General features: G+C 42.9%; 5 protein-coding genes and 1 long non-coding RNA gene across 8 annotated transcripts in view; 4 read left to right on the top strand and 2 right to left on the bottom strand.

Moving 5' to 3' along the window:
• Positions 1–679, top strand: part of kcnf1b (potassium voltage-gated channel, subfamily F, member 1b) — a 1,715-nt gene extending 1,036 nt beyond the window's left edge. The window contains exon 1 of the mRNA XM_068338884.1: positions 1–679. This exon is cut by the window's left edge and continues 1,036 nt beyond it. Coding sequence (XP_068194985.1) covers positions 1–383 — 383 coding nt within the window. The 3' untranslated portion in view covers positions 384–679.
• A 6,625-nt stretch (positions 680–7,304) lies between these two features.
• On the top strand, positions 7,305–12,469 carry LOC137610501 (uncharacterized). Its single transcript, XR_011038508.1, has 3 exons — positions 7,305–7,493; positions 8,146–8,287; positions 12,367–12,469. It is a non-coding gene; the product is annotated as an uncharacterized lncRNA (long non-coding RNA).
• Positions 12,470–20,855: 8,386 nt separating this feature from the next.
• mocs1 (molybdenum cofactor synthesis 1) lies at positions 20,856–28,834 on the top strand. 3 transcript variants are annotated; one of them, XM_068338769.1, is made up of 11 exons: positions 20,856–21,207; positions 22,104–22,212; positions 22,581–22,748; positions 23,576–23,740; positions 23,918–23,979; positions 24,396–24,507; positions 25,322–25,434; positions 25,525–25,635; positions 26,423–26,543; positions 26,633–26,680; positions 27,110–28,834. In XM_068338769.1, exons 1-11 carry the CDS (start codon positions 20,992–20,994, stop codon positions 28,114–28,116), a joined length of 2,232 nt encoding a protein of 743 aa, XP_068194870.1. In that variant the 5' UTR covers positions 20,856–20,991; the 3' UTR covers positions 28,117–28,834. The 3 variants fall into 3 exon arrangements, with proteins under 3 accessions (XP_068194870.1, XP_068194871.1, XP_068194872.1); XM_068338770.1 differs by having other exon boundaries at positions 26,633–26,695; positions 27,110–27,251; XM_068338771.1 differs by having other exon boundaries at positions 26,633–26,699; positions 27,110–27,249.
• Positions 28,835–28,966: 132 nt separating this feature from the next.
• On the bottom strand, positions 28,967–33,565 carry tedc1 (tubulin epsilon and delta complex 1). The gene is made up of 8 exons (XM_068338772.1): positions 33,222–33,565; positions 32,995–33,079; positions 32,382–32,596; positions 32,111–32,251; positions 31,814–31,864; positions 30,841–30,927; positions 30,459–30,602; positions 28,967–30,093 (listed from the first exon to the last, which is right to left on the bottom strand). Exons 1-8 carry the CDS (start codon positions 33,357–33,359, stop codon positions 29,725–29,727), a joined length of 1,230 nt encoding a protein of 409 aa, XP_068194873.1. The 5' UTR covers positions 33,360–33,565; the 3' UTR covers positions 28,967–29,724.
• Positions 33,566–33,941: 376 nt separating this feature from the next.
• LOC137611205 (lymphoid enhancer-binding factor 1-like) lies at positions 33,942–35,647 on the bottom strand. Its single transcript, XM_068339276.1, has 6 exons — positions 35,628–35,647; positions 34,921–35,233; positions 34,743–34,810; positions 34,566–34,661; positions 34,322–34,475; positions 33,942–34,235 (listed from the first exon to the last, which is right to left on the bottom strand). The coding sequence occupies exons 1-6, from the start codon at positions 35,645–35,647 to the stop codon at positions 34,074–34,076; spliced, it is 813 nt and encodes a 270-aa protein (XP_068195377.1). The 3' UTR covers positions 33,942–34,073.
• A 267-nt stretch (positions 35,648–35,914) lies between these two features.
• On the top strand, positions 35,915–38,604 carry LOC137611204 (transcription factor 7-like). Its single transcript, XM_068339275.1, has 7 exons — positions 35,915–35,934; positions 36,767–37,079; positions 37,190–37,257; positions 37,339–37,434; positions 37,525–37,678; positions 37,765–37,872; positions 38,428–38,604. The coding sequence occupies exons 1-7, from the start codon at positions 35,915–35,917 to the stop codon at positions 38,455–38,457; spliced, it is 789 nt and encodes a 262-aa protein (XP_068195376.1). The 3' UTR covers positions 38,458–38,604.
• Positions 38,605–60,597: the final 21,993 nt, after the last annotated feature.

Here is a 60,597-nt window from a genome sequence, read left to right as displayed (position 1 = left end):
AGAGGAGCCTCAAAGAACTGGGGCTTCTCCTCATGTACATGGGCGTGGGTATCTTTGTGTTCTCGGCGCTGGCCTACACAATGGAGCAAAGTCACCCAGATACCCTCTTCAGGAGCATCCCTCAGTCCTTCTGGTGGGCCATCATCACCATGACCACTGTGGGCTACGGAGACATTTACCCCAAAACCACACTCGGAAAGTGCAACGCAGCCGTGAGCTTTCTCTGTGGAGTGATCGCCATCGCTTTGCCCATCCACCCAATCATCAATAACTTTGTGGTCTTCTATAATAAACAGAAAGTGTTGGAAACTGCGGCGAAGCATGAAGTGGAGCTGATGGAGCTGAAGTCTGGCAGCGAGGCGCGCAGAAAGAGTAAAAACTAAAAGGAAAGACTGTAGACTGTAGGGCAGTGATTCTTAAATATGAGGAGAATGTTCATATTATCTTCTTTCTGGGTGGGTGTTATCAGAAAACAACAGAGAAGCTTTAGTGTAACAGGACGGAGCAAAATGAGATAACCTTGAGTCAGTTTTTAGTGTTTTAATGTTTTATTCATGCAGAGACGTTTGTTTCGAGGAACTAGTGCTTCTTCTATAACTTCTACTGTTGCATTATCTTAACTTTATCGTAAAGTTATGGGTAAAGATTGTACATATCGTTCTCCTGGAGCAAAAATGAATTTATTACTTAATTAAATGAACAGATTGGCTAAATCATGATTAACAAGTGAGATACTTGAATCCAAGATAGATAGATAGATAGATAGATAGATAGATAGATAGATAGATAGATAGATAGATAGATAGATAGATAGATAGATAGATGCAGACGTGAACAAACGTTCTGTTCAATATCGTGTGTAATAATCCATTCATGCCCCCCCAAAATTAAAAATCATATTTCTAGAGCTCATATTTTCCTCGCTTTTAAGATACATATGAATCATTTTCAAGTACTTTCACACAAAAATTTAAAAAAACTTGAGTTTTCCTCAGACAACAGTGATTATCAGGTGTAGAAATTAAGAGAATCCTGCCTGAGACGCCTCCTACTTCTTGCCATGAAAATCTGTGATCAGACAAAAATAACAAAAAACAAACAAACAAACAAAAAAACACAGCAGAACAGTTAACAGAACATTGTCTGCAGAGATGATTATTGTATTACTGGCTTTAATGTCCAAGTACTGTACTCATTTTCCTCATTTGAAATTTCAAGTCATTTAATAATCAGCACCGGTGCTTGATAATGTTAACAAGTTCTTTGTGTGTAGACTCCTAACGTGTAAATCGATTTGAAAATAAAACTGTCAAATGAATAAAGTTGTGTAAGAAGTGAAATGAGTGGGTTTTATTTTGTAGGAAAAAATCAACATAAAATGGGTTTTAACCATACTGTGGTCTCAATATTCACTGAAGAATTTTATCATGCTGACATTCACTTTTATGGAAGAAGCCACATGGAAATGTTTTTGAGAATAAAGTCAAAACCTAACTTTATTTCACGAACCAAAACTAAAAATTATGTGAGGAAGAGAAAGTCAGCATTCTGACCTTTTTTTCTAAAGTAAAAGACAAAAAAATATTAAAGGTGAAAAAAAAGTTTGAACTCTAAAAAAAAAAAAAGACAAGAAATTCTATTAGACCAACTGTGATAAACATAAAATGACACGTTTTCATTGGCTGCACTTACATTTAACACGTTTAGGTCCACTGGACAAAAACTGTGCTAATGCAGCTACTGTATTGACTAATTTTCTTTCCAGTGCATTTAAGGCATGGGCCGGTGTTTGATGTGCCATTTGTGTGTTCTTGTGCATCCATACCCTAGCCTCCCATCGTGCCTTCCATGACACGATGGGAGGCAGCAGCCTGTGAGAAATCGTTGTCCCCAGTGGCAAAAAGTAAAGCTGCCCACACCCACACAGAAATCTCACAAAACAGCCCCCCCTCCTCTCTTCCCTCCTCCACCACCAAAGACACCACTTCCATCTCTCCTTCATCCTGCCTCCACCTCCTCATCGTCCATCACAGATGATTATCTGTCACTTGTGTGCTCTGGTGGTGGAGCTTCGGCACATTCGGAGGTTCAAGTTTCCATAGAAAGTGATTTACTTGTTGAGAATTAAAAGTGAAGGATGATTTAGGGCATCAATTAAAGTCGAAGGATTTCTATGAGGGAGAAGAAGCTTCAGACATTGACATTAACTAAATATAGAAGTTCATCTGGTATGCATCAGTAACCACTACACTTCATCTGTATGGTACACACACACACACACACACACACACACACACACACACACACACACACACACACACACACACACACACACACACACACACACACACACACACACACACACACACACACACACACAGTGTGTAAAAGATTCACAGTCACAGAACTGGTGCACTGTTATAATGAAGAACATCCATGTAACTAATGTACATTCATTTATTTGTGTAGCTTTCCTGCGGTAACCCACGGCAACCTGTCAACAAATGCATCAAAGAGGTGAGAAGCTGCTTGTCAATAGCTGATTTTCCCTCTGTGTGTGTTGGATGCCTCACACGCCTCCCATGATCCTTAGCGTGCCAGAGTGCACGTGTGTCGGCTGGAGGATTTAGAGGTAAATATCTTTACGTTGACGAATGATTTGATTCTGACAGCCAGTGGTTTTTAATTGGCTCCCACTGGGCGACCCGAATGGAGGCCGGGGTCGAGGTAGGGTTAGGGTCACATCTTCTGCATGTGTTTGGACTGTGGAAGGAACCAGGAGAACCGCTAGTGAACCTAGACATACAACAAGACAGAACCGTTCTAAGATGGATTTGAACCCAGGCTGTAAAGCCACGGCATTACCCACAATCCCATTCTGTCACCTACCTCTATAAAGCTAACGATACGATGACATCACAGCCCCAGCAAGAATCAAATAGCTATCACTAAACTACTAAACTCACTAAGAGTGCGTGATTACTAAGGAATCCATAGTCACACCTAATGACGACAGCATGAGGGTAAAATAATCAATGACTTGTGATCTTTCTATAAAATATTGTTTTTCTGATTTTGATGCCATCAATACATTTAAAACACTGATGTGTTTTAAAGAAGAAGCTGATGTGTCTCTGCGATGCACCGGCGATGCATCTGGGGTGTACCCCGTCTCTCGGCTGTAGTCCATCCGTCCATCCATCCATCCATCCATCCATCCATCCATCCATCCATCCATCCATCCATCCATCCATCCATCCATCCATCCATCCATCCAATCCTTTTGTCTTCAGCAGCTTCTGTACTTGCGGGTCATGGGTGTTGCTGGAACTTATTCCAACTGGTTACAGGCAAAAGACAGGGTATACCCCAGATGTGTCGCCAAATTAAAATTTCATTTTATTTTTATAGCCCAAATTGACAAATGATAATTTGCCGCTAAGAGCTTTACAATCTGAGGAACAGCATCTACACTTAAGCCCCTCTAACCCGGTGAGGAGAAACTCCCTGAAGGTCCTAAGAAGAGAAAAAAAAGAGAGAAACCTCCAGCAGAAGCACAGGTGAGGGATCGTCTCGCTAGGATGAACGTGGTCACTAGGTCGTCTGGCTGTCACAAAGGAACACATGGTCACATCCCCACTGGAGACCAGGTCACTAGTGGAGCGATCATCCAAACAACATCAGGAAGTCGGGAAACTGCAAGGCAGAAAAAAAGTATGAATGAGAAATTGAAGGTTCATTATTAACTTTAGAACTAACAGTGTGAGAAAAAAAATCTAATTTAATTCAAGAAAAATTTCCCAGAGCTGTGACTATGATTATAACCTCGTTATAACCCAAACTAAAAAAATGTAAAACAGAATGTCATCATTTGCTTATCCTTATTGACATATATATATAAACTAGAACAGCATGAAGACAACAATTTGAATGTTTTACTTCATTAACATCACTGGTGATGATCACATGAAGGACATTTTCTGATGAATAAAACTCCAAAGACGTGTGGAGTTTTATGATTTAAACATTCTTATTTTTATTCATGCACACACAACACATCCTTATAAGTAGTCAAACCTGCTGAATGCCACACAGAACTCAACCCTCCCTGAAGGAGCTCTTGTTCTTTTTGAAACAACTCTGCAGGTCTTTGACAAAGGGGTTAAATGACTAAGACAGAGATGTTTTCATTCATTTATCTTCAAATCTTTTGCACTGATACTGATCATCAACGATCTTGAGGACTTCTTGGTGGTCACAGTTTATGGGATGGTGGCTAGTGAGGCACATCTTTTGGCTTCTTTTCCGAATGTGAATTTACTGTTTTGATTTCAGTGATGGACTCTGGTCATTCTGACACATCTTTTATGCTCATGGTCCTCAGTCAGTTAGACTTAACAGGACATTAACAGCAAAAGACACTTCCTCACAACATATTTGACACCTGGTATAGTGAAACAAGGTATATCACTACCAAAAATATAGAAATAGTGAGTTAAAAGTTCTGAGTTGTAGCACGAGCTGTATTGTTGATGGTTCATAAAATTGATGGAAGTCCATTGTGAGCACGTCAGATGCTCACTCATGAAATATTGCTCTCATTTGCTCCATTTATCATCTGACGACACATTAAGATGGGGCTATAGTCTTTTATTTAATTTTGTTCACGTCCCGTATAAGAAGTTTTTTGTTTGATAGTCGTACATTAATCAATCCAGTCAGCATGAACAAGATGTTTAAAGGAGTGAGGTCAGGGATCTTTTACCGCTGGGATTTGTTGCCAGAGCTCTGAGATGCCTTCAGCCCTGCTTGATTAAAAGTTAACATTCTTTATCATTAAATTAGAACACTGTGGTCCAGAGGGCGTTCTGTGTGCTGCATGGCATTCAAAGATGATACGATGAGCGCCAAGAGGCAGTAACATACTGTATGAGCGAGACTTAACATCTTTCTATATACAGTTTAAGCTTGAGCATTTTCTTACGTTACCCAGGATGCAATAGCTAATATGCTAATATATGTATTACATGTACATTACAGAGTTCATTTTACCTCAAGAAAGTAGTGCATTGCTAGGATGCACTTCAAGAAAAGTTGTGCATCCCAACATGACATTTGTGCATCCCAAAAGTAATAGCAGAATATACGGTAGAAGCGTACGCAAGGACTGAGTTTTACAGATAGTACAATATAAAAACTAAACAAAATGTTATTAATGTTGTCATTAATGACATGACTGTTTACATAAACAGAAGAAAAAATTAAATTATAAATTAGTTTTTATCAAAATGTTAAAGCCTGGTAGTCATTTAGAAAAAACATTTTTTAGAAATAAAGAAAGATGTAACTCTTTTGCTTTTCACTCAGTGGTTTTCTTTGCCTTTAATTCATGTACTGTATTCTTCCGTGGACACTGCACCAAGCTGACAACCTTCTCCACACAAATTTGAATAATATCTGTCAGTGTAATACCTGTCTCTTATTCTTCATTACCTTTTGATCGTTTTTTATTCCAGAACGCACTCATTGTCACTTAATTTTTCTCCAACTTTTGCATATTTTGTCGGAGACATTTTGATAATCAATCAACTCTTATTTGTATAGCAATTAATCACATCACCAGATATTTTAAAGACAAACCCAACAGGACGCTTATTCTTGCTCTGAAGGGTCTAACTAACTCCTCGCTCTCACTGCAGCGCATAAAACGAGCAAGACGTCGTGTTGCCGTTTGGTCGATTTTAATCACGCTGTTTTCTGTGCAGTGATGATTTGATGACCAATCAGCGATGCCAAAAATATGGTACACAACTCCATTGTGTACTATATTTTTGGACCCTCCAAACACAATGTGATCTTATCCAGTCGAAAACCAAAGAAAGGCATGTGGAGCTGAGGCATACAGAGCCAGTAACACACAATGGAAATGTGACTCAGAACTCAAACATACAAACAATTACCCACCCATCGGGGAACTGGCCGATGATGCAACAAACAATGCTGAAAAATATTGTTTAAAATGATGACAATGATGACAAAATCAGGTGAACCAAATCAAAAATCAATGAAAAAAAAAAATCAAATTCTGAAAAGGCTGTGGCGGTTAAACTGAGCAGCCGTTGTTTTTCAGGCTCATCTGGAGCAGAGCTCAGCATCACACTCGTGCCAGCAGGGACCAGCTCCTTCCTTTAATGTGAGTTCAAGGCCCTGTTAGACGGAGACTAATGGTGGGTCACTTGTGAAGTGGCTCAAGCTGTTAATGTTTTCTCGGGTCCTTTTTACACAGAGATCACACAGTCGACATGCAGTGAAGATGCTGTCATTTCTGACACTGAATGGAACAACACCCTCTTCAGTGTGTGAGCTAAATAACCAGCCACCATAAGAGGAAGGTGTGTGACAGAAGCACCCAGGAAACATTTTACATTCAAGTCCAGAGATAACAATAATTCTGACCCAATTCCGCTCTTTAATTGTCACCCTCACCCTCATCGCAGTTTCTATGATTATGGTTTGAAATCACTCATCTAGGAAATGTGATGCCAGTCAACACATCATCAGGACATTAGTTCCATTACAGTTAAGATAATTATCACAGATATTTCTGAATTGGAAAAGACATACAACAGTCATGTCATTCACACCCACAGAAAATGAGAACACGAGTCTGATATGAGAAGTCTTTGTCTGAACAGCCATCTGGAGGGCTGGATGACCACTACCCTCCATCCGCTGAAGAAACAGGACCACTGTCTGACACAAGAGTGTGCAAAAAGGAGTTGTGTGCTGCATAGAGGTAAAGGGGACAACTGGGATTGGGATTAGATTACATGAGGGTTGATTTTATCCTCTGCTTGTCGGATGAGGAGCTCCAGAACCTCCCTCTGTCACCGAAAGACGTTTTCATCTAATGTTCTTCTTGTTTGTCAGACAGGACAGTTTAAGAGGACGACAGGAAAGAAGACATGAAGCAAAATCTGTATTTCTGACTTTTGTTTTATTTTTTTTGCCGTATAATCTGTGTGTTCACAGAAATAGGAGCTTGACAGTCTAACTGGGAACTAATGTTTGAAGTGTGAAACGATTCATTTTTCACCACACATCATTGTGCTTGGATTCAATGGTCCTTCTGACAACTAAATTATTGATCTTGGGAAAGAATCGGTGAAACCAGCAGGACAGTGACATTTCAGTTGTGTGTTTTCCAGTCTGCTGGTCTGATGTGGGGGCGCTCAGCCTACCTCAAATAATGATTGCTTTGCATTCCTTGTCAGCCCATACTGGCTCACAGCTGGTCACTCCGTCGGGTTTTAAGGGCAGCTTGTGTCTTGCAGAGAATGAGTTTTCAAATGGCAACACTGGAGACTCTTTATGTCGAACTTCTTTTAGTTTTCCAGAGCACTTTTTGGTCAATAATTCATGTTCTTCCTGCAAAGGCCCGCAGTAGGGGGTGGAGAGGTTGCCCTCTGGTGTGTGTGAACACCGACTGACCTGTGAGTCTCTCTCATTCATGGCACATTTGACTTTAGATTTTACACAAGCCTCGAGGTATTCCTCTGACCAGACCAAAAGGATGTTTTAGGTTTGCTCTGATGTTTGTAAGTTTAGTTTTTAATTTCTATTGGGGGGAATCAGTTACATGCAGCAATTATTTCCAATGTCTTTCACCAGCAAATGTTTTTTAAAAAAAGTTACTCTGCAAAGGAAGAATGAAACCTGTGAAGACTAAACAAAACCATGTAAAATTGCATATGATTTATATGCAGGTTGTATTCTTCTCAACACCAGACACAATCATATCCTCACATCAACAGCAAGAGGCTAAGACTGCTGTGATTTTCTGCACAACGTTAATGAAATAAATTGTGGTAATTATTTGTCACATTTTACATTTGATTTTATTTATAAAAATGCAAAAACAACGAGCCTCTATTTAAAGGTACACCTCATCAACTTCATTGTTTCTGCAAATACATTAAGACTTTAAAAAGTTTCAGTCATTCAGTGATATGTGGTTAGAAAATAGAGCAGCAGTGGAATGTCTTTCAGTGGACAACAGAAAAGAATTTAAGGATTTTTGGATCAAGCGGTGGCCAAACCATACTGGTGAGCTAATAACCCGTAACCTCTTTATCCTCTCTGTAGGGACCTGTCCATGTCATTCATATATATCCTAAAGCATGTGGAGATGAACCTGAGATAGCGCTCTATTGAAAGGCAGATGGGAAATTATGACAAAAATAAGGGAAATGACGTCCAGCAGGAATCCTGACTGCATCTGAAGCAGGTGAGTCCTGATCAGGTGGGCTGAAACTGAGGAAACAGATGCTCCTGCTTAATGATTTAAACTCAACTGTCAGAACTTTAAGCACACAAGAGCAGAACTTTCCTGCACCAATAATGCAGCAATATCCTTTCTGCATCACTTCTGTGCCTTTCCGTGCACTACATGAATGCTTTCACATCCCGAGTGTTTGGACGTTCCGATTGCCGCTTTTTCTGATATTTTCCTCGCAGTTTCATGTATCATGAAACCGGAGAGCTGTCATCACATTTCAGGCCTGAACATCACTCTCAAAGTGTCATAAAACCGCCTGTGATTCCATTAGGAGCCTCTCAGCCATAGCAGACACACAACTCTGATTCTGAAGAAAACCGAACTGAGCACGGTGTTTTCTTAATTCGAACATTCTGGGTTGTGTGCCTTTCTAAATATCATGAAGGACATGAAAAAAATCAATCATACGGTTGAACTAACTTCTTGTTTGCATCCATTTGTTGCTCTTTATAATGTCAGCAGCTACAGATCTGCTCCAGTGATCTCCAGCGCTGCTAAAGCCTGAGGACAAACAGCCCAAAGAAAAGCTGATCAAAGAACAACTTTGTTCTTTTCCCGAAGGCAGATGTAGTTTAATTCAGGCACTGGGAATGTATTCATACAATATTAACATATTATGTCATCTTTCATCTATTATTTATTACTTTGAATTAATTAAGCTAGATCTCTTTAATACTGTATCCGGCTTTTTCTATGCAAGTCGAAGTCCTAATTTGTTGACATGTACAGGCTCAAACAACACACATCGTTCCCTTAAACTCACTGTCTGTCAGTCTTTGGGTAAACAAAGCGAGTTCTATTTGCTTTTGTTGCTTCAACTGGTGCAAATCATCATGCAAATTTCTTGCAGTGTTTTTTTTTTTATTTGGTACTGGTGCCTTTACATCATTTTCAGAAAGGTGACGAAAGGAAAAGTGTTGAGATGTCTGCCCACTTTATCGTAAAAGCTGTCTTTTTATGATGTGTTTGTGTTTGAATCACTATTTATAACTATTTTTGAAACCCAAAAAAGGAAAGTTGTAAAAGAAAAATCCTGCATCTACCCCTTGGTCCAGATATGAATCAAATATACTATAGTTTATTTATTCTTGATGTGTTTCCTACTTTTCCTCAACGTTTAGTGGAAGCTGTTCCTGTAATTTATCTCTGATAACAAATCTACATACAGAATAAAAACATGATGTACTCGATAGAGGAAACAAAGCCATCTTATTCTCTTAATGAACTTTTCCAGGTTGTCCCATTGGAATTTGCAATTGCTTTGTTTAAGTCTGAAAAATAGCATATGGCATTTAGTAAAAGAAAAAAAATGTAATGTCAACACATTTTTCAAAAATAAGTCCAACAAACTCTTGAAAAAAATGATGACTGAACTGTAAAAAGTTATGCTTTCAAGGTAAAGATAACTTTCAGTGTGCAGCAACTTTTTCATGACCCCACCAAAGTGGAGTGTGTTTTCAAAGCTGAATAAATAGCTCCAACTCCTTATACGTATTTCCACAACTGCAATCTAAGCAGTTTTCTAAATGCTGTTAAGTTATGGTTTAAAGAGGAATTGGCAGCCAAAAGAAAATTAACTGCTGAAGTGCTGAGGTTATTTAAAATTCCAGAATAGATTTCTCATTCTACTAATAAAATATTAATGTCTATAATAATATGGCACTCATATACTACTTAGTAACAAACAGAATGCACCAACAGAATCAGAATACATCTCACTGGTATCGGACGATGTCTGTGTCGACTTCTGGAGGAGAAACTGAAGGTATCTGTCTAAACTGAGTTCTGCAATGAGTGAAGAGGACAACGCTAAATTATTCACACGCTACCTTTTCATTAATCCCCGAGAAGTGGAAAGTGCTTCACCTCCGCAGGAGTTAATAATAGCTCCTTTAAAAACACAGAAGGAGGCAGTACAACATGCAGTAACACGACAGGCTGGTGGGTTTCAGCGTGTCACAAACAAGCTGCACACATGTGGTGATGAGTGTACGTCCTGTCATAAGGCGATGGATCATCTGAATAACACAGTGAATTATTTAAAAGTCAGTGCATTAAAAATAATGTTCAAACTCAAGACTCCCAGAATTTAAACAAGCAAGCTTTATAGCAGGATGTTTAATGGTAAACCTTTACCCTCTCATCTAATAATATATACATGTATTTAACACAACATGCAGACATTGTTCCAATGGAGTTTGATCTTTACATGTCATCTGGCTCATCATCTGACATGTTTGGGTTTGGGTTAGTGATCTGGGGTCAGGTAAGTTTACCCTTCTTAGAAATTAATGAAACATGAAAATCACATCTAAGTTAAAAAAAAGTGACTGATAGGTGTCAACGATAACCGTGTTCCACTTTGTATTGGAGTTAGGAGATCAGAGTTAGGAGATCATCAATCACTATCTCTAGGACACCATGTGGACCCTTTTTTTGGTTCCCGTACTGAAACCTGATGAAGATTCATACTCAAAATATGTCTGACCCTCCCTCACTTATAACAGAGTCAGATGTAGATCTACAGATGTAGATCCAACAGAGCAGTGATGACATACATACATACATCATTATATTGTCAAGATTGCGACCACAGAACTCCACCTTCAACTTGTGGAGGAGTGTTGTCAGTGTGTCCTCATGGTTCCTCTTCAGTGGAGAGTGGATGGCGGCACAATGCCAATGAAGTAGAATTTTTTTTGTATCTGAGGAGCCTCCACCTCAGATACAAACTCATGCTCCACCTCTACTGCTGGGTGTTTTCTTGTTATTAATCAAAGTTTAGAATAGATTCGCATTTGCAGCCTCCTTATAATGAAGGAAATACTTGATCCCAAACTGTTGAGGTTCTTCTCACCTGCTGATGTGTTTGTCGCAGTGTCTTCAGAACTCTGTTTTGCAGCTGACTCCCTCTGCGTTAGAGGATTGGTAATGACGGGAAGATTGACTTCACATCTCAGAGAGTCTGTGCAGAAATGTCCCTCAGCTGCTACAGCACAAAGTCGACCTTGTCCTTACGTTACACTGGATGTCAAACAAGAACAACACTGGTTCTGCCCAATGACACACATGCTTGTGTTATTGGAAAAATTTCTCACCTTCCCATGATGCTCAGTTAAATTGACGGTACATTCCTGTAAACAATGCATTTCTGGGATTCGTGCTGTAAACATGCTTTATTTCTTCTAGATTGCTTCGCAGCTTGCAGCGTGTCACAATATGATGCTAATTCAGCAAAATGAATACAGACTTTTTGTATGTAAGACAAGATTTAGAGTTTGATGACAGTTAAATGGATCGCCTGATATCCAACAAAAAAAACATCAACAGTTTTTTCATTGCGTGAAATTTTAACACAATGAAAAGACTGTTAACGTTTTTTTTATGAATTAGAACAGGGCAGAAACAAGGATGAATACATGAGCTTGTTTCTCGGGTTAAAAAGCCTCTAGTGGTTTGACAAATGGTTTCATACTCCCACAGCTATTGCTTTGCCATTTGAACTGCACAGCAGTTTATCAATATTATTGATTATTGCGATTTGCACAGTCAAATAGTTCATTGTCTTCATCGAAGCCTGGCGTGATTTGTCGTGAAAGCATCCAACACAACTGCCAGGTTTCAGTCCTTTGGGAACAGGAGGAAGCTGAACTTCCTCCAGTACGTGAACACAAAGGAACAGGCAGAATGCATCCCAAATGGTGTAACAAATGCTGATGACTCACAACTAAACGGCCTACAGACCTGCACCACCTGCTAACTGGATGAGGCTCACAGATGCCTACACAACAATGAGCTCTGGAGTGTTTGCAGTAATTGTTTGAACTGGCGTCTTGAGGCTAGTCAACAGAAATCATCTGAACTGGAACACATCTGTCAGCATATTTTTATTACAAACCTGACAAACACCAAATTAATTTTATTCTTTTCTTGGTAGGAGTCACTTTCTGTTCATTTTTCACATTATACATTATTTATGCTTTATTATTTGCTTTATTATTTATGCATTCTTTCTGTTTTTCATGAAGGTAGTTGGTGTGAGAGAAGAGGATGCTGAAGACAGGGCTAAATGGAGGCAATTGATTCGCTGTGGCGACCCCTGAAGGGAAAAGCCAAAAGAAAAGAAGAAGAAGATTCTTTCTGTTTTTCATATCCTGTTAATCCTGGAAAAACAAAATAAAAACAATAAGGCAATTACGAGACAATTTTTCAAATAACCACCTCTCCCCCAAACATTTAATTTTCAGGTTATTGATTTTTTTTTCACCTTTGACCCCAGGTGTGGGTGAAAGTAGGTGTGAAACCTACTTTCATCGTACTTAGACAGCTGATCGAATGTGTACGTGTAATGGAAGATGAATTACTGGTTCAGGAAAAACAACCAATAATCATGCCTGGACTTTTAAACAAATAAGTGAGAACACTCATTTGTTTTTGGCTAAATATAAAAAGCTTTAAAAAAAACTTTGCCATGTGTTGTTCACCATGTTTAGGTTAATACAACATGACGATGTACCAGAAGACTAATACAGGTTGAATCAGGAGGGTGTCGTGATTCTCACTACCTGATACTGCATGAATGCTGCCTCTTTCTATTTTGACAGGTACGTACACGTCTTTGGATTTTTTTTAATGTTTGTGAACAGCTGTGGTTCTCCCCACCTTACTGTAGGGGCAGAATCATGGACAACCTACAGCAGGCACCTGAGAGCTCTTGAACAACACCACCAGAGAACCTTGAGAAAAATACTCAGGACCAAATGGGAGGATAGACGCACAAACATCAGCGTTCTGGAGGAAGCCAGAATACCAAGCATCACCACATTAATAATGCAGCACCAACTCCGATGGACAGGACATCTCATCCGCATGTCTGACACCCGTCTCCCCAAACAGATGCTATACTCCCAGCCGGAGAGAGGTCTGCGAGCCCCAGGTGGGCAAAAGAAACGCTTTAAGGACAACCTCAAGACCAATCTAAAGAAATTCCGGATAACATCTCAGGACTGGGAGCGCATGGCCTTGAACAGACACAGCTGGAGGGCAGCAGTGCAAGAAGGTGCAGCACATCATGAAAAAGAACTCCACCGTGTTGCACTTTGTGTGTGTGTGTGTGTGTGTGTGTGTGTGTGTGTGTGTGTGTGTGTGTGTGTGTGTGTGTGTGTGTGTGTGTGTGTGTGCGCGCGCACAGGGCATGTGATGCGTCAGTGCAGTAGTGTTAGAGTGGTAGTAGTGGCTGTAGTTAGTGCATGCTGCCTGCATGCTGCCTGCACGCTGCCTGCCTGCTGCCTGCATGCTGCCTGCACGCTGCCTGCATGCTGCCTCTGCTTGCCACTTTTCTGTTTTCAGCTACTGCCACCGGCTAGCCCTCTGTTTCCGGGGGTGAAAAGAGGAGCCGAGTGCATAAGCCTCCTCAGCCATACATAGTCTCTTGCACACGCCTCCTCGTGGTCACACACGGCAACTGGTACCTTGCGGCTCCAGGCTAAGTTGTGCAGGATCTCGGAGCAGCAGTGGGCCCCAGAGATGCGGCATGTATGCCCACTGGAGTGTGGACATGCGCTACTGTCCATCAACCACTGGCCCGGCTGTGGGTAAATAGTGAAGACCTCAACAGTGGACCAGGCGGAGGATGATGGCTGACCTAAGGGGAGTGTCACAGCGGCTGTGGAAGGCAGATGAAGGCTGCAGCAGAAAAGTGTCACCAGTCGTCTTGGTCTCCATGCCACTGGATTTCTGACCCCAATCTGTCAATGACAGTGTGGTGACTGTCTGTGCACCAGTCTCCCCAATTTAAACAAAGTCACGCACAGGCGTCTTTTTCTGGGAATCCACCTTACATCCCGGATTAAAGTCCTGTGGCGACCAGTAAGTGGCGACGGGGGCAGGATTGTGAAGTCTGGAAGCCCCTGGTCACAAGCTGGCACATCAGGCGGTGGATGTTAGATGATCGTTGGGCTCTTGGACTGAGACAGAAAGAGCTCTTCGGTAGCTGCATCCATGACTGAGCAGCCCTTTTTAGGATTCACTCTGCTCACCCCTGACGGGGAAGGGGCTAGAAAAAGGTGCCCTAAACATAGCCTGTCTTAAACATCCCGACTGGAGTACCGCGTCCAGAGGGATCACCAATATGCGGTCGAAAACACAGACACATGAATTTTGGAGCCTGGAATGTGCGCACACTAATGGATAGTGCAACCAGTGATAGGCCGGAGAGGAGAACCGCCATCATTGCCAGGGAACTGAGAAGATGCCGGATTGACGTGACTGCTCTTTCAGAAACCCGACAGGCAGAGGAAGGTCATCTGAAGGAGGAAAAGGGTGGATACACTTTACTCTGGAAAGGAAAGGCCACAGAAAAGCCTAGGACCTATGGGGCTGGCTTTGCCATCAAGAACCAACTGATCAGTCAGCTCTCTGAACTCCCTGTGGGAATCAGTGAGCACCTGATGACCCTCCGTCTGGTGTTGGCCAATAACCAGACGGCGACAGTTCTTAGTGCTTATGCACCTACCCTTGTCTCCGATGAGGATGTAAAGGAGACCTTTTATGTCTGTCTGGATGAGGAATTGTTAATAATTACCAAGGAGGATAAGATCATTATGTTGGGAGATTTCAATGCCAGAGTGGGCCGTGACCACCACCTCTGGAAGGGCACCATTGGAAAGGAAGGCATTGGAAACAAAAAATTCCAACAGGGTTTTACTTCTTAGCAAATGTGCTCAATACGACCTTACCATCACCAATACCATCTTTCACCAGAAGAACAAACTCAAGGCTTCATGGAGACACCCTCGCTCTAAACAATGGCATCTTATTGACTATGTCATTGTCAGAGACAGGGATCAGCGCGACGTGAGCATCACAAAGGCCATGATGGATTCAGAGGTCTGCTGGACAGATCACCGCCTGATACGATCCATGATGTCCATAAGACTCAAGAGGAAGAGGAGACTGCAAAAGAAGCAGATCCAGCAGAGACTAAACCTTGAGAGTCTGAATGAAACTACTAGTCAGCAGCTGCTTCAGGCCTCTCTTGGAGAAAGCCTCAACCAGGAATACCCTGAGGACATTGAAGAACACTGGAGCCTGCTCAAGTCTTCCATCCTTGATACCTTCAGTGCCACTCTCGGTTACAAGTCCAGAAAGCATCAGGACTGGTTTGATGAGAACAACACAGAGATAGAACAGCACATCTTCCAAGAAAAGGGAAACCTTTCGTGTCTGGCAAAATGACATAACCTGCAAATCAAAGAGACATGCTCACTCTAGAGCCAAGGCTGACGTCCAGAGCCAGGTGAGGCAGATCAAAAACACCTGGTGGACAGAAAAGGCACTGGAAATCCAGAATTTGGCAGACTCTGGTGACACCAGAGGCTTTTTCAGCGCTACTAAGGCCATTTATGGCCCAAGCCATCGCGGCCAAAACCCCTTACGCTCTAAGGACGGGCAGGAGCTGTTGAAGGACAACAAGTCCATAATGAAAAACGGTGGAGAGAGCACTTTCAGGAACTCCTCAACCTTAACAGCACAACTCCCTCAGATTTCCTCAGTCACATCCCTCAGAGTCCCATCAGGGAAGACATGGGTGAACCTCCCACTTTACCAGAGGTCCAAGATGCCATCAGGAGCCTGAAGAACAACAAGGCCTCTGGGCCAGATGGAATCCCAGCTGAGGTCCTAAAGGAAGGTGGACCAGAGCTCTAGTGCTGCCTCCATGCCCTCCTTCTGAAGGTCTGGGAAAAAGAAGAACTCCCCTCAGAGCTCAGGGATGCTCTGATAGTGACCATTTTCAAGACGGGGGACAAAGCCGTTTGCGGAAACTATAGGGGCATCTCACTCCTTTCAACAGTCGGCAAAGTACTTGCCCGTATTCTTGCCAATCGCTTACTGCCACTGTCTGAGGAAGCTCTCCCAGAATCGCAGTGCAGTTTTCGCCCATCTAGAGGCACTGCAGACATGATTTTTACAGCACGCCAACTCCAGGAGAAATTCTGTGAGTATAAACAGTCTTTGTTCATGGCTTTCATAAACCTGATAAAGGCCTTTGACACGGTGGATCGCCAGGCCCTATGGAGCGTCCTTCTGAGGTATGGCTGCCCAGATAAATACGTCAGAATACTGAGACTATTGGAATGACAGCCACAGTGCTCAACAACAGTGGCTCCATGTCTGAGCCTTTCACTGTAGAGACAGGGGTCAAACAGGGATGCATTATTGCACCCATCCTGTTCTCTGTCTTCATTGCCGCCATACTCCATCTCATTGGCAAAGAACTACCACAGGGAATCCCAATCTGGTACAGAACCGATGGCAAGCTCTTCAACCATAACAGGTTCAAAGCCAAAACAAAGACCAGAACCAACACAATCATGGAGCTCCAGTGTACGGATGATAATGCAATTGCAGCACACTCTGCAGAAGACCTCCAGGGCATCTTGAACGCCTTTGCTAAGGCATACAGATCCCTGGACCTGGCCGTAAACATCAAGAAGACCCAAGTGCTACATCAACCTCCTCCCAACCAGCCATCTACTCCGCCCATCATAAACGTGTACAACACTACACTCGAAAATGTTGACCACTTCCCCTACCTCAGCAGCCTTCTCTCCTCCAAAGCAGATATTGACTCTGAGGTCAACCATCACCTGAGCTGTGCCAGTGGAGCGTTCACCCGACTCCAGAAAAGAGTCTTTGAAGACAGAGACCTCCGGGTCGACACCAAGCTCCTGGTGTATAAAGCTGTGGTTCTCCCCACCTTACTGTATGGGGCAGATTCATGGGCAACCTACAGCAGGCACCTGAGAGCTCTTGAACAACACCACCAGAGAACCTTGAGAAAAATACTCAGGACCAAATGGGAGGATAGATGCACAAACATCAGCGTTCTGGAGGAAGCCAGAATACCAAGCATCACCACATTAATAATGCAGCACCAACTCCGATGGACAGGACATCTCATCCGCATGTCTGACACCCGTCTCCCCAAACAGATGCTATACTCCCAGCTGGAGAGAGGTCCGCGAGCCCTAGGTGGGCAAAAGAAACGCTTTAAGGACAACCTCAAGACCAATCTCAAGAAATTCCGGATAACATCTCAGGACTGGAAGCGCATGGCCTTGAACAGACACAGCTGGAGGGCAGCAGTGCAAGAAGGTAGAGCACATCATGAAAAAGAACTCCATCGTGTTGCACTTTGTGTGTGTGTGTGTGTGTGTGTGTGTGTGTGTGTGTGTGTGTGTGTGTGTGTGTGTGTGTGTGTGTGTGTGTGTGTGTGTGTGTGTGTGTGTGTGTGTGTGTGTGTGTGTGGTGTATCCCCAGCATCATAGTGAACCTACATACAAACAGACACACAGGAGAGGGGCATGTCGAGCCCGCTTCCCTAACATGAAACTCGCTTCAGACACTGGGTTACTGGGTTAAATAGTTAGCCAAACACAAGCTGACTTCGCTCATGCAACTGTAAACTTAAGAAACTGTAAACTTATTTCTGTAGCTTCTACGACATTGTGTTCTTGAACAAGGAACAATTTGCAAAATATACATAATTATGTGCGTCTTTCCCAATGCTGTTGAGGCAAGAACAAAACAGGAAAGAAGTTTATATGAAAGTTACTGAATAAGGAAATGGGTGTTGGGCCCCTCTGTGACCCCTGACATAGAAATCCTAAACACACCCCTACAGTAGAAGTGATTCCACATACCTGGTTCTACTTTTTAGTGTCAACTACATTGCAGTTCTGAAGACTGAGGAGGTTCTAGAAGCTCATGTGAAACAGGCAGATTGCTGCGCCTCACAATAGCTTAAGTGGATTGAACTGTTTTTATTTTGGCCGTTATATTGAGGCGGTTGCAGACATGCCTGACTTTAATAACTACTGGGAAGCTCAGGAGATGAGTGCGTGACAGCAATTTTGCCTGGCATCACTATGACAACCAGCTAAACCAAGGAATTATGGAAATATGCAAGATACCAAAGATGAGTTGAGGTGAGTAGAGTCGGTACCACTTACTAGAGAAGTAATAGAATATGTGTGTAAATGATTCATGATATGTTTGAGAGTCAATTATATGTAAAGGGAATTTTCTCACTGGGATCACCACGTAATAGATCACACGACTGAAATTACAGATGAATAGAGTCCAAATTTATTCAATGCACAAAGAACAATTCCTTGGGGCTGTTACAGTGTCACACCACTTGGTGTTCACCCTATGCAAATTCATGTTGTCTCTTTTTCCATAGTAAATCACGGCCACGCAGTAGAGGAGGGAATCCTGCTGGACAAGAGCGGAAAGTGAGACTGTAGTTTGAGGAAACCCACTCACAGGCGGCGCTGACTTTAAATACCTGTTTAATTACTGTGTCATGACAGGGTAATAACCACTGTCATTCCAACCATTCAAGGGGACAGATAGACATGCAGACGACATAGGATGTTTTGCCTGTTAGCATGTGTGGAAAGTGGTCGTGAGTTGGTAGCTCACTGATGGTAAAATAAAATGAACAAGAGGCAGAGTGTCATCAAAGTGAGAGAGAGCACAAAGAGAAGGAGGGATGTACTACTTCAAATCCTTGACAGGGTTGACATGTCTTTATTTGTGCTAATGTTGACATCTTTTTAGATTACAAAATATAGATTCCTGTGCAATAACGGTTTAAACAAGTTTCAGATCCAGAGGGGATCACTTCACATCACAGGGCTTGAGGGTCTTTCACCTCACTTTTATTTCAATGCTTCACAAAAATATTCAAATTTTCCTGTAATGATCATTTCAAATAACTACACTGATGCAGCTGCAGAGATAACACAATAAACACACCATCTGACATACTAAAATACAGTGATTTGCATTTTAACATGTGACAAGCTAAGGCATCATGACAGTCTGACAGAACTTTCCAGAATGCTGTCTTATCATGCCTCGCAAATCCAAATCACAGCAACAAAACAGAAATCAATTGAAATATCAAAAGAAGGGCTAAAATATCCCAGGACTCCTGTGTGGTGGTGATTTCATGCTCCTCTGCTCAGTGGACACAAGTCCGTAGAACTGAATGCATTTCAGATTCTTAATTTCAGCATGGAGCTGAAGGGCAGGAGAACATATTAAGCCATCATTGATAGCGAGGGCTGTGGGAATGTGCTGTGCAGTGCAGCATCTATAACTATGTGGTCAATAACTCCACGATCAATAACATTTTCACCTACACAAAGGACATTAAATGTTACACAATACAGCTTTATTTTCTTCGTCACTAAGTGAAAAAATGAACGTCCAAGCTCAAAAAATTATCATTTCCATTTGTACTTTTGATTCTTATGTGAGTCTTAGAGACCTTTGTTAACATTGTATTGATATTTTAATGCTGAAATCCCTCACATCCATCATACAGACTTGAAGCTCTTCATCAAAGTGGGTGAGACCTTCACCCACATGCTTCTTTGTTCCTTCTTCTCTCAACTGGTAACTTGAAAGTTTAATATAAATAATATAAAAGAGTATGAACAAACCTCACAAATGTATCCACAATAAATGACTGTAAGTTTAATTTAAGCAAATAACTAAGATTAATACATTTTCATTCAAAGGCTTCAGGATAAACTACATTATTCAGTCTCTAACTGCGGCTGCCCACATCAATGCACTGACAGAACTTCAGAACTCTAACAGCCTTCTACCATACACACATGGAACTTTTCTGCTGTGTATTGACCCCAGACAATATCCTGCACAATTACCCGGACACAAAAAATCAAATCTGATCTTCCAGTGCGTTGTATTGTGTGCAAAACAAGATAGAATATGGTTCACTTCCTTTCCTAAGTCATTGGTACGATGTGAAGGCCTGCTTAAAAAAAGTTTAATGTTCACTCATGAAAACATCTCAACTGAGCTGCACATGATTTAAATGTCTCTGCAGCATCATGATGGAGCAGGGTACCACACAGTATAACTGTTGATGTCCACTCTGAGATCATGTCATGTTGAAGTGTACATCAGAAACAAATAAGATTCACACAGGTAGGTTATTTGAAAATATATGGTAGTGCTTTAATACAGATTTGTGCCTCAGATCAACAGCTTTTGGTTCTGAATGAAGTGTGTTCACCGTAATTCCATGTTTCTCTCCAAGAAACAGAAATACTGTTCGTTGCTGTCCTTTTGAACATATATGTTCAAAAATAAATTAGTTTCAAAAAGTAATTTTAAAAACAAGACATTCTCTTTGAAACCCCAATTATTTTTCTTATAGTCTGTTATTTTTTACAGTCGTGAAAATAAGAAATGACAACTGAACATAGAGTTCTTAAAAACATCACTCTGGTAACAAAATGTTCTTTCTTTTACATATCTTTTTTCCTTTTGTCTTTTACACGCCATTGTGAGGAAAGGTATGCTGAAAGCAAACACTGTATTGCATTGCCCTCTAGTGGAAACATCTCAAACTGCATCTATCTATGGACAGAGAGAGACAGAGAGCGCGTGTACCTAAAGACTACATTACCCAGCATGCTTGCGTACTTGCGCACTTCATCGGGATGTGTTGACGTACTCTACAGCGATAGTTCACTGGCAGGTTTTGGTCTAACTACTTCCACTGCGGCGAACCGGGTGAGCGGAGGTCGAGTCCGACAGGAACCGAACCCATGGCGGCTCCTGCTAGCATTAGCGGCTGTTCGCTGGTCCGAATGAGGAGTTCAACCAACCCGAGAACATTTTTAAGATGCGTCGGTGGGCTCGTCCGGCGGCGGTACTCCGGCGCTACGCACCAGAAAAATGAACTTGAACCTGGAGACTCGACTCCTTCTGCTCACAACTTCACGTCTGTGACCGCAGAGAAGACTCTGTCCACCAGACCGGAGGTAGGTGACCGTTTGACACGACTAGTTAGGCGTTAAACCAGACTAGTTAAGCGTTAACTAGCACTGGTGAAGGACAGGTGTCAATGGTGAAGAGTCACAACAACAGGACTGGTGAATGATGAAGTTAACTTGATGAAACACTGGCTCCGGACGGATAGTAATAGTACTAGTTATACTAGTAGTGGTTGTAGTAGTAGTATTTATAGTAGTAGTAGTAGTTATAGCCGTTATAGTAGTTATAGAAATAGTAGTAGATATAGTAGTTTAAGTTATAATAGTATTAGTTATAGTTGTAGTGTCTCTAATGGTTTTAAGGGACGACCACAGCAGATTTGCCTGCTGGGAGTTTGAGTTCTTACGATGTGTTCAGTTGTTCAGTGGATTCTGCAGGAATAATTGAATGTAAAAAAAACTTCATTTGTATTAAATTTATTTTATCTCGTTGCCATAAAAAAAAAAGATGAGAAATTTAATCCTGATGTCACCAGTTTTCAGTTCTTGTTTGCACTGCGTGGATGTTAATGGAGGTGGGGGGGGGGGGTGATGGGGGTGGGGGGGCTCTTGTGTCTGGTCTTAGTTACTCATGAAAGCAGAAGGAACTAAATTCATCCAGATAAACGAAAGTAGCTGAAGTGTGATGCTACTGCTTTATCAATGCATTAGAATATGGGAAAACCACATTTATTCACTAAAATTAAATTCCTGCTGGTTTATTTACTTGACTTCTAATGTAAATGCAGGGTTCAGTGTCCACAGGTCAAAGGTCACGTGTCATCTGAAACCGACCTTCGTGTCACTGACTTTGTGAAGGCTTTGTCTGTTTTTGTTTAAATATAATTCATGTTCTGTCGGCCGTGTCATCAGTGCTGCTGTCCTGTCGTCTTTGTCTTCCTCAGAGGCTGAGAGACGACATCGTGTTGCCCTTTTCAGCCTTCTTGACTGACGGCTTTGGTCGGATGCACAACTACCTACGCATCTCTCTGACTGAGAAATGCAACCTGCGCTGTGAGTAGACGCTCCCACAGTGTTGTAGCTACACGTGGAGGCATTGGTTGATTCTTCCTGGTGCTTCTGAAGGAACATCCAGTAAAGTTTGACTGCACTTTTATTTCTGCATCAACACCACTGATAACATTACATCTGCTACATTTCTGTTATGGAGAGATAGAGGGAGGGGAGGTTTGTTGTGTGTGTGTGTGTGTGTGTGTGTGTGTGTGTGTGTGTGTGTGTGTGTGTGTGTGTGTGTGTGTGTGTGTGTGTGTGTGTGTGTGTGTGTGTGTGTGTGTGTGTGTGTGTGTGTGTGTGTGTGTGTGTGACTGTAAGTGAAATAACAATATTTCTATCCCGTTATCGTGTCTCTTGTTCATTTCCAGGCCAGTACTGCATGCCTGAGGAGGGCGTGAAGCTCACTCCACGGAGCCAGCTGCTGTCCACCTCGGAGCTGCTCACAGTGTCTCGCCTCTTTGTGCAGGAGGGGGTGGACAAAATCCGTCTCACTGGAGGAGAACCTCTCATCAGACCTGATGTGCTGGACATCATCTGTAAGGGCCTTGTGAAAAATAGGGGTTAGGTACTTGATTTGGTGTGGGGGCGTCTTCAGGTGACACTCTACTGAGACGTGTCCAGGCTTTATCTTTATGTCTAACAATAATTAACTTTTTCATCCATGGGACATTCTCGATAAGTCACACAAGGAGAGAGAGGATCAGGACAATTTTTCCATGCATGCTTTAGAAATTAGACATAGATGCAGGAGAGAAAATGATTTGCTATCCCACAGCCTTCTGTGTCATTTAATGACGTGTCACACTTTTTCAATTAGACAGGCTGATCCTGTTCTGTAAACGCAAAGCATGACGTGACAAACAAAGTAGGCTGTCGACAGTTTGGTGTAGTTACAGTTGAGTCAGGTGATGCTCACAGAGGGTTACCGCAGCAGAGAAGTTGAGTTACAGACAGTACAGTAACCAGAATTTTGATCTTGTGCATTTGTTGAGGTTTTTTGCTCATGATCATGAGATGTGTTGTAAACACCTAATTTATCCGTGCGTACATTTAGACATGTCTTTCAAAGTTGTTTGTAGAGTGGAAAGTATGTGCTTCGGTAAACTATCCATCATTATTCCATCAAATGATCCCACATGAAAATTTCCGTATTGTAAAGTATAAATCTTAAGTTTAAGATTTCTATCTTTATTACTGCTTCTGGTTTTCTCTTCAAAATGATCATGTGTTCGCTGAAGCCATGCCTGTTGGTTCATTAGATATGCAACAGATACTGGATGATGATGGCTGCTAAAGTAAACACGCTGAGCTCCAATTTTTTTATGTGTGTGTCTCACCCTCTCTGTCTCTTTTTGCTCTACAGCAGAACTAAGGAAGTTGGAGGGCCTGAAAACGATTGCCGTTACAACCAATGGCATGAACCTGGCGAGGCTCCTGCCCAAGCTTAAAGATGCAGGCCTTGACCTGATCAACATTAGCCTGGACTCACTGGTTCCTGCTAAGTTTGAGTTCATCGTCAGGCGGAAAGGTACACAAACGCTTTGAGACGCAGCGTCAGCTGAGAGGTTTAAAGTGAGGTGATTGGAGCTGAAGTTAGTTCAATGACTCAAGTGGCCCTTTTCCTGTATCTGGTGGTGTGAAAATACTACAATGGTTCATTTAAGCATGAACCGTTGTAGACATTGTGTGTTACTGTTTTATCCAGGGTTCCACAAGGTCCTGGAGGGCATTGAAAAGGCTGTTGAAATGGGCTACGACCCTGTCAAGGTATTTTAGTCATTTTCTTAAACTTTTATGAACATATTTACTTCATTTTTCCTTCTTTCACTATTCATATTCATTTAATCTAAAAGCATGGATCCATAATAACCAGTGTAAACATGATGTTTGAGGTAAAGGATTCATTGTTAAAATAAGCTTATTGTTGTGGACAAACCTTGGTTTAGAAAATATACAGTATTTGTGAATGTATTTTCTGTAGACATGAATGAAGGTTGGCACATATTATAAATTGCATTCACCTTGATTTTTATTGTACAAGCAGACAATTAAAATCCTCAAAAAATCACCTGTAGATCTGATTCACCTGTGGTATAGTTGGTCCTTACATTTCAGACGCAACAGGCGTCTCGTGAGATGAATGCACAGGTTAGTGACCAGCAGCCTGGTGTGTGTGTCTGCAGGTGAACTGTGTGGTCATGCGAGGCTTCAACGAGGACGAGCTGCTAGATTTCGTAGCGCTGACGGAGAAGAAGCCTCTGGAGGTGCGTTTCATCGAATACATGCCCTTTGATGGTGAGTGCTGGCTTCACACAGAGACGTTAAAACAGTCACATGATGACGCTTGTCAGTACCAAGATTAAATTTCACTAAATTGGGGAGGGGTTGGGCCAGGATTAGGGACAAATCCACAAACTCCAAGATACAGGTCCAGTGAAAATGAGCCCAAAAAATGAACCTCTCATCTAAGAGGTGACTTCAATTCTGAACGGCTGGTGGGGGTTCAAATATTTAACCTGGTGGGGGTTTGAATGTTTAACTTGTTGGGGGTCGCGACAGTTGTTAAGTCATAATGAGTCGGTTGAAACCAGTCATAAATGTTCCACCTCTGGGTTACGGGCTCCCTCCCCAGGCAGGTTGGAGTCACCCAGCAGTCACTGGGGTGATGGGTGTGGTGTTTGCTCGCAACATCATGTAAATGAGATTTTAATTTCCTGGGGAGTAAATCTAGAACCCCTTTCTCAACTTTGTCAGCTCTGAAAATCTGGTGGGGGTGAAGGTCATTCATTTTTTACTTTTTTTTTTCTATTTTCAATGTATGCCGTGCATTTTGTGATGACCTCGATGAAGACCTCAGTCTGAAGCACGTCGATCTGTTAACAAAGTTGTTGCCGATACTAAGTGCGTAATGTTTTTGGCCACTTGGGTTTTTGTTTTTATACCAGACAGGACTTTCCAGTTTTCTCACCATTCTTGCTGAAGGTAATGGGATGTGTTCCTTTTTTTTTTTTTTTTTGCCAGAAATGTTTTTGGTGTTTCTGTTCTGATGCTGTAACTGATAATGAGCTACGTCTTCACTGACCAACACTCCTCCTCCTCCTCTCTGCAGGCAACAAGTGGAACTTTAAGAAGATGGTGAGTTACCAGGAGATGCTGGATCAAATCCGACAGCAGTGGCCAAACCTGGAGAAACTTGAAACTGAACACACACACACGGCCAAGGTCGGTGTCTCCAACTGTGTTCCATTTATCCTGTGTTCGTATGCTGCTCTCAGGAAGTGGATGATACTAAATTTTAGTGTCTTTTCACAGACATTTAAAGTGCCTGGCTTCAGAGGTCAGGTGGGCTTCATCACCTCCATGTCTGACCATTTCTGTGGCTCCTGCAACCGTTTACGCATCACAGCAGATGGAAACCTCAAGGTACAGCTAGAGCAGTTTGTTTCGAACACAATCAGAAGCAGACGCTGCACAGAATGGAGTAAAACATTGCGACAGCATGTAGATTAATAGCGGGACCAGCACAACAATCTGCAGCAACAAATCCTCATGAGAAACGATGCTGTGTCGCTGCGGTAGCTTTGTAATCACTCTGAATTACCACAAAATACTCCATTCATAGCTAAACTCAATTGTAACTAATTCACAAGTCACTTTTCAACTCTATTTCACAATTTTTATCATTTGTTTTAATCCCATGAAACCTTTAAAACACTGGTTAACAGGAGTGCTGGCAGACTCACCCTCCTCACACGTAGACAAACCAGAGGAAGGGAAGCGCGGCCCGCAAAGGTGACATCACAGGGTCAAAGGACCGAGGTGTCAAAGATAACAACAACCAAGAATATGCGAGCTAAATCCTCACAAATTAATTTTCCTTGACATGAAAATTAATACAAAGCCATCATATGATACCAAAAGACAAAAATTAATTTTAAAAAATGAAATTGTGAGCAAAGGATTTTTCTATACTCCACTAGTTTTCTTTTCAAACCAAACAAACTCTGCGTCCAGATGAGCGTTCTGATAGCGTTTCCAGATGATCACCATCTTAACATGCTTGATGACATGAATCACATGACCACTCACGTGTACGTATGGCTGTACAAACAGGAAGCAGAATATTAGGAATGTGTTATTATTGGAAAGGTTCTGCTTCCGTAATGAAAACGCTCCGGTGTGGATTCAGTCTCACTCTGCCGTTCGTCAGGTGTGTCTGTTCGGGAACTCGGAGGTGTCCCTCAGAGACGTCCTACGATCCGGCGCGTCAGATGAAGAGCTGCTGCAAATCATTGGAGCAGCTGTGGGCAGGAAGAAGAGGCAACATGCAGGTAGAATGAACTTTATAGACAACACAGGGTTCATGGATTACAGTTTTAGGGTCCATTAAATTGTAACATCTCAATATTTGCGTCTTCAGGCATGTTCAACATCTCCCAGATGAAGAACAGACCCATGATCCTCATTGGTGGGTGAAGCGGCTGTAGGTACCAATCTCTGGCTCAGTCTTCTGCTCTGATAGAGTTAAAGTTTGTTTCATGGAAGCTTAAAGTGGTCTTTGCCTTTTCTGAACATTATGGGATGGGACTGACGTTAAGGAATTCTATCATCAATGTAAAAATGTGAATTTGATACCTTTGTGATAATAATGAGGTAAATGAGTTGGTGTGAGAGCTCACTAGTGGGTGATGTTGTGGTTAATGCCACTATTGTCCAACGTGTTCCTTATCAGGATAAGCAGTTAAGAAATGATTGAATGAATTGTCTGTTTATTCATAGTTAGTGAAGATTAAGGATCCATTTATGTTTGAAGTAATAACGATCATTTATCTGATCTGTGAACAAAATGACTCCTAACAGTTGGTGGTTTCTGGCTTTTGTTCTCGTTCTCCAACAGGTGCCTCATCCCAGATGCTGTTGTCTTTGCCACAGCCAGAAGACAACCAGAGGTCACTCTCCAACACCTTCCAGTTTAACACCGACACGTCCTCTCCAGCAGCAGCCCATCACATCGGCCATCTAGACCGTGGGAGAGTCCCGAAAAGAGAAGCGTTTCTGTGCCTTCCTGACTCACCTCAGGCTGCCCGCTCTGAGGGCGGGGGTCCCGTGAGGTCACACGTCACACATCAAGAAAAATCTAGTCATAATAAGTCTTCAAGTTCTAACAAGCGCACAAATATTAAGAGCTACATTAATGAAAACTGTTTTGGATACGCACAAGCCAGGCCTGAGGCTCTGACCCACGTACTCAGGACCCCAGGAAGAGCAATTCTTTCTACACTGAATGCTAGAATCAGTATTAATCAACACAATGTGAGACTATGCCACAATAAGAGTTCCAGGAAAGCCCCCATTGCCAAACAGGAACAGTTTTCCAGCGATCAGGTGAACTCAGATGTCAGCGGTCAGCTGGAGGAAACCCCCGAAGCCCGTCTGACACACACAGACCCCCAGGGCCGAGCCACAATGGTGGACGTGGCCCAGAAGGGTCCCACCCATCGCTCAGCCACGGCCGGCGCCACCGTCCTGTTGGGTCCCACCGCCTTCCGGCTGCTTCGCGACAACAACCTGGCGAAGGGAGACGCCTTGGCGGTGGCTCAGCTGGCCGGAATCATGGCCTCCAAGCAGACGCCGGCTCTCATCCCACTCTGCCACCCTCTCTGCTTAGACCACACCTCCGTCACCTGTCAGCTCGATGAGATGCGCAACGCTGTGGTCGTCACGGCAACATGCGGCGCCACTGGCAGGACCGGGGTGGAGATGGAGGCGCTGACGGCCGCCTCAGTGGCAGCTCTGACCGTCTATGACATGTGTAAGGCGGTGAGCCATGACATCATCATCACCGATGTGAAACTGCTCCGCAAGACCGGAGGGAAAAAGGACTTCCATCGGCATCCTGGATAAATGAGTTTTCACCATTACATACTATATCATCTATAGTATTGGTGTAATATTTCTGGTCTTATTTTCAATTGTAATTTTTTTTAAATTCAGGTCTTAAAAAATTTCAGATCTTAGCTTTTCCACTTTCAGATCATGCATACGAAACATTTAAAAAAAATCTTCTCCACGATTGGTTTCACTCTTGACAAGTGACATGAAAATACGGAATGTTAAGCAGTTTATGCACGATATTATGTAATTCTAACGGGCATAAAACATACATTATTCTATAATCTAAAATATTCTGCAGTTTCTGTAGCGCGTCAGTGGATCTGGAAATTGAGTGCAGTGTGATTCCACTGCACTCAACTTCCATGAGTTCCATGGTTGTAAATATTTGTTTATGCTATCAATCTGGGAGAACTTGATATTTATGAGCATTTATTCATTCAGTGAATAATAATCCACAAGGAACAGCCTGTCTGAGCCACTGACAGAACCACAACTAAAGTTATCGTTAAAGATAATCTCTTCAAATGATTTATATTCACATAATTGCTATTTCTTGTTAAAATCATACCTGAAGTTTTGTTTGTTTCTTTTAATCAGAATAATTTGAGCCAATTTGATGGAGAAGTACTCACAGTAAATTAAAATTTAAATCAAACTTTGTAACATTTATAGCACTTTCCATCAAAATGGTGTAACAGTATTTTTCCGAATAAAAAGCAATTTCCAATTCTGATGCCCATTTTTACATAGACAAACAATTATGGAATACAGTATACTATATATATATAAAGATGGATATATTACAATGTTACACAAAGCAGTGAAAAATTCCTGATCCCCACCATTTAACATAATTTTGTTGGCGTACCGATGGAATTCAGTATGTTTATGAATAATAATGTAATAATACTATAATACAATAGTACTGTAATACTATGTAATAATACTCCTCTTCCACGAGCAATCATAGAAAGGATCATGACCCACTGACTTATAACAATTTATTGTATGATGGAAAAACAAAAAATCACCGTGCTGGCACTGACACATCTTTGAATGTATGAAACAAGTGTTTTAACTTTTCATCTTTATCTTGTTGGAATGGTAACAATGAAATCTGTAGTAGTGAGAAAGCATTTAATATTTGAACTTCTTAAGTTCTCTTCATTTATCAGGAAAAAAAACCCAGTTAAGGTTCACACAAAAAGATGACAAAGTCAAAAACGTAAATCTTTTAAAAAGGTTTTGCTTTCAACACCAGATGTATGATTCAGTGCGATGAGGCTCCAAAGCTGGAGAGAGGTTTGGAACGCAGCCCTGGAGGGTCTACGACTCCTTTCACACCCGTGATGTCACTCGGAACAGCGAGTTCACCTGCAGACGTTGATCCAGGTACGAATGGACACGTCTCATGTCCTCTGATCATTATTTAAAGATGACGTTTGCAGAGTGGTGGTTTTTCCATACTAACAGATGTGATGACACAGTTAGGCATGGAGAAGTCCAGAAGCTATTAAGTTATCTTCACACATGCTTGGCATCAAGCATTTATTGCTGCACCATAAAGAAACAAAACAGTCAACGTATTCCACGCTGATGCATGATTTAGAAAAAAGTCTAAGGGGGTATCAAGACCAAATTCTCCAGTTTGCCCACCGTCTCCTGCAGCAGCATCCTGCTGGCCGTCCTCTGCCTGTCCCTCCTCTCCCTCAGCGCCGCCTCCGTCTGAAGGAGCAGCTGCACAGCCTGAGATGATGGAAGCTCATCTGGAGTCTGGATTCCAGGCCCCTCTGCCGTGTGTCTGCAGGGTTTGACTGGCCTCTCTGTCTGAAGCCTGGCTCTGTAGACCTGGAGGGGGGAGGCCTGGGATGGGATGGAGGGCATGGGAAGAGGAAGGGAAGAGTTGTTTAATTCTCCCCAGAACATCTCCCCTCCTCCTCCTCCAGCTCTGTGCTCTAGATCCCGTCTCCCTGTCTTCTGTCCTGTCTGGGGAACAGAAATGGAAGAAATTAGACAAAAACATATAGAAAGAGCTCACGAATGAGAATAACTCTCAATGCACAAGAAAATGAGGCTGTCAATGTTTCACTGCAACTTATTTGACACCAAAACATCAATACTATGGTTCTGACAGAAATGTGTCAGAACCAACCATAGTTCTGAAAGACAATCCTGGATTATCTTTCCTTCATTATTTCAGGAAAGATAATCCAGGATTTGTAAAGATGAGCAGAATGAAAAACCAGTAAGGAGGAAGAGGAGATGGTATCCAATGGGATGACAGAGGTGTGTGTGTGTGTGTGTGTGTGTGTGTGTGTGTGTGTGTGTGTGTGTGTGTGTGTGTTGCATACCTGTCCTATAGGCAGTCTCAACAGCATGTTGTCTAATTCCTCCAGCCCCCGGTTTCCATGGTGACACATTCTTCTACTCCTGATAGCGCGTGTTGACTTTTTAATAACAGGATCATCTGTCAGATGGCTGTCCACCACACTGTCCTACACACACACACGCACACACACACACACACACGATACGAATAAGAATCTATTGTCCTAAAGCAATAAGCCCCTGAACTGGCGAGTTGGTTTTCCCCATCCCATTTCAAAATTAAAACAGTGTTAGTGTTTTTTCATTTTTCTGCACCACAAGAAAATTTACATCAAATCATAATTTTTTTTTTGCATGAACCAAAGTGGTGGAAATCACTTCTGTGTTAAATTGTGTCCATCTCACCATCCAGGTCCAGAAGACTTTCTCCTCCTGTTTCCACTTCAGGTAGGCCTCGAGGAGGTCACACAAACGCTGCATACACAAACAGTCCTTAACACACACACACACACACACACACACACACACATTAGGACTTTACACAGATAATAGAAAAGAAATTATCTGGAACTTTCATGAAACAACGTTCTCTGGAATACGAATGACAACTTCCAAGATTAAATTCCACAACACGTTTGAGTATTTACAGTGCCTTGCGAAAGTATTAGCCCCCCACAAGAACTTGTTGAAATTTTGCCACATTTCAAGCTTCAAACTTAAAGATGACAAACTGAAAATATTTTTCAAGAATCAACAACATGTGAGACACAATCGTGAAGTGGAACTAAATTTATTCAACATTTTATATCGTGTTTAGAAATAAAAAAGTAGGACGTGCAAAAGTATTGGCCCCCTGTTCTCTCAGCTCAGCTAAAAGACTCTAGAAGTTCCCTGATGACTTCTGAATGATCCACTGTTGACCTAAATGGCAGCAATGACAGAGTGCATCTGTGTGTCATTTGGTCTCACATTGACACATTCTACTATTCAGTTTTTCATTTGTAAACACGATATAAAATGTTGAATAAATTTAGTTCCACTTCACGATTGTGTCTCACATGTTGTTGATTCTTGAAAAATATTTTCAGTTTGTTATCTTTAAGTTTGAAGCCTGAAATGTGGCAAAATGTCAACAAGTTTTTTTGGGGGGGCCAATACTTTCACAAGGCACTGTAATAGTGGAACTGCTGCAAACACAACTTCTGCACAGTTGACAATGACTTAAACTTTAAAAACTTGACTAAATGTAGTACTATATAAAAGTGTAAAGTGTTTCATATCCTTGAGCAAACCCACAAAGCGATTAATAAAGTTCTAATTTTTATAATTGAGCAATTCATCTTAATGACAGCGCATACACACGCACACACACACATACCTTCTGTGACAGTGTTAAGCTGCGATCAGAGGAGGGCAGGATGGCAAAAACCTGACAAGACATTTATTTCATTAATTATTATCTTCATAAAATAAACATCTGCATTGATTAAACCAAGAGTTCAGAAACTTTCTGTCTGGCCAACGGTCATTCAACATGTACAGATTAACGTGTCTGTTCCTGTCAGTCATGTTTCTCTTCTGGAGGTTCATGCTATTGATCGATTAATGTTTGACTGCTGAGAACTTGAGCAGCAGCAGCAGTCAGTGGAACGGCTGGGATGGAGGTTTTGCTCACAGCGTGCAGCAGTCGAGTTCGCTCCTCCAGCGCTGACAGCAGGATCCGCTGCTGAGTCCTCAGATTACCCATGAGCCACTGCAACTTCCTCACAAGTGCCAAGTTAATCTGGAGCTCTCTGGAAAACTGTGGAGGGCTCACCTAACAGAAAGAGACAGAAAATGGCACATGGAGATATATATATATATATATATATATATATATATTACACACACACACACATAGTAATGGAGTTACCAACACGATGTGGTCGTACACCAGTTGTACCTACAAGCACAGGTGTGAAGAGTGTTATGTCCAGCTGCTGCACTTGCTGTGTCAGCAGTTTCTCCAGTGCTCCTGTGGCCAGGAGCCAGCCCAGCGCCAGGAGGAGGTTTCTGCTTGCGGATCTCCCTCCCGCCGGTCTCTCTCCCCCCTCCTTCTCAAACATCCAGTCAGCATGGTAGCCAGTCTGCCAGAGGCCCGCAGCTACCAGCTTCCAGGGCTCTGAGGAAACACACAGAGAACAGACAGTTAGCCACAAAGTTAATTCTTTATTTCAATTTCAATTAGAGATGATGACCCACAGGAATGCAGAATGAAGGAAAACAGGTTCATCAGAGACAGGTCACTCCATTCCAGAATGCGTCACATGTCCAGGGCCCCACAGGGTTTCCTGTACCAGTTTAAGATCCACACTGATCACATTGTAACGTGAAAACACAAGGCCAGGTAAAGGATATGTGAAGATGATCTGAAGAGACTGAAATTATCATCTCAGAAATAATGTTCAAATAACAAACTACAGCTAATTGTTAATAGAAAATGAATAGAAGGGAGTTGTTGCAGGTGTTTTTAGACGTGACGTTTTCAAATTGTAGTGAATAATAATGAAAATGTCTCACCTCCACTGAGCTGCCGACAAGCTTCAGAGGAAACAACGCCAGTTTTCTGAAGGATGTTGACAAGGAGCTGCCAAAACTGATCCTCCTGCAGAGCAGCAGATGATTAGGAAGATGTGTGAACCTTCTGCAGGTCTGTAGAGAACACCAGCAGCTAGTCTCCGGTGCAGGACGACAACCTGTCATGTTAGTCAAACAACACCACCGAGTCCGGATACACGTGAACGCACCACTTCGGCTCCGCCACCAAACTTCGCCCGTCTGAAGGTCTCCGGGACGGGGACGGGGTCCAGACCGGTGGCCGATAGCAAGCTGCACAGAGCTGCGATCACCTGCCGCACCTCCACGGAGGCTTTCCTCCGCGACATGACAGCCAGCCGCTTCTCCACGCAACTATGAGCCCCAGTCCACCAGAAAACCCCCAGAGACCCGTTCGAACAAACACACACCCGCTTAAAAGCTCGCGGTGAAGACGACTACTTCCGGGTTGAGGGGCGTTGCTGCGGCAACGGACGGAAGTTGTTCAGATTTGATCGAGCCTTAGTTCTCATTGGTGTATTTTCAGTTTCTGTAACTTGACATTTATTATTATTATTATTATTATTATATTATTATTATTATTATTATTATTATTATTATTATTATTATTATTAATAGGACGCTACGCAACGGCTGTCGCCGCCTGGTGGCGGCTGTGCAGTACTGCCCACTCGGAATTGCATGCGCTAACGGTGTGGAGGTAAAATATGCCACATTATGTTATTATACTTCACTGACGCCATGCATGTGATGTTAATACGAATGAATGAATGTTATATGACGTAGTAAAGATGAGCGCATATGCGTCAAACTCAAGGTCCGCGTGCTTGATGGTCATTGATTTAAAAACACAGTCAACTCAAAGAAGCAAAAACTTTATTACATTAAAAAGAAATTAAAAAATAAAATCAATGTAGAATGAAAAGAAGAGAGAAAACTGGTTCAGAGTGGTATTCAGTCTTTGCTGTAAGGAGACAAACGTCTGTCTCTCTTCATCTTCTTGCCCTGAACAGAAGCAAACATGAAGTTCATCAGATCTCAGCTCAGACAAACTGTGGTGATGCTGTGGAGAATAAAGGGGGGGGGGCTCTACTCACATAGTTCTGTTTTGCAGACCATTCTGGGTGCTGCTGCATATGGAGCTCTCTCTCTTTATCGGCCTCTGCGTAATATCTGCTCTGCTCCCTCACTGACATTGACCTCCACTGTGGACAGAAGACCACACACATTAGTGGAAACACGAACACACACTGGCAGGACGTCACACACACACCACAACTAAAAGCTGTACCTGCTGCCCCAGAACTGCATTCACGGCGCCGCTCCCCTGGAGTCGGATGCTGACGTCCACTTCCTGCCGTTTGTCCCTCAGGAACAGCATGAAGGCGTTTGGGGGCTTCTTCACGTAAGACTGGCGTCCGGCCGCATGCCTGTTGCTACGAGTCCTGTGACACAGTTAGCTCACGTTAGCACACGTAGAGGAGCAGGACGACACACAACACGTGTCAGGAGGAAACTGTCCGCAGCAAACCCACCGTTTAGACCCTCTTTTTGAGGTTCTAGCTGGAGGAGAAGCAGCTTTAGTGGGGGGATCCACAGGTGGTGGGGGGGTGTAGACGGGTTCTTCATCCCTTCATAAAGATGAGACACATCTTAGACCACAGAAACACAAAGAGAGCGTCAGCGGCTGCTGTCATTCTGGTGTCACTCACTGCAATCCAGGAGACGGCGTGGGCTGCTCCCTCCATTCAGGGGTCCTCACCACTGGGGGGTCCTGAACCTGGAGGCACCAGCAGAACAGGTGATGAGACGAGCTGCAAAGGTGGCACCTGGATCACCCACCCCACTCCCACACCCACGCAAGGAAATGAACTGAGGAGCTGGGCTCACCGTTTGTGGAGGAGAATCCAGAGGGTTGGTGAACATCAGTGGAACCAGGATGTCCTCTTCCCCCCACTCATCCTGCAGGTGCTGGTCAGGGGAAGCAGGGGGGCAAACTGCTGACAGGGGGGTCATGTGGTGCTCTGCAAACTCCTGCTCCATCAGGTCCACTGGTGGAGCAGGAGGAGGTGTGGGCAGGGGCTCATCCATCAGGTCAAAGAGCACCTTTAAGGCCTCCGTCACAGGAACCTCCTCCCCCCACTGGTTCTGTGGCGTCGGACTCTCTGACTCATGTTTTATGGGATTGTATAGCACTGGACTCCTGCAACACACACCACGTATGAACGTTAGCTCATTCATGAGCCTGAATTAAATCACGTTACAAAGACACGACCGATGAAGAGTTGTGATGAAGAAACGTTTCTGTTGCTCCAAAACAAATCAGGAGTTCAAACCAGAATAAAAGTAAAAAGAAAACATTTTCTGTCTGGAGTTCAATCTGATGCAGAAAAGATCTGAAGTGAGCAGAGAGAGAGAAAGTCTTTGTTCCACATGTTTCTGAGTTGTGAGCAGCAGCTGATCGTCTGTCGGTCCAGCTGGTCTCTGACTGAATGTGTGGAGGGACTGCTGCTGTGGTGAGTACCGGTACTGCAGTGTGTGCTGGTACTGCAGTACTGACGTGGGTACTGACGGGTGTCTGGACGGTGATCACTCACCACGCGTTCACTGATTCCATTCTGGTGTCTCTGCTGGGATGATGTGAACCTACTGGTGAACTCAACACGACTGAAGCCTGCAGGTCCCACACGGCTTTATAGAGACTCTGCTTTGAAGTTCTTTATGACGTCACAGAGTCCTGATGAACGGATCTAACGGATTGGAACCGCTGAAGTCCACGTGGTGTCCACAGGTGTTCACATACCTGCTGTCTGCTGGTTCTAAACGGAATGTTCCTCCAATCATTGGAGGATGATCCCGATTCGGGTCTGATCACCGAATCGGGATGCGGCCCGTAGCCGACCCGTGAGACGGACCCCCCCCCCCCCCGTGATGAAACACACATTTTAACTCATGAGAATTAAAAACCCGAATGACCTGATCTAAATGGACCCCAAATTTATTTTAAATGCTTGTCAGCCGGTTGTCCTGGAGGTTCCGGCTCCGGATGCGCGTCCCGCCGGTTCTCCTCGGTTCCGTCCGTTTGTTTGTTGAAGGAAGAACATCTGCTGCTAGAAATGAGCTCTGAAAATCACAAAATAAAATAAAATAAGTAAAATAAGTAAATAAAAATCACATCCCGATTGGGTGATCAACACCCCCTCACGTCTGGAGGAACATTCCGTTTAGAACCAGCAGACAGCAGGTATGTGAACACCTGTGGACACCACGTGGACTTCAGCGGTTCCAACCCGTTAGATCCGTTCATCAGGACTCTGTGACGTCATAAAGAACTTCAAAGCAGAGTCTCTATAAAGCCGTGTGGGACCTGCAGGCTTCAGTCGTGTTGAGTTCACCAGTAGGTTCACATCATCCCAGCAGAGACACCAGAATGGAATCAGTGAACGCGTGGTGAGTGATCACCGTCCAGACACCCGTCAGTACCCACGTCAGTACTGCAGTACCAGCACACACTGCTGTCAGTACCCACGTCAGTACTGCAGTACCAGCACACACTGCACTTGAACTCCAGACAGAAAATGTTTTCTTTTTACTTTTATTCTGGTTTGAACTCCTGATTTGTTTTGGAGCAACAGAAACGTTTCTTCATCACAACTCTTCATCGGTCGTGTCTTTGTAACGTGATTTAATTCAGGCTCATGAATGAGCTAACGTTCATACGTGGTGTGTGTTGCAGGAGTCCAGTGCTATACAATCCCATAAAACATGAGTCAGAGAGTCCGACGCCACAGAACCAGTGGGGGGAGGAGGTTCCTGTGACGGAGGCCTTAAAGGTGCTCTTTGACCTGATGGATGAGCCCCTGCCCACACCTCCTCCTGCTCCACCAGTGGACCTGATGGAGCAGGAGTTTGCAGAGAACCACATGACCCCCCTGTCAGCAGTTTGCCCCCCTGCTTCCCCTGACCAGCACCTGCAGGATGAGTGGGGGGAAGAGGACATCCTGGTGCCACTGATGTTCACCAACCCTCTGGATTCTCCTCCACAAACGGTGAGCCCAGCTCCTCAGTTCATTTCCTTGCGTGGGTGTGGGAGTGGGGTGGGTGATCCAGGTGCCACCTTTGCAGCTCATCTCATCACCTGTTCTGCTGGTGCCTCCAGGTTCAGGACCCCCCAGTGGTGAGGACCCCTGAATGGAGGGAGCAGCCCACGCCGTCTCCTGGATTGCAGTGAGTGACACCAGAATGACAGCAGCCGCTGACGCTCTCTTTGTGTTTCTGTGGTCTAAGATGTGTCTCATCTTTATGAAGGGATGAAGAACCCGTCTACACCCCCCCACCACCTGTGGATCCCCCCACTAAAGCTGCTTCTCCTCCAGCTAGAACCTCAAAAAGAGGGTCTAAACGGTGGGTTTGCTGCGGACAGTTTCCTCCTGACACGTGTTGTGTGTCGTCCTGCTCCTCTACGTGTGCTAACGTGAGCTAACTGTGTCACAGGACTCGTAGCAACAGGCATGCGGCTGGACGCCAGTCTTACGTGAAGAAGCCCCCAAACGCCTTCATGCTGTTCCTGAGGGACAAACGGCAGGAAGTGGACGTCAGCATCCGACTCCAGGGGAGCGGCGCCGTGAATGCAGCTCTGGGGCAGCAGGTACAGCTTTTAGTTGTGGTGTGTGTGTGACGTCCTGCCAGTGTGTGTTCATGTTTCCACTAATGTGTGTGGTCTTCTGTCCACAGTGGAGGTCAATGTCCATGAGTCAGCAGAACAAGTATTACGCACAAGCTGAGAAACTGAACAACCTCCACATGGAGCAGCACCCAGGATGGTCTGCAAAACAGAACTATGTGAGTAGAGCCCCCCCACCCCTCACCCCTCTCCATTCTCTACAACAGACGTAACTAATAAATGTAACTCAATGTAATGCAAAATAAATGTCACTACTCCTTAATGTTAAATAACTCTGAATTTATTTCGTATTCAAGCTACAGCTGCAAGGAAAAAATATGTTTGCTTGTTTTTCTGTTAGAACATAAATCTTTTTATTTTGTCAGGTTATTAAACCCACACAAGTCCATCAATCAAGGATCAAACTGTCCAAGTGAATAAAGAAAAATAACATCAAGCAAAATTTGGGACATTAACTTTGTTCAAAACGTTTTTGTCAGTGTTAAAATGGGCTTACTCACTGCATTATGGGAAATGTAGTTTTGCTCCAAGCACATTTTTGACCTATTTATTATTAGACATTCCGACCTTTTATGCTCTCGCTGGCCACATAAAATGATGTGTCGGGCCACATTTGGCCCCCGGGGCCTTGGGTTTGACACATGTGCTCTACAACATCACCACACACATGTCTGAGCTGAGATCTGATAAACTTCATGTTTGCTTCTCTGCAGGGCAAGAACAGGAAAAGAGTGAGACGTTAGTCCGAGACCCAACGCCGTTCTGGACCAGAAGTCATCATATCAGTCCAGAAACGTCGACTCATGTTTCATCCTGCTATACTGTTCCTGTCTTTTTTTTTTCATTGCCCCATGCAGCAATTTGATCTGTGATATTTAATCTGTCATGTAATAAAGTTGAGCTTCTTTCAATAAACTGTTCTTTTTAATTGCAAAAAGTGTAAACACAGATACGAACCTAACAAAACCTGATGAGTGAAACAAACCTGTTACACTATAACACGTACTGACAGACAGACAGAAGGGTAGTGATGCCTGTTGTGACTATCAAAGCCCAAATGTAGTCACTGAGAGGAGAAAGAGCGGGCTCTGTCTGACACGCCGAGTCCAAGGAGAAAACACGAGGCACCATTGCAGTTGTGTACGTTTAATTTGCATTGAGTGAAATAACAGTGAAATTGAAGATGACTGGACTAGACTTAGATCAGGGATTCCCAAAAAGTGGTGCGCGAATGTCATGGCAGCTGAGCACCTTGAAATACATAAATAATTTAAACACTTTTTTAATGGAGGATTAACAGTTTAAATATTCAAATTCATTCACGTAAATCATTTGTAATTTTCAATTAAAAAACGTTTTGGGAAAATTTTAAATTAAAAAAAGAACAACCCAAAATGCACTTGGCTTTCTCCTAGCTACGTGCTAGCTTGTTGTGATAGCAACAACAATAATATGTTGAAATGCATAACTGGTTGAAAACGGGCAGTCTGTCCGGGATTAAATCTGGGAGAATTAAAGAGGACAGGATACTTTGGCCACAACTGAGAGCTGTGCAGTCTACCAGGCTGAAGAAATCCAGCAGGACAAAGAGTGATGATGACGAGACAGGGGAAACTGAAACTGAGGAGCACAGAACACAGAAAAGTCACCCGGACACTCCATCTGGAGAAGGGGGTAGTGTTTGTTACCATGTAATAACTGTTATAGTTTGTTAAAGAGGCCTATTTGTTACACAGCAGGGCTCGAAATTGTGCCCATTTTAGTCACATATGCGCCCAAATTTTTATCAGTGCGACTACTAGATATATTTGGGAGCACCGGTGCGACTCGGGGAAAAAAATCTGGTGCGCCTTTTTTTGTGAGACCGCGCTTCTGCGGTCCTGCCAGGAACCAGGCTCCGTCACTGCCTTGCTTTTGGGTCGGTGCTCCTGAAGTCTTCGCTGGTGCTACCAACTTCTACATCTGGGAGCACCAGTGCTACCAAGAAAAAAGGTTACTTTCGAGCCCTGCATAGTAATAACTGCTGGTCATCACTCATCTGTAGTCGGCTCACTCGGCGACCATTTTGACTTAAAATATTATTATTGTCATTTTTATATTGTTACTATTATTCTCCCCACCGTTTCTAAAGTGAGAGATCATTAGGCCCATCATTGATCAATCTATTCTGTGTTAACAGGAGCCTATATTATCAAATTTGATACCTATATGGCTATAAAGACTACGCCTTTCTTTTTTTTCATGTTTTGGGCATTGGGGGTGCATTGGGCGGGTGCGTGGACTGAAAAGTTTGGGAACCGCTGCAATAGAGAATCCAAAGGTCCTGTAGCTGGTCCAGTAGCCGGTTCTGTTGACTTTGTTGTGACTATCAAAAAACAAATGTAGTCACTGAGAGGAGAAAGAGCGGGCTCTGTCTAACACGCCGAGTCCAAGGAGAAAACACTAGGCACCATTGCAGTTGTGTACATATAATTTGCATTTAGTGAAATAACAGTGAAATTGGAGATGACTGGACGAGACTTAGATGATAATTGTTTTCTCTTTGCGGTCAACAGAAGTATCGGCACCAAACGTCACACTCTCTCTGTACCAAGCAAAACAGAATCACAGCCAAGCACAGGTGGTGTCCATCAGGCAACAGTCAGTCAGTCTCATGCATAAACACACCCACACAATACAAGCCACACCCACTACCCCAAGTGGGTGTGGCAGTATGTGATTCTGTCACACACTTCCTAATTTTTTGTGTGAATAATTACCCCATTATTCATGTTCTTGTTAACATGTCAGTTCATCAGGCTGCATCAGAGGTGATCTCTGGATGTGGTCCCGATGCTCACCACTCAGCTCACTATGTGACTACCCAAGTGAATGTTTCATTGCAATTTAATATCAGACACTTTCTGACCAAAAAGAGAATGAAACAAGTGCGCTTTTTACTATTCTATTCTATTCTATTCTATTCTATTCTATTCTATTCTATTCTATTCTATTCTATTCTATTCTACTCTAATTTTGAAATTCAAGATGAAAATAGTTTTACATTGTTTATGCACTGGACAAATGTGCCAGGGGGTAAACATCACTAACAGAACAGACTCAATAAATAAAAGTTTAATTGTCATAAAATCACAAGTTTCAAATGCAGTTTCAAATAGAGTAAATTGTCTTGTGTATCTGGTTTTTTTTTGTTACCTGAGGCATCCTGTAGTGTCTGGTGGACTTTAGCCTCGAGAAAGTGTCACTGTAAGAAAGAGTAACTGCAGTACCTGTGCGTAGGTAGTTACTCACACATTGGGACATCAGCGAGGTCCCATTTGGAGCACGTTTTAACATAATTTTACAAGTGTCTCTATCACCACGAGTTACTGTCTTGCTGATCCAGACTAGTGATGTTTGACTGATGTGTGCTGGGAGCTGGATACAAATTATTTCTCATTTGTAAACACTCTATCAAGCATCGAGCTGCGGATCCTGAGCTCGGCTAGAAGCAGACTTTCCTGGGACTTTTCAAGCTTTGGATGAATAAAATGATTGAATCTATACAGGAATTTGTTTAAATGGACCTCCACTGTGTCAAAAAGATATACTCATACATTTTCATACATAGTACATACCTGTAACTCAGCTATTACTGTGTTTGAGCAGTGTTTCTGAATATTTTAGAAACACGTTTCATGTAAGAGACTGTCAGTTTCAGTTTATCCAAATTTGTTATCCAAATCGAGCCACTGGACTTTAAACAACTTTGGATAACTGGATGAATGAGAACCTACATAAATATCTGTCACCAGTAATCAATTTGGTGTAAATATCTCTAAGGCAGAGTAGTCCTGAAGCGTTAAACTCATTTACATAATAAATCCGGTACCTGTGTTCACCTTATGTGTCTGCTTTCATAGGTTTTACAGTTTAGACTTTTTCCTGTCTCCTGCAGGGGCTTTGGTTGTGTGTTGCACTAAACAGAATACATAAGTACCCGGTCAACGCAAATACACTTTAAAAGGGGTGGAGCCTCGATCACCTGAGTAGGTGGGATCGGTACGTGTGACAAAATCTCACACACTCACTCACACACACACACTCACTCACACACACACACAAACTCCGCTCCTGTTCGGATCGTCTTGCTGTGAGCGACAGCGCTACGACTAACTTCTAGATTTTTTGTGAAAAAGTAGTTCTGCTTACTTTTTTGGGTTTGATTCGTCACCTTTGAATTACGAGGCTTCAGTCGTGAGACTTTAGAGACAACAGAACCTTTTCTATAACACGACACGGACAGACCGCCGGGAGGGAAGAAGGATGCGCGTCATGCTCTGGTTCACCGCTTTCTGTGAGTAGAAACCATTAATAATAATAATAATAATAATAATAATAATAATAATAATAATAATAAAAGACCTTTATTGTCCCACAGTGGGGAAATTTGTGAAATGAAATTATATGAATTATTCATTAATAATCATTCATTCACACAAGTCATTGAAACCCTTTTTGCGTCGGTTTATGTGACACGGATTACTCTGTTTTTACTTTTTTATTATTTTACCTCGTTATTATTTTATTGTTCTGCCGGAAAAAAAACCAAATTCATATAAAAATCTTATGTGAATCTTGTGAATAATAAAAAAGGTATGGCTTAAAGCCCTGCAGCTTCACATTACTCACGTGTCTGTACGTTACCATGGTACCGTGTGTGTGTGTGTGTGTGTGTGTGTGTAGGAGGAGGAAGTGTCTCCCGTTCACCGTAGTCACGTGATACCGTCCACGCATGCTATTGACATCATCCGTGTGTGTGTGTTACACATGTAATGTAATATGTAATGTAATGTAATATGTGTGTGTGTGTGTTTGTGTGTGTGTGTGTGTGTGTGTGTGTGTGTGTGTGTGTGTGTGTGTGTGTGTGTGTGTGTGTGTGTGTGTGTGTGTGTGTGTGTGTGTGTGTGTGTGTGTGTGGGAACACATTCAGCCTCAGTTTACGTTCAGTAGTTCGTGGCTGATGTCTTGACTGGAACGATCCGAACTGAACTCTACTTTCTGTTTCACTCCAGTGAAGCGCATGTTACTCACTCGGCCTGGAGCGCCCCCTGCTGTCCTTTTACAGTCACAGGCACAAAACAGTTTTTGGATGCTGGCAGAAATGAGCAACGAGCAAAAATAAGGTTAACTGTATATGTGTTTTTAAATGGGGACAGTGTTTTAAATGGGGGGGGGCCAGTGTTTTTAGCAGTGTTTTAGCATATATTAGAGTATTTTAATTAGTCTTTGAGACCCAAAGACTGGGTTCATCCACGGTTACTTTGTGAAGTAATAAGCTACTGCAATACCACAAGATTTAATTCCATCCAGTGTTGCATTATTTTTTCATTAAGATCTTGCATTGATCATGGTGAGATCTGACCGCTGCGCAAATCCAGCACATCCTAAAGATTCTTAATGGGGTTCAGGTCTGGTGGCCAATCCATGTGTGCAAATGATGTCTCATACTCCCAGAAACACTGTTTCACAATTTCAGCCCAATGAATCCTAGCATTGCCATCTTGGAATATGCCCAGTCAGGTCAGGTCTAGGTTCAGCAACAGTATGTGTTCAAAGAATGAGGTCAGCTGACTACCTGAGTATGTTAAATGACCAGGTTATTCCATCAATACCTGTAGATTTTTTTCTTCCTGATGGCACGGGAAAGAAAAAAAAGACTGAGTTTCAGTTTTTCCAACACCATCTCTATCTCTTGTTTGTCCAGCATAGACTCAAAGATACAAAGATTGTTGATGTGTTTGTCTTTTTGTCTGCAGGTACCTTTCTAGTTCCGTCTAGCTCACGTCTCATTAGTTGCAATGTGACTTTTGATGGGTACCAAACAGCGTACATCATCATCCCACAGGCGCCTGATGGCTCAGGCTCTCACTGCGAGTACACCTGGTCCAACGCAAGTGTAAGCTAGAAAAGACACAATACTCAGTGTTTTCTCTTGTTTCTGATATGATACATGTCTGTGGATTTCAAACATCAGACGGCAACAAAAACATTACAACTGATTGATTGATGAATGACTGAGTGTTTGGATTCCTTTTTGCGGCGGCCTAATTTTGTATTCTTTGTTCTGACTGAAGCGCCATGTGCTCGCACATGACACGGATCAACATTTCAAACTGGTGAAGATCAACACAATCAACAGACTCGTCACCTCAGAATGCTTGGACAGCATCATCTATGAACGGAACTGCATCTCAGAGGTACGTCACCTTTAACCCGAAAATAGTACTGCGTACTTCACAATTCTTTAATTAATCTGCTGTACAGAAACAATAAGAATCAAAAATAGAATAATAACAACAACCAATATTTTCTGAAACACTTATGCTGAATTGTTCAGGTAATAATATATGTGTAGGAGATTGAAAGGGATATTAAATGCTGTAAGTGTTGTCTTTCTAACCCTGACACTCTCCTCCAGATGGTAGTGATCTCACTGTTTCTTCTTTTGTTTCCTGTCTTTAGGGGGAGGCCATCTCTGTTTATTGTAACAGTGAGTAAAATTTACTCCCAGATGTAGGAAATGTATGTTATAACTTCTGTTGTAACACTTGGTAATATATTTAAACTGAATTATAATCCATTCATAAAGCTTTACGACTGCTGTTATGAACACATCATCTGTCTTAGGGAACTTGTAGGTCACTACGGTGAGTTTGTGTTGTGGTAACCCCCTTTCAGAAACTCACTGTTGCTGACTCACCGGTTCCATTAAGCAAATGTCAGATTTCATCTGACATTTGGTGAATTATAATTTTGACTTCTAATGTAAGAATAGCTTTCTTTTTGCAGTCAGCTGCAGCTGGAAACCCAAGACTCAAACAGTCCAGGCAGAAGTTACAGAACCTACCAAATCCCCAGAACCTGCAGAAGGTACTGTAGGTGTGAACTGTATTACAATAAATGTCAGTAACCGGATCCATTGTTTATTCAAGAATCAGATTAAAGTTATGATTTTCTGCATTGGTGGGAATGATGCAACCTTGGACTCGATGGTGTAACATCAGAGACTTCCTCAAACCAGTTTTAATGTGGATACAGTAGACGGCCCTTTACTGTTTCTGACATTTCTACAAGCAAATAATGTCTACAAAGGCCTTGTCCTTCCTGTTTTTCTGTCAGTTTATTTTCATCAGAGTGATTTAGGTCTACAAGTTTCTCTGTTTTATCTACTTCCATTCAAAATCACATTTGTATTGCTATGTTTTTTGTAATCATGACATTACTTGATGATCTATTTAATGTTTGGGGTGATGTTAAATACCTGTTGGTGGATTAACTCTCTTCTAGTGACCAACAAGACCACCGTTGTGATCATCGCTGTTGTGATCATCGCTGCTGTGGTCATTTCTCTTGTATTCGTTCTTCCATGCATCAAATTCAAAGATCGAATTTGCAGGTATTTATTAACTGCATTGAAACATGAAGTGACATGACCCTTTATGTCAGGTGTTCAGTAATGCTGTGCTGTTATTTGGTTTCAGACACTCATGCCTTTACTCTGCTGTGAAGACTGACATTCCACCTGCTGTGTGACTGTGGAGAAAGACACAGACACTTGAGTGTCTTCACGTCAGCATCCTACTCATGCAACAAAAACCCCTTTCCTTGAAACATTTCCGCTCTCGCACATAAATACAGTATATATCAGTTCAGTACTACCCTGTACAGTAGTACCTTGAGGTACAACTTTAATTTGACTGAGATCAAATAAATCGTAAGTTAAGTTTTCACCATTTAAAATAACTAAGATCATTTTAATTTGTTCCAGCTTGTAAAAAAGCCTCAAAGCCCCAAAATTATAGAAAAAAAGTTTTTTTATCAGACATGCATAGTTTGTCTGAGTCTATTTAATACAATTAATTATATATAGGTTCCATAAACAATGATGGTGTATGAAAAGAAATGCAGACGTCGCGAGAACACATGAGCCATGCCATCACTGTGTAAATGAGTACGAGATCTGGCCTCAGCTGATGTCGTATCCATACACCAACTAACAGTGGTGTCAGGAAGCACAGCTCATATCTCAGGTTTTTGCTCGTATGTCAAAAAAATATGGACAGAGCTTTGGCTCGGACCCCAAACAACTTGTATATATCGCACAGTTTATATCTTAAGTTGCTTCTGTACAGTCATGTGGTTTTGGGAAGCAATACTTAGGTTACATTTGAACACAGGCATTAACTTAGGTCTGTGTGATAGATGTTAACTTACTATTTACCACGGTGAACTGCATTGTAAACTTTAATTACTGTTTCTTTTTTCTTGTGTAAATCCAACACATTTTGCCTACAGAAGTAGAAATGACTGAATATGAACGACACTCTATAACAAACTCTCAGTTCAGAAGAAGTCTTCCTTATCTATTTATTCCATAGTGACTTTTTATCAGTCTTATTTTAGTATGAAAGGTTTTAAAGGTACAGGTGACTGCTGGGCGGTGTTGATGCACAGATGAAAAGTACTTGAGGCTGTGGAGGCCGATTACAAGTACATGTTGAGGACCAACAAAATCACAACCCCACCGTCCAATCAAAAGCTTTGAATCTATGTTAACTTGAATCCTAGTTGAGGAAGCTAAGGTAACGCACTCATAATGCAGCAATAGAAGAAGTTCTAGATATAATATTTTATCCCTTATAATACTAATTAAACATTTATAAAGAGAGAATATATAATTAAAATAATACTCAGTGATATTTAAACATAAAACATAGAATATATAAATATTCTGACATGATGGTATACATGTTTTACAGTATGTGATTATTTATATTTTCTGCACTATAATGTAATAATAATAATAATTATATTTATATTTTCTGCACTACAATGTATAGACAATTATTACTGCATTAAAGGGGCTAAGAGATGCTGTGAAGATACAGTTGTATTTATTGCATTATTTTATGAGGTTGTGGTCCTGCGATGTGTTGGCGATGCATCCAGAGTGTAACCTGTCTCTTGCCTGTAGCCAGCTGAGATACGGTTGAGCATCACACGTAAAAGATGATTATGCTTGTCTCGTCTTTAAGAAAATGGATTTATGGATGTATATTATGAGGTGGACATGTCCACACATGTCTTTGTTTTAAAGACATTTTCTTTTTCTGCTTAATAAAATTCATGTTTTGTCATCTTTCATGGAATCATGTCACCGTTGTTTCATTGAGATTGCTTTCTTCACGTCAAACAATAAAAATGAAAGTTGATTTTATTTGTATTGTTGTCATATTTTGCATTAGATGTAGTGTCGGGGTAAATCATAAAATCCAATCAGGTGCCACACAGGGAGGTCTAACTGACCAAGTAAACTAAATCTGAAACTTCTCCACCTTTGTGTTTTTCTTTAAAGATAAAACTCACAAAAATGTCAGTGGTGAAACATTTTGTCGAGGTGCTCCCAGCACACAAAACGTTATTTTGTGTGCGGGGAGCTGGATACAAATCATTTCTAATTTGTTACCACACTATCAAGCATCGAGCTGCAGATCCTGAACTCAGCTAACAGCAGACTTTCCTGGGACTTTTCAAGTTTGGATGATATTCTTAAAACCCATTTCACTATGAAATGTTTAATAAATTCTATTATTCTGTACACAATCAGAAGTTGTGATTTTGCTTCTCGTGCTGTCTCTCCTTTGGCCCTGAAGAAAGTCTGACTTCATCCCTCCCTGCAACATCACCAGGATCTGCGGACCTTCTAGCAGTCAGCTGACCAGACTTGAGGGACCCCGGCCAGACAGTGGCAGCATCCATCTGTCCTGACAAGAAAGTGCAGCAATTCTCACGATTTACTGCACTGGATGTAAAATAATTGAATCTATAAAGGAATTCGTTTAAATGGACCTCCACTGTGTCCAAAATATATACTCATGTGACTGCTGTGTACCCGTCCCGCCAAGAATCCACACACACACAGGCTGGTTAGATGATGTGGTTTTACTTAGGGTAGCCTGCAATGAGTGGTCAACAACAGACACATACAATGTGGTAAGCACCTCCACTGGTATGGCGTCGGAGCAGGGTGCTGGGCAGAACTGACGCCAGTATATGACATTAATATCTTTACAATTACCTTAACTGCATATAAAATGTCTTAATATAATGAATTTTAACAAGTGATCGTATAGTGGTGAGTGTTTTTTTTACAAGTAATTGCATACAACATGTTTTAACTTATTTTAACCAACATCATCCTTTTTTTATATATTTTATGAATTAGAAATATGAAATAGAAAATATAAACGTACAATCCAAGACTCAATATAAAATAAATAAAGAAATAGCATAATGGGCGCTTTTTAGAGGTAGCTAACAAATAACACAGGCTCCGCCTAAAAAGGCGGGTAGCGCTACACATGTACGTCTTGAATATTAAACTTCACGCATAGTGCAACAACATTTACCTGCAATGAGTGGTCAACAACAGACACATACAATGTGGTAAGCACCTCCACTGGTATGGCGTCTATATGGGGGGAAATAATATTGACTTCAATACAAAATATAGCATGCTAACGTGAGCAACAACAAATCGATACAAAACGTAAATGCACAGAGATACCATGGCAAGTGCTGTTACTTCTCTGTTAATCGTATAACAAATCTCACGTTAGCTTTCATGTAATTTGCATATTTTGCGGAGCACAGCATCCGACCATCTTACCGGAGCAGGGTGCTGGGCAGAACTGACACCAGACATCTGCTTCCGATCGGTTTTATATAGACTCCAGTAGAGGGCGCTATTGAACCTCTCAAAGCAGGGTGAACTATATGCATAGTTTAGCAGGAATTTCACAAAAATAAATAAAGTATTTCTTACACACGTTACATTCACCCCCCTGAAATTCTGCTAAATATGGGAGTGCAAACTCGAAACAAAAACACATAGGCAACAAATGCGTACCCTGAGAAAAAGCAAACAGCATTACAAGGAACAAAACTGGAGTGCGTGTCAGTCCAAAAACTCTCCCAAGAAGGAGTGTGTAAAGAAAGAAGGTGATCAAACTCCTAACTAAACACAGACTCAGAGATGCCTGTTACACCTCTGAATTGCAAAACAATGTTCCTGTAGCTTCAAGTATTACCTAGACACTTCTTTGGTCACATACTGTCATATCTTTGTTTCTCAAAAGGAAAGCGCATCTCTAAAGAACTGAAATAATGAGCTAACTGACACTGTGGACACAGAATCCACATCAACTGCTTGGTCATTCATCTGACAAATAAGGCGGTCGGGAGGCTTGATGGACCCACGATCCCTGAGACCATGACGGCCAGGCCGTGTGCAAATAACCTGAGCTAGAGGACCAGGAACGTCAACGATTGGGTAGTCAGTGTCAGGGCCAGCCGTCTCAGGGGCGCCATTGTTCGGTGAGTCAAAGTCTGGAGGGACATTGTCAGAAGGGGCCAAGTCCGTAAGGTCAGTGTTCAATGGAGTCTCATCTGGGTGGATAGTCTCTGGAGAAACCAGGTCTGTGACAGGGAGGTTGAAGTCTAGGAGGGCCATGTCTTCAGAGCACTGTGGTGGGCCTTCCGCACTGTCAGCCACAGTATGGTCAACATCTTCTTCAGAGACTTGATGACTGTCTCGATTGGACGTGGAGACTGTGAGAGAGTCAGACTGGGCAACATCAGACCTACGGTCAAGTGAGTCATCCTCCTCTTCCGAATGGATTTCCTCTTCACCTGTCTGCATCAGCCAGTTGATTGTACGCACATCACTGTCTTCCAGCACGTCAGGCACATCAGGGCAGTCATCGCTTCCACATGTAGCAGCGTCGCACTCTGTGAGTTCAGATTCATCGTCCACATCTCTCTCGCAGGGCAGGAAGCTAACAGAGAGCAGTAGATTCCTGTGGACGACTCTCTCTTTGCCCGTCAGGCAATCCTTGACTCCGTAGACGTTGAGTTCAGGCCTGACAGAGATGACTTCATACGGAGTCGACTCCCACTTGTCAGCAACCTTGCGTTTCCCTGGCACACCTCTGTTGGCAATTAACACTCTGTCTCCAACGACGAGGGGTGAGCCCCTGACCTTGCGGTTGTACAACTTGGCGTGGAGAGTCTGTTCTTTGAGACTGTTCCTCTGTACAATCTGAGCAGCCTCATGCAGGTCTTTCTTCAGATGGGACACAAAGTCTGAGTGACTGACAACAGCATCATCGGCGAGAGCATGCTGAAACATTACGTCGACAGGGAGACGAGGGATTCTCCCAAACATAAGGTAGAACGGCGCAAACCCTGTCGTCTCATGCTCTGTGCAGTTATAACAGAAGGTGAGCTGTTGCAACATTTGTGGCCATCTCGCTTTGGACAGTGGTGGAAGGGACCTGATCATATCTCCCAGTGTCCTGTTAAATCGCTCTGCAACACCATTTCCCATGGGGTGATATGGAGTCGTATGGGATTTCTGTACCCCAGCCATCTCCAGAAGCTCCTTAATCAGCTTGCTCTCAAAATTGGCTCCCTGATCCGAATGGATACGGCGTGGAAAACCATAAATGAGAAAGAAGTCATTCCAGAGACGACGAGCAAGTGACTTGGCGGTCTGGTTCTTGCATGGGAAGGCGTGTGCCATCTTGGAGAAATGATCAGTCACGACTAGAACATCTACAGACTTGTTTCCTTGCTCAGCGGTCCAAAAGTCAATACAGACTAACTCCATAGGCTCAGAGGTGACAATGTTCTTGAGTGGTGCGCGGCTGTGTGGCTCAGGTGTCTTCCCTACTATGCAACGCTGACAGCACCGGACATAGTTGACAACATCACGTTCCATGCCACACCAGAAGAACCGTTGCCTGACCAGAGACAAGGTACGGTGCTGGCCTTGGTGACCTGCTGAGTCATGGAGGCCCTGGAGGACTTTCTGCTTCAGTGAATCAGGCACTATGAACTGCAAGATCTTCTTGTTCATCTGGGGATCTTTCCTTATCTTGTACAGCATGCCATTCTGTATGGTAAGTTTACTCCAATGTTTCAACAGTCTGATCACAGCGCGTGACTCTACAGCTCTTTCACGTTTGGTTGGTCTCTTGTGTCTCTGTACATAGTACATGACTCTGCTTATCATGCTGTCTTGCTCTTGTTGACCGACAAGCCGGCTCTGTGGGAGTGCAATGGACTGGTCTTCCTTCTGCAGAAGATTGAGGGCAGCATCTGTTCCCATCACTTGACTCACACCGCCGGTAGACTGAGCATTCAGGATGGCAGCGACTTCCTCCGATGCAACTGAGCCTCTCAAGTCCGGTGTAACTGCCATTCGCACTGACTCGTCCAACGCTCTGCCACCGTCGTCCGCAACGGCCTGACAGTTGTTGGACACTCTGAACACCTCTTGCACAGTTTTGTCGTTCACACCACTGACCTGATCCAACAGTGAGGTATACGGCTCGGTGACAAGGCGATGCCCCACACACGACTGGACAAACGGCTCGCGGCTCAAAGCGTCAGCTACGATGTTCTTTGGGCCGGGAATGTACTTCAAGTCGAAGTCGTATGCAGCGAGCTTCGCCACCCACCGTTGTTCACAAGCATCAAGTCTGGGTTTGGTCAGAATATATGTCAAAGGGTTATTGTCAGTCCATGTGGTGAAGTGTCTTCCCTTCAACCAATGACTGAATTTGTCGCATACTGCCCATTTCAAGGCAAGAAATTCAAGTCGGTGTGCAGGGTAGTTCAGCTGGGAACGAGAGAGCGTTCTACTTGCAAAGGCTACTGGCCTGGCTACTTTTCCATCGGGTGGCAGTTGCGACAGGACAGCTCCAATCCCATCAAAGGATGCATCGACAGCCAGAATGAACGGGGCATGGAAATCTGGGTGAGCCAGAGTGACACTTGTCATCAGGTCGTGTTTCAGTGTCTCGAAAGAGTTTTGACATGCGTCGGACCAGTCAACAGGCGTCAGCTTCACAGGAACTTTCTTCACAGGTTTGCGACCTCTTTTGTTCTTGTGCTGAGCACCAGGTTCAGCTGAGAGCCTGAACAATGGTTTAGCCTTCGCAGAACATGCCTCCATGAAGCTTTGATAATACATTACCATGCCTAAAAACGATCTGATTTTACTAGGGCAAGGCGTCTTCCCATCGGACTCCATGAGGTCGGTGACTTGGAGGTCATTTATGGCTCTCACTTTATCAGGGTCCGTCCGAACACCATCCTCACTGATGACGTGCCCAAGAAACTTTACAGTCCTTCTGAGGAAGAAACACTTCTTGGGTGCAAGCTTAAGGTTGTGTTTCTTGAGTCGGGAGAACACCATCTGCAGGCGTTGGAGTGCAATGTCCTCCGTAGGCGCGAATACCATCAGATCATCAAGGTAGCACAACAGACTTGTGAAATTCTCGTCACCAAATATGGACATCATCATCCTCATAAACGTAGCCGGACTGTTACATAGGCCTTGAGGGAGACGGTTGTATTCATGAAGTCCAAAAGGTGATGAGAACGCTGTATACTTCTTGTCATCAGGGTGCAAGGGGATGTTATAAAAGCCTGATGTCAGGTCCATTGTGGAGAACAGAGCATTTCCACCGAGTGCGGCTAGAGCATCAGCTTGATGTGGCAGCGGGTAGGCATCCTTCACAGTTCTAGCGTTAAGCCATCTGAAGTCGGTGCAAACTCTGAGGTCTCCATTCCGTTTCCATATGAGAACGAGTGCAGATGCATAGTCGCTGCTCGACTTCTGAATAATACCTTTTTCTTCCATTTCATTCAGAGTCGTTCTCAGTTTCTCATACTGGCTTGGCGGTATACGTCTGTAGGGCAGACGAAACGGCTTGTCGTCGACAAGATGGATGCGATGCACAAACCCTTTAGCCTCTCCACAGTCCATCTTGTGTCGAGAGAAGATCGACTCATACTGTTCGATGACGCGAAGCAGCTTGTCCTTCCACTGCAGTGACACTTCACATGACCCCAGGTCAATGTCCTGCAGCCCCAGAGTCTCCAGTGCACGCACCATGTCCTCTTCTGACCTCAGATGCACATCCTCACTCTGCACAGACTGCGTGTTACACTTGACTTCCTTTGTTTTGGGGAGCTCTTCCACTGCGATACAGGGGGACACATCTGCGATTTTGGCGTTCCTTCTCAACACCACCACTTTTTCAGTGGGATTAATGACTTTAACTGGGACCCATCGATCTCCCCAAAGTGGAGTAACAACTCTCCCAACGAGGATTTGTTTGGGTCTGGCTCTTGACTGGGTTGGCTCAACGACCACCGTACTGCCCGCTGACATCAAAGCTGACTCGGGTAACTTACCCCAGACAAGGTGCTCACTCTGTGGTTTCAGTGTCACACAACTCTTGACTTTCACTGTCCCCACCTTATCTGGAATGCATTCTCCTCTCCATCTTTCTGTGTTGGAAAGCAGTGACAGGAATAGGCAGTGGTCATCGGTTTGACCATTGTTGGGTGAAGAGACCATCCTCCAGTAGCCGTCAGTGCTCTTCAGTTGAGTTAGAATATGCTTGATGGCATTACTGCCAAGGATTATCTGTTCTGTCTGGCCTGGGACAACCATCACTGGAACGATCATTCTGCATCCATAAACGTTCACATCAAGCTCATACATGTCTTTGGGGGAAACGCGGTGTCCCCCGCAGCCTATAATGACGTAGTCATCAGCTGTGTCTCTTTTTATGTCAGGGCATTGCTGCAGCAAGGACTCGACAGCAGACTCACTCATTGTGCAGGCCATCGATCCACTGTCTAGTAAGGCTTTGAAGGTGGGGCCATTCTCCACAGTCACAGGTGTGTAGAACAGGCTGTCGGTCTCTGCTATTCTCTGGGATCCCTGAAATATCAGTTTCTTGGATGAGGGTATTGTACCGCTGTACAACTCATAGAGGGATTCATTATCTTGCATGTCAGGTGTCTCAATATTGGTGGGAGGCTTAATTGTTCGATCTGCACTGTCCTCCCCTGTGTGCAGACCAGTCAGTTTCCCTGAGGCTGGGGGGTAGCCTTCTTTGTCGGACAGTTACGGCGTGAATGGCCAGGAGCATGGCACTTAAAGCAGAGTCTCTTAACCCGACAATGGGAGAAAGCACTGTGTTCATCATCTTTGCAAATAATGCATGGCTTGTCAGTGAAACCATCAAGTCCGTCCTCAGGTCGCCTGAGTGGAGCACGCCTCCTCGCTTGTGACTGATCAGAGGCTCCACGCAGCAGAACCTTCTCCAACATATTCATCACTTCCGCTAGGGGAACATACTGTTGGCTCTGTGTCTGAAGAAGCTCTTGACAGCTGTGCGTAGGGGCTGGACCATGGCTCACCTCAGCTTTGTGAACTGCAACGTCCATCCACTCCACAGGCTGTACTGGGGAAGTTGCTTTGCAGCTAATCTCGGCATGGTACTCGTTCAGCACCTCTAGTACTTCACATGCTGTCCATCTGTCGATTGTCTTAGACCTGAAAGTGAGGGCTAGGTCTTTGCAGGGACAGTTCCTAATAAACATGCGAGTCACCTCCATTTCAGGGTTGTCCAGTGTTTTGCCCTGCTCTCTCAGACAGTCAGCGGCGAGGTCAGCTGCTCTGTTTAGTCTCAACCAGTAGTCATAGGGATCTTCGTGGCCATTAGGTAAAGTCGAGTAAAAGTCGGCTAAAGGGACAGCAGAGTACCTAGTACAACTAAAATGCTTCCTGAGTAGAGCATAAATCATATCAGGGTGAGCATGCAAGTCAATGTTGCTGTTCCTAATGCCAAACTTGACTACATCCTTAGCTTTTCCCCTCAAATGCATAAGGATTTCCTCAGCCTGATCTTCAACCCTCACAGTACTCCTCTTAATGAATGTTCTCATCAGATCTTCCCATTCGTGCACTTTGATAGCGTCTGAGCCATCCCCCACAAATGATGGTGGTTCCTTAACCTTTCTCTGTGTCACAACCTGAACCTGGGATACATCAGACACATGTGTAGGCTGACTCGGTGTGCTCTCTACATTTAGTGTGGCAGAACTAGGAGCTACTGTGTTTTGTAGTTGAATACGTGACATGATGCTGTCTGCCAATTGATGACCTATCTCCTGAATAACAGTTCTCATCTGATCAGTTACACACGCAGAACTGTCACTTGTAGGATGTGGTGTAGATGCAATCTGAGGCACAGGTGGGCTGGTGTGTTGGTCAGCTGCATTAGGAGTGCTGGCACTAGAGATTGCCTCTAGTGGGGGCATTCCAACATCTGGGGCAGGACTGTCAATAGAAAAAGGGATGGGTGTTGGCATACCCCTGCCCCTACCAATATGAAGGGGTGTGCTAAACCGTGGAATAAACATATTATTCTGAATAGACATGTTTCAAAACAGTACAGTCCACCCCAATATGTGAAATCATCAATCAGAAAATGGCAAATAAATCAAAATAAAATAAAAACAGCAATCTGTGTAACACACTATAACTGGTGTGACACATAAAGTTCCAGTGTCACTGTGACATACTGTACAGTGTACGGTAAACACTCTCACTGCAAGACCCGCTACTCTAGTAACTGTGAACACAAAATACTGTGAGCTGATGGCTTCATGAAGCGATGTGGCAGGCAGGACGGTCACCGGTTCGATGAGCTTGATAGAAGATCCGGGTCACGGCACCAATGTGACTGCTGTGTACCCGTCCCGCCAAGAATCCACACACACACAGGCTGGTTAGATGATGTGGTTTTACTTAGGGTAGCCTGCAATGAGTGGTCAACAACAGACACATACAATGTGGTAAGCACCTCCACTGGTATGGCGTCGGAGCAGGGTGCTGGGCAGAACTGACGCCAGTATATGACATTAATATCTTTACAATTACCTTAACTGCATATAAAATGTCTTAATATAATGAATTTTAACAAGTGATCGTATAGTGGTGAATGTTTTTTTTTACAAGTAATTGCATACAACATGTTTTAACTTATTTTAACCAACATCATCCTTTTTTTAAATATATTTTATGAATTAGAAATATGAAATAGAAAATATAAACGTACAATCCAAGACTCAATATAAAATAAATAAAGAAATAGCATAATGGGCGCTTTTTAGAGGTAGCTAACAAATAACACAGGCTCCGCCTAAAAAGGCGGGCAACGCAACACATGTACGTCTTGAATATTAAACTTCACGCATAGTGCAACAACATTTACCTGCAATGAGTGGTCAACAACAGACACATACAATGTGGTAAGCACCTCCACTGGTATGGCGTCTATATGGGGGGAAATAATATTGACTTCAATACAAAATATAGCATGCTAATGTGAGCAACAACAAATCGATACAAAACGTAAATGCACAGAGATACCATGGCAAGTGCTGTTACTTCTCTGTTAATCGTATAACAAATCTCACGTTAGCTTTCATGTAATTTGCATATTTTGCGGAGCACAGCATCCGACCATCTTACCGGAGCAGGGTGCTGGGCAGAACTGACACCAGACATCTGCTTCCGATCGGTTTTATATAGACTCCAGTAGAGGGCGCTATTGAACCTCTCAAAGCAGGGTGAACTATATGCATAGTTTAGCAGGAATTTCACAAAAATAAATAAAGTATTTCTTACACACGTTACACTCATACATTTTCGTACATAGTACATAAGTGTGACTCAGCTATTACTGTGTTTGAGCAGTGTTTCTGAATATTTTAGAAACACGTTTCATGTTAGAGACTGTCAGTTTCAGTTTATCCAAATTTGTTTAAATCAATCCACTGGACTTTAAACAACTTTGGATAACTGGATGAATGAGAACCTACATAAATATCTGTCACCAGTAAGCAATTTGGTGTAAATATCTCTAAGGCAGAGTAGTCCTGAAGCGTTAAACTCATTTACATAATAAATCCGGTACCTGTGTTCACCTTATGTGTCTGCTTTCATAGGTTTTACAGTTTAGACTTTTTTCCTGTCTCCTGCAGGGGCTTTGGTTGTGTGTTGCACTAAACAGAATACATAAGTACCCGGTCAACGCAACTACACTTTAAAAGGGGTGGAGCCTCGATCACCTGAGTAGGTGTAAGAGTCGGGATCCGTACGTGTGAATAAACCTCTGTGCGGCACTCACACACACACACTCACACACACTCACTCTCACACTCACACACACACACAAACTCCGCTCCTGGTCGGATCGTCTTGCTGTGAGCGACAGCGCTACGACTAACTTCTAGATTTTTTGTGAAAAAGTAGTTCTGCTTACTTTTTTGGGTTTGATTCGTCACCTTTGAATTACGAGGCTTCAGTCGTGAGACTTTAGAGACAACAGAACCTTTTCTATAACACGACACGGACAGACCGCCGGGAGGGAAGAAGGATGCGCGTCATGCTCTGGTTCACCGCTTTCTGTGAGTAGAAACCATTAATAATCATTCATTCACACAAGTCATTGAAACACTTTTTGCGTCGGTTTATGTGACACGGATTACTCTGTTTTTACTATTTAATTATATGTTATTATTTTATTATTCTGCCGGGGGGGAAAAAATCAGATAAAAGTCTTATTTTTCAGGAATAATAAAAAAGGTGGCTTAAAAGTTGTACGTCAGCTCTGGAGTTCCACATTACTCACGTATTCTAACGTGCCGTCGTTAGAGGTAAGATCGGGCCTAATAGATCCAGCCCGACCCGACCCGAGGGTATTAAAGCCCGACCCGACCCGACCCGAGGGTATTAAAGCCCGACCCGACCCGAGGGTATTAAAGCTCGACCCGACCCGAGGGTATTAAAGCTCGACCCGACCCGAGGGTATTAAAGCCCGACCCGACCCGAGGGTAATCATCGACATTTTGAGACCGACCCGGCCGTCGGGCCTTTCCAGTGACAGGAGAAAATACAGCTGACTCACGGAGGGAACTGAGCAGGTGTTGTAGATGGATGTTTCTCAAACAGTGCCTTCTCTGTTTTAGCTAAATTATTTTTTTAAAGGGTATTCCTGTATTTAATACCCATAGATCGTTTGAGATACATAATATATAAATATATATTCATGAAAAAAATTCGGACCGGGTCGGGCTTTGATCTTAAGATCTTAAGCCCGAGTCCAAAAAAATCCAGCCCGACCCGACCCGAGGGTATTAAAGCCCGACCCGGAAGTAATTGTTGACTTTTTGAGCCCGAACTCGGTGTAAGATCTTACATCTAAGGAGGAGCAAGTATCTCCCATGAACTGTAGTCACAGATGATGTCAGCTCTTGGCTGGCTGGCTGACTGACTGACTGACTGACTGACTGACTGACTGACTGACTGACTGACTGACTGACTGACTGACTGACTGACTGACTGACTGACTGACTGACGGACAGGTATGTTGTTGGACCACCTTCAGCATTTGATTATGACACAAATTTCCTGTGACGTTGTTTCGATAAGCTACTGCAATACCACAAGATTTATGTCCATCCAGTGCTGCATTATTTTTCCATTAAGATCTTGCATTGATGATGGTGGGATGTGACCGTTGGGCAAAGCCTTCTCCAGCACATCCTGAAGATTCTCAATGGGATTCAGGTCTGGTGGCCAATCCACGTGGGAAAATGATGTCTCATGCTCCCCGAACCACTCTTTAACAATTTCAGCCCAATGAATCCTAGCATTGCCATCTTGGAATATGCCCGGTCAGGTCAGGTCTAGGTTCAGCAACAGTATGTGTTCAAAGAATGAGGTCAGCTGACTACCTGAGTATGTTAAATGACCAGGTTATTCCATCAATGGATTTTTTCTTCCCAACAACACGAGGAAGAAAAAAAAGACTGACTGACTGAGTTTCAGTTTTTCCAACACCATCTCTACCTCTTGTTTGTCCAGCATAGACTCAAAGATACAAAGATTGTTGATGTGTTTGTCTTTTTGTCTGCAGGTACCTTTCTAGTTCCGTATAGCTCAGGTCTCATTAGATGCAATGTGACTTCTGACGGGGACCAAACAGCGTACATCATCATCCCACAGGCGCCTGATGGCCCAGGCTCTCACTGCGAGTACACCTGGTCCAACGCAAGTGTAAGCTAGAAAAGACACAATACTCAGTGTTTTCTCTTGTTTCTGATATGATACATGTCTTTGGATTTCAAACATCAGACGGCAACAAAAACATTACAACTGATAACTGATACAGGCAAATCTAAATGGAATGCGGTCATCGTGGTATATATCATGCTATTGATGAATGACTGAGTGTTTGGATTCCTTTTCGCGGCGGCCTAATTTTGTATTCTTTGTTCTGACTGAAGCGCCATGTGCTCGCACATGACACGGATCAACATTTCAAACTGGTGAAGATCAACACAATCAACAGACTCGTCACCTCAGAATGCTTGGACAGCATCATCTATGAACGGAACTGCATCTCAGAGGTACGTCACCTTTAACACGAAAATAGTACTGCGTACTTCACAATTCTTTAATTAATCTGCTGTACAGAAACAATAAGAATCAAAAATAGAATAATAACAACAACCAATATTTTCTGAAACACTTATGCTGAATTGTTCAGGTAATAATATATGTGTAGGAGATTGAAAGGGATATTAAATGCTGTAAGTGTTGTCTTTCTAACCCTGACACTCTCCTCCAGATGGTAATGATCTCACTGTTTCTTCTTTTGTTTCCTGTCTTTAGGGGGGGGCCATCTCTGTTTATTGTAACAGTGAGTAAAATTTACTCCCAGATATAGGAAATGTATGTTATAACTTCTGTTGTAACACTTGGTAATATATTTAAACTGAATTATAATCCATTCATAAAGCTTTATGACTGCTGTTATGAACACATCATCTGTCTTAGGGAACTTGTATGTCACTACGGTGAGTTTGTGTTGTGGTAGCCCCCTTTCAGAAACTCACTGTTGCTGACTCACCGGTTCCATTAAGCAAATGTCAGATTTCATCTGACATTTGGTGAATTATAATTTTGACTTCTAATGTAAGAATAGCTTTCTTTTTGCAGTCAGCTGCAGCTGGAAACCCGAGACTCAAACAGTCCAGGCAGAAGTTACAGAACCTACCAAATCCCCAGAACCTACAGAAGGTACTGTAGGTGTGAACTGTATTACAATAAATATCAGTAATCGGATCCATTCTCTATTCAAGAATCAGATTAAAGTTATGATTTTCTGCATTGGTGGGAATGGTGCAACCTTGGACTCGATGGTGTAACATCAGAGACTTCCTCAAACCAGTTTTAATGTGGATTCAGTAGACGGCCCTTTACTGTTTCTGACATTTCTACAAGCAAATAATGTCTACAAAGGCCTTGTCCTTCCTGTTTTTCTGTCAGTTTATTTTCATCAGAGTGATTTAGGTCTACAAGTTTCTCTGTTTTATCTACTTCCATTCAAAGTCACATTTGTATTGCTATGTTTTTTGTAATCATGACATTACTTGATGATCTATTTAATGTTTGGGGTGATGTTAAATACCTGTTGGTGGATCAACTCTCTTCTAGTGACCAACAAGACCACCGTTGTGATCATCGCTGTTGTGATCATCGCTGTTGTGGTCATTTCTCTTGTATTCGTTCTTCCACGCATCAAATTCAAAGATCGAATTTGCAGGTATTTATTAACTGCATTGAAACATGAAGTGACATGACCCTTTATGTCAGGTGTTCAGTAATGCTGTGCTGTTATTTGGTTTCAGACACTCATGCCTTTACTCTGCTGTGAAGACTGACATTCCACCTGCTGTGTGACTGTGGAGAAAGACACAGACACTTGAGTGTCTTCACGTCAGCATCCTACTCATGCAAGAAACACCTTTACTTGAAACATTTCCGTTCTCGCACATAAATACAGTACATATCAGTTCAGTACTAGCCTGTACAGTAGTACCTTGAGGTACAACTTTAATTT

Source organism: Antennarius striatus, chromosome 17, assembly GCF_040054535.1.
Source record: "Antennarius striatus isolate MH-2024 chromosome 17, ASM4005453v1, whole genome shotgun sequence".
Classification (NCBI taxonomy): domain Eukaryota; kingdom Metazoa; phylum Chordata; class Actinopteri; order Lophiiformes; family Antennariidae; genus Antennarius; species Antennarius striatus.
The sequence above is the reverse complement of the archived record's forward strand: the minus strand, read 5'-3'. Positions and strand labels throughout refer to the sequence as shown.

Coding starts and splice junctions, on each gene's coding strand:
- tedc1 (XM_068338772.1), bottom strand. CDS start 33,359: ATGTCGCGGAGGAAAGCCTCCGTGGAGGTGCGGCAGGTGATCGCAGCT. Junction 32,252..32,381: donor CACTCTTCACACCTGTGCTT/GTAGGTACAACT, acceptor TCTTTCTGTTAG/GTGAGCCCTCCACAGTTTTC. Junction 30,603..30,840: donor AAGTCTTCTGGACCTGGATG/GTGAGATGGACA, acceptor GTGTGTGTGTAG/GACAGTGTGGTGGACAGCCA.
- mocs1 (XM_068338769.1), top strand. CDS start 20,992: ATGGCGGCTCCTGCTAGCATTAGCGGCTGTTCGCTGGTCCGAATGAGG. Junction 24,508..25,321: donor CGAATACATGCCCTTTGATG/GTGAGTGCTGGC, acceptor TCCTCTCTGCAG/GCAACAAGTGGAACTTTAAG. Junction 26,681..27,109: donor CAGACCCATGATCCTCATTG/GTGGGTGAAGCG, acceptor GTTCTCCAACAG/GTGCCTCATCCCAGATGCTG.
- LOC137611205 (XM_068339276.1), bottom strand. CDS start 35,647: ATGGAATCAGTGAACGCGTG. Junction 34,662..34,742: donor ACGCCGTCTCCTGGATTGCA/GTGAGTGACACC, acceptor ATCTTTATGAAG/GGATGAAGAACCCGTCTACA. Junction 34,476..34,565: donor TCAAAAAGAGGGTCTAAACG/GTGGGTTTGCTG, acceptor ACTGTGTCACAG/GACTCGTAGCAACAGGCATG.
- LOC137611204 (XM_068339275.1), top strand. CDS start 35,915: ATGCGGCCCGTAGCCGACCC. Junction 35,935..36,766: donor ATGCGGCCCGTAGCCGACCC/GTGAGACGGACC, acceptor TGTGTGTTGCAG/GAGTCCAGTGCTATACAATC. Junction 37,080..37,189: donor TGGATTCTCCTCCACAAACG/GTGAGCCCAGCT, acceptor TGGTGCCTCCAG/GTTCAGGACCCCCCAGTGGT.